Source organism: Zingiber officinale, chromosome 5A (genome assembly GCF_018446385.1).
Source record: "Zingiber officinale cultivar Zhangliang chromosome 5A, Zo_v1.1, whole genome shotgun sequence".
Lineage (NCBI taxonomy): Eukaryota > Viridiplantae > Streptophyta > Magnoliopsida > Zingiberales > Zingiberaceae > Zingiber > Zingiber officinale.
Window position 1 is genome coordinate 8,169,001 of NC_055994.1, and position 72,089 is coordinate 8,241,089.

Below are 72,089 nucleotides of genomic sequence, written 5' to 3' on the forward strand. Positions count from 1 at the left end.
GGCAGGTTAATAGTAGGATGTGCTAACTTTGTGGATGCAGGATCCAACTATTATGGCTTATAGTTTTCTTTATGTGTGTGATTGGACCCTTGGATATGTCAAGGGCAATTATATGTGTGTGCATGATTGTATTATAAAATACAGCAGGAGCTGTATTTAGTTTTTATTAGGATTTTATTTTATGTTCAATCTAGTTTACATGTACATTCCTTTGAGGAATATAAGATCAAAAATGTAAAATTCTATTTATGTCGCGGATCGAATCTTGCAAGGCGTGGAACCTTTTGAGGACCAGAGGCGCAGCGGAACAAGGAGCAAAATGGATGCGACAGCAAGACCTGGTGGCGGTGGCCAAATAAGGCAGCAGCTAGGGTTGGCGACACACGGAGGACAACAATAGATAAAAGTCATAATAGTTGAAAATTAGTTTTTTATTTATTATTTTTATATTGTGTTGTGTGTGCATATTAGTATACATGTCTATTAGCTAGCATAGTTAAAATTCCTCATTTATAAATAACTAAGTGGGAGAGGGATTTTAAATAAATTCCACGGTCTCCATTACTCGTTTGTAAGTGATGCAAACAAGCTTGCGCGTTGGCTCTGAGTGCCTTCCTCCATATCGGATGAGCTTGTTTGTGGATCACTAGAACAAACTTCCATTTTGGATGACTATAGGAAGTTAATTAAGAGTGTGTGATCTTCCCCATCGGAAGGGGAACAATCTTATTAATGGACTTAGTGTCAAGTAGTGGTATACACTTAGGCACGTCTAATAGTATCCTCCCCATCGGAGTCACTTCTATTATTCGTGTGACCAAAGGATACCAACCATTAATTTTATTTATCAAAAAGTTAGGTTGACAAGATAATAAAATTAATGGGTTAAATCCTCCTTTTTACAAATGCTGAATTTGTATACGTCCACACTATCGTGGCATACAATATTCACGGTGTTTTGAGGTGTTGGTTAATTTAAAATAGTATTATTTGAGGAATCAATATTATTCTAAATTTAGAGTTCTGACCAAAAGCTATTTGTGATTCTTAGGATGACTTTCAACCCACTGTCCATCATACTACAACAGAATAGACTTACTGGTCCTAACTACATAGATTGGAAAAGGAACCTGGACATTGTTCTTACTGCTGAAAGCTATAAGTTTGTACTGACTGAGCCTTGTCCTGATGCACCCACTGGTGAATCTACCCAAGAGGAGATTGAATATCATAGGAAATGGGTAAAGGCAGATAAGATGGCGCGGTGTTACATTTTGGCTTCAATGTCAAATGTATTGCAATATCAGCATCAAGATTTACCAACAGCTTATGATATTATGAACAATCTCAAGGAACTCTTTGGTCATCAGGATCGAGCTTCTAGACAAGAAGCCATGAGAAAGATAATGACAGCCACCATGCAAGAGGGTACTCCTGTGAGGGATCATATCCTAAAGATGATGGCTTATCTGAACGAAATACAAATTCTTGGAGGAGAAATTGATGGGGAAACCCAGATCGATATGATCCTCCAAACACTACCTAGAAGTTTTGAGCAATTCCGCCTGAATTACAATATGAACAAAAGGGTATATTCATTGGCGGAACTACTGACAGAACTTCAGGCAGCAGAAGGTTTGTTTGGTCACAATTCTCATATTCACTATGTTGAAAATGGTTCTACTTCTAAACCGAAAGGAAAGAAGAAGAAGAAACAAGTTGGTTCAGCAAAGAAAGTGAATAAATCTCATAGTACAGGACCTAAAGCTGGAATGAAGAAGCCGAAGGGCAAGTGCTTCATTTGCAAGCAGTCAGGGCATTGGAAGGTGGACTGTCCTCGTAGGAATCAGAACAACAAAGGTATATCTTATGCTCTAGTTGTTGAAACATGTTTAGCGGTGTTATCTACCAGCACCTGGTGTGTAGATACGGGAGCCACTGATCATGTCTACAATTCCTTGCAGGGGTTCCAGGAAATCCGACGACTAACTGAAGGAGAGATTACCGTCTACATGGGCAATGCTACTAAGGTGGCGGCTGTTGCAGTGGGAGACGTCTACTTATCTTTTAATAGAAATAGAAATTTGGTTTTAAGAAATTATCTTTATGTACCCAGTTTTAGAAAGAATTTAATTTCAGTTTCTAAACTGTGTTTAGATGGATATTCAGTTTCCTTTAGTAACGATGTAGTTATTAAGAGAAATAAAGTGATTATCTGTTCTGGTGCATTAGTTGGCAATTTGTATACTTTAAATCCAATTTCTCCCACAAAGCAAAATAAGGAAATTTATAACTCATCTTCTAACTCTAATAAGAGAAAAGAACCTTCGGAAATGAACCAAACATATCTTTGGCATCTAAGGCTTGGTCATATTAACTTAAGTAGGATTCAGAGGCTTACAGCCGATGGACTTTTGGGTTCATTAGAGTTGGAAAATTTTCCAACTTGTGAATCTTGCTTGGAAGGTAAAATGACCAAGAGGCCTTTTAAGGCCAAGGGGTATAGAGCCAAAGAAGTGTTAGAATTGGTTCATTCTGATTTGTGTGGTCCTATGTCTGTCCAGGCAAGAGGTGGTTTTGAATATTTTGTCTCTTTTATAGACGATTATTCAAGATACGGATACATTTACCTAATGCGCCGCAAGTCCGAGTGCTTTGATAAGTTCAAAGAGTACAAGGCTGATGTGGAGAAACGACTAGGTAAAAGTATCAAGACACTACGGTCTGATCGTGGTGGCGAATACCTCTTGTGAGAGTTTAGGAATTACTTATCAGAAGTCGGGATTCAATCCCAATTGTCTGCACCTGGTACACCCCAACAGAATGAAGTGGCAAAACGAAGGAATAGGACTCTTATGGAAATGGTTAGATCGATGATGAGTTATTCAGAATTACCAAATTCATTTTGGGGATACGCTCTGGAAACAACAGTGTACATTCTGAACTTAGTACCTTCTAAATTAGTTTCTTCTACTCCCACAGAATTGTGGAATGGGCGAAAGCTCAGTCTAAGACATATTCGGATTTGGGGTAGTCCAGCACATGTGCTGAAACCAGATGCTGATAAGTTAGAATCTCGTACAGAAGTTCGCGTATTTGTGGGGTATCCCAAAGGAACGAAAGGTGGTTTATTTTATAGTCCTAAAGACCAGAAGGTCATTGTTAGCACCAATGCCCAGTTTTTAGAAGAAGACTATATAATGGATCACAAGCCCAGTAGCAAAGTTATTTTAGAAGAACTTAGAGAGGATACGTCTACTTCAGTACCAACAGTACAAGATGAAGTACCACAAGAGACTGCAACAAGTGTCACACATGATACACAACCACAGACAGTGCCTCGTCGTAGTGGGAGGGTTGTAAGGCAGCCAGAAAGATTCATGTTTTTGGGAGAGTCTTCGGACTTGATCCCGGGTAAACATGAACCTAATCCCCGAACATATGACGAAGCACTCCAAGATATAGATACAGCATCTTGGCAAAAGGCAATGAATTCTGAAATAGAGTCTATGTACTCTAATAAGGTCTGGGAGCTTGTAAAACCACCTGATGGTGTAAAAGCCGTTGGATGCAAGTGGATCTACAAAAGGAAAAGAGGGACAGACGGGAAGGTAGAAACCTTCAAAGCTAGGCTTGTTGCGAAAGGGTACACTCAGAAAGAGGGAATCGATTATGAGGAGACCTTTTCACCGGTAGTCATGCTTAAGTCTATCCGGATACTCTTATTCATTTCTGCTCATATGGATTATGAGATTTGGCAAATGGATGTCAAGACAGCTTTCCTCAATGGAAGTCTTGAAGAGAACATCCATATGAAGCAACCAGAAGGGTTCATTGAAAAAGGCAAAGAGCATCTAGTGTGCAAGCTCAATCGGTCCATTTATGGACTGAAGCAAGCTTCAAGGTCTTGGAACATTCGGTTTAATGAAGTAATCCAGTCATATGGATTTATTCAGTGTCCGGATAAGTCTTGTGTATATAAGAAGTGTAACGGAAACGTGGTGGTATTTCTTGTACTATACGTAGATGATATTTTGTTAATTGGCAACAATGTCAAGGTATTATCGGACGTAAGGGTATGGTTGTCCAAACAATTTGATATGAAGGACTTAGGAGATTGTGCACACATTCTTGGGATCAAAGTTATAAGGGATCGCAAGAAAAGAATATTGTGTCTGTCCCAAGCTTCATATATAGATATAATCCTTGCTCGTTTTAGCATGCAGGATTCCAAGAAAGGTTTCTTACCTTTCAGGCATGGAGTAGCTCTATCTAAAGAAATGTCTCCGAAGACATTAAAGGAGATAGAGGACATGAAAGCAGTTCCTTATGCTTCGGCTGTAGAAAGCCTAATGTATGCAATGCTATGTACGAGACCTGATATCTGTTTTGCCATGGGCATGGTTAGCAGATATCAGAGTAACCCTGGACAAGGACATTGGACTGCGGTAAAGCATATATTAAAGTACCTGAGAAGGACTAGAGATTATATGCTAGTTTACCAAGCAGACGATTTGCTCCTTGTGGGTTACTCGGATTCAGATTTCCAATCAGATATGGACAACAGTAAGTCTACATCAGGCTATGTGTTTACTTTAGGAGGTGGAGCCATTGCATGAAGGAGTGTTAAGCAAAAATGCGTTTCGGACTCAACCATGGAAGCTGAGTATGTAGCAGCCTCTGAGGCGGCTAAAGAAGCAGTATGGCTCAGGAACTTTCTAATAGACTTAGATGTGATTCCTGGTTTGCCCAAAATCATCACAATTTATTGTGATAATTGCGGTGCAGTTGCAAACTCGAAGGAACCACGAGCCCATAAGGCAAGTAAACATATAGAGCGCAAGTACCACCTGATACGAGATATCGTGAAGCGATGAGAAGTTGTCATCGCCAAGATTGCATCAGCAGATAACCTGGCAGATCCTTTCACTAAGACCCTTCCAGCAAAAGCTTTCGATCGGCATGTGGAGGGAATGAGAATCAGATGTATGGCAGAAGATATGGCAGCTTAGTCGTTAGTATAAGTGGGAGATTGTTAGAGTGTATACTGAAAGCCTAAGCCTTTGTAAACATTTATTTTGAATAAAGAATCACATTTGGTCAAATTATCTACATTTAGTTGTAGTTGTTCAATTAATTTATATTGTAGATAACATAGTATGTGATGTCACATACAGAAGATGATGTTATCAGTACCTTATAAATTATAAACAGTAGCTCACGACCAAAATGGAAAGGAACAAACCATTGGAAGGTCGTAGTGTAATTAGGAATTAGTTTATCTTGACTATATAATTACACTAGTACACTTAGAGTGTATTGAGTAGGACCATTTGAGGTTGTTTTTTTTTATACTGACTTTATAAAGAAACAAATACCTCAGTTATTATGGAAGTGTGTACTCTTAATCCTAATATAATAACAAGCACATATATTTAATATTTATTTCTTTAATTTATCAATGGGTGAGATTTAGTTCGATGAATCAATAAGCCCGATAAGTTGGGAAATGATATTACTTATAGTGTGTGTTGTTGATTATAGAAGGAAATTGTGTCCTAGTAATCTAGGTTGATAATGTCCCCAAGATGAGCTCATAAAGATTGTCATGTTAAACCCTGCAGGTGGACTTAGTCCGACATGACGATAAGGTTGAGTGGTACTATTCTTGGATTAAGATATTAATTAAATGAGTTGTCAGTAACTCATTTAATTAGTGGACATTCGACATCTTAAACACAGGGAGACTAACACACTCATAATAAGAAGGAGCCCAAAAATGTAATTTGGGATTGGTACGGTAGTTCAATAATAGTTCTCTAGTGGAATGAATTATTATTGATAAAATTAAGTTGTGTGTTCGGGGCGAACACGGGATGCTTAATTTTATCGGGAGACCAAAACCAATTCCTCCTCTCAGTCCCTATCGTAGCCTCTTATTTATAGAGTACTATACTCACCTATACCCACCTTCATACCCATGATAAGGGGGCCGACCAAGCTAGCTTGTGGTTCAAGCTAGGGCCGGCCAAGCCTTGGTTCATGGGTGGCCCAAGCTTAGGTGGCCGGCCTCCATTAAATTTAAAAGAATTTTAATTTTAAATTTTTCTTATGTGGAAGATATAATTTATTGAAGAGAATTAAAATTAAAATATCTCTTTTACAAAAGATTAAGAAAAGAGATTAGATCTCTTTTTTATTTGTAGATAGGAAAGATATTTTTTTTCTCTCTTTGAAAATTATTCACATGTTGAAAGATTAAAATTATAGAAATTTCTTTTTATCAACCATGAAGGGATTTTAAAGGGAAATTTTATTTTTTTTTAAATTTCCAAAGACAAATAAGGAATTTTAATTGTTGATTGAAATTGTCTTGTTTGATCTTGTTGATGTGGTCGGCCATTACAAGTTTAATTGGGAAATTTTATTTTATTTTTCTCAATTAATTCATGTCAAAGAAAATTAAGGAAATTTTATTGTAATTAAATTTCCTTATTTACCAAAGCTAAGGAATATAAAAGAGGGGGTTGGGGTGCCTTCATGAGACACAACTTCTATTATTCTTCTCCCTCTTTTCTTCCTTGGTGTGGCCGACCCCTTCAAGCTTTCTCTTCTCCTTGTTGTGGCCGAACCTCTTCTTTCTTTTGGAGATCTAGTTGTGGCCGGATACAAGCTTGGAGAAGAAGGAGAGAAAGCTTACATCCCTTGGAGCATTGGTGGTGTTTTCTCTTCATCCTTGGAGGTGCACTTGAGTTGGTCGAATCTTACAAGGAGGAGAAGAAGGTGTTTTGGTGGTTTCTCATCTCGGAAGATCGTTGCCCACACAACGTCCGAGGTTAGAAGAGGAATACGGTAGAAGATTAAGAGGTTTTTCTAAAAGGTATAACTAGTATTTTTCCTTTCCGCATCATACTAGTTATTTTTGGAAATAATACCAAATACAAGAGGCATACGATTTTAGTGTTTCGAATTTGTTTTCGATGTAATGTTCTTTTGTTTTTCTTTTCCTTGTGATTTGATTGTTCTCTTCGGTTGACCTAAAGTTATTTTAGGAAATTAAATATTAGCTTTCCTTAAAAGATTTTGTCTAGTCGGTGGTGGTTGCTCCCATATCCAAGAAGGTCATGTGCCTCGCCACGTCAGTACTGGGAACCAATTATGAAAATTAATATTTAATGGAATTAATAACCTAGGAGATTTGGATCGAACGTGTTAAGTTCCGCAGGAGATCCAAGTCAAAACCTAAAAGAAGAAATAGATTAAATTTGGATCAAACGTGTTAAGTTCCGCAGGCGATCCAAGTTTAATTTAAAAGAACACATGGTAGCTAGGAAAAAGGTTCAGACCTTTATACAAAATTATACTTAGATCTATTTATTTGATCCATTTATTTTTTATACATGTTTTATGGAGGTAGATATGGTCAAGATTTGCATGCTTAGTGTCATGCACCATCTTGCATGACTGCATGTTGTGCGATTAGTAGCCCTATTATTGTTGAGCTCATCGCCAGTTACATGGATCTACACACACAACCACTCATGTGTTAGTGGTATATCAGGCAGGATGTGTGGCAGTTTGCTCTGTCAGTGCTCTTCGAGTCTACTCATGGGTAGTGTTACGTAGCGTGGTAGCACATCAAGGATCCCTCCTCTGGATTGTCTCAGGGAAATGAGAGCATTGAGCTCCCCCACTTATGATTTGGGGTAGGAGGATAGGTGTACTCCGACAGCATCTCGTCCACTCAGTCACTCATCAGAAGCAGTGATGGCAGAGTGCACAGTTGTCATAGTCCTACCAACTCGGTCTCACCATCGTGTGTGAGATGGCTGACTGGTGTCAAGGGTGACCATGTCATTAGCATCATATGCATGATTGTATTTATTGCTTGTGTTTGCTGCACTTTATTTACTGCATATTTGGTGGATGCATATGATTGACATGCATACAGGATCATGATACTCCTCGGTCTGACGACCTTGTTTACCTTATACCCAGGTCCTGGTTAGTACAGTTTCCCCCCTTTATTTCAGTTTTGCATTGTTCCTTTATATATATATCCAAAAGGTTGTACTCATATTTATTACTAGTTGTTATGTCTTACTATGCATGTCAGTCGGTATCCGCTGAGGAGTTGACTCACCCCGTTGATTTATACTATTTCAGGGTGAAGCCGTCAGGAGTTCCAGTCGCTAGTCTCCCTCCAGATCGCAAGGATTTTCGTTTGGTCTTTTGTTTTCCTATTATACTATCTAATCTATGTTTCAGACTTGTATTGGTTTTGCACCATGGATTTTGTTTAGTCCTTTGTTTGTCGACGGGATTTATTCAATATGTTCTGCTACGTGCCTGCCCAGATGACAGAAGATGTAAGTTGGATGTTGTTTATGGTCTTCATATTGTGTTGACTGCTAGAGGCTGATATATATATATATATATTGCGTGGTTGTGGATTTATGTTTATTGTTATTGTTCCGGTCGTGTTGGTCGAGGTATGTGTAACCCTGAGGGCGTGTAGTGAAGTCCCAGATTGTCACCCGTACAGGGGAGATGTTGTCGAAATTTCTTCTGGCAAGGACTACCCGGGACGTGACATGAATAATATTTATATTATATTTTTTCACACAAGATCAAATAATAGATAGAGTGGCTTAGGCATCTCAGCCACCAACAGAGGTGGGGGAATCATAGCCTCTATCCATCGAGACACTAAATGATATTTATTATGATGTTGTCGGTGGACAGACAAAAAACTCCACCCTCTACGGCCTTGGCTCTCAAGGCAATATCATATTTGATCATTTGAGGACTCCTAGGGGTCGTGATGGTTCCTCTTCTTCTTCTTCTTTTACTGAGATGCAGACTTTAAGAAGGAAAAATCAAGAACTGCATAATCAAGTTACCTCAATGGATTAAAAGATGAATGAGTGGATGGCGGCTAAGTGGCAGCGAGTTGAGAATGATCGAACGTGAAAACAAGATCATGATGCTCTCATGGCTCAGATGCGAGCGTTCGTAGGTCATTTGCCCTCGACGCCACAAGAAATCTCCCGTAGAAAAATATGAAGCCTGTAAAAATTTACAGCGATCTCCCATAGATCTAGATTCTTCTTGCTTGTTCTCGTTTGCACTTGTCGTTACAAAGACGATTACGATGAACTGTCCTTGAAGATTTTACGAACCAAATCCCTCCCGGTCTATGGATGTTCTTCTTGAAGAAAATTTTTAAGCGCATTAATCTTTTTTGTGCTTCACTTAGATGCCATATATAGGGAGCATCTCGGTAGTTTTTTCAAAACTGCACGTACGTGCAACTAGGGTTGTAAATGAACCAAGCGTTCATGAACAAGTTTGGTGTTCGACTTGGTAAGAGCTTGTTTATGTTCGTTCAATATACATAAGATTAATTAAATAAACAAGCTTGAATAACTCGTTAAACTAAACAAACAAACTTGAACACATATGTGTTTAGCTCGTTAACTTTCGTGAACAACGTTCATCAACAATGTTCGTGAACAACGTTCACGAACCGTATTCATTAATAAAACTCTTTTTAATATGCTAAATAAATAATAAAATAAAATAAAATAAATAAATAAATTTAAATTATCAAGCTCAATAATCAATCAAACAAGCTTGAATTGAAAGCTTGATAACATCTAAATGAACCAAGCTCGAACTAAACTCAAGCCAAGCTCGAACCAAGCTCAATCCAAACTTGAATTGAGAGCTTGATAACATCTAAATGAATCAAGCTCAAGTCAAGATTCAAACAAGCTCAAGCTCATAAAAAATAAACCAAGCCAAGCTTGAACACTTATTTCAAAAGCTTAGTTCATTTTAAGTTCGACTCGGCTCGGTTTGATTACCTTATCAAATAAGCTTGAACACTCCAAAGATCAACTTGACTCGACTTATTTACAGCTCTACGTGCAAGTACTACATTATATTGAAGTAACTGCCACTTACAGTAACCTCTAACATTAGAATGTGTCGATACGACGAAATTTTATTATTTGAGAATTAGACTAACAAGTGATCTTACAAGATGATATCGCTAAGCATGTGCTAAAAGATGCAAGTGAATTGCTCGAGGAATTATGTAGATAGTTAATATACCTAAATACAAGGATAGACTTAAACTTGTTAACCTCAAACTTTGAGATTGAGCCGACCAGAATAAGTCAAGCCAATTTAGGTAGAATCCAAATTAGATTGATAGAGCATGCAAATGACATAACATAATAGATTAAGCCAAGTTGCACAAGCAACAAGTGATTAAGAACATTAATTTCAAAGTCAAAAGTAAAATATATATATAGTTTATGTTAGAGATCAAGTGTCTCACTCCATCTGTTTTTTACACTGATAAACGATCAGTTGATGTCGATTCGATTCGCACCTTCTTTTTCTCCAGTCTCAGCACCGGCCACTTCTAACCAATCGAATCCAATCTCCCTCCCACTAGATTCGGATGCTGTGCTGTCCCTCCACTTTGCCAAAACCGGTAATTATATCATAAGCCAACGCTGCGCTGTCCATCCATTCGTTTCCTATCGCGTCAGGGACGAAACGGCGTGACGTGTTCTTCACCCTTTCGTTCTCCCAGTCTAGAACTATCCGCGTTCGTATCCGATCCGCCAATTGGCGGAGTTGTAGAGTTTGGGTATGTCGCGTGAGGGTGTGAATTCCTTTGGCTGCACATATTCTCGTGCCAGTCCTGCTGACCGCCCGGTTCGAGGGTTCCCTATAATCGAGTTTAGGAAGGCGCTCCGGGCACGTGATTTGGGCCAGACTTTTACGAACCTTTTTAACAATTTTATTTGCGTTAATTAAAAGGGATTTTGTAGCTAAGATCCGAGGATCGCGACGGGAAGGTGTTCGACGGAAGGCCGCCGAGGATGATGACTGCGTCCTCCTCCGGCGGCGGTGATAGATCAGGCGTCGCTTACTTCCCCCTTCGCCTCCTCTCTCTGCCTCGCCCTGAGTCGCCTTCAAGCCGCGAGGGAGCGGAGGAGAAAGAGGCGAACCCGCTCCTCCCGATCCGATCCGGCGGTGATCCGATAGCGAACGGCCACGATGAGGGATCCGAGCGCGCGTACGAAGCCCATGAGAAAGTCCTAATCGCTGAGGATGACGCCGACGATGACGGCGGGTCATCTGCGCCGCCTTTCTCGTGGAAGAAGCTGTGGCTCTTCACCGGGCCGGGGTTCCTGATGAGCATAGGGTTTCTGGATCCAGGGAATCTGGAAGGGGATCTGCAGGCCGGAGCTATTGCGGGCTATTCATTGCTCTGGCTGCTGCTGTGGGCGACGGCGATGGGGCTGCTGATCCAGATGCTATCGGCCAGGCTCGGCGTGGCTACCGGGCGGCATCTGGCGGAGCTGTGCCGGGAAGAGTACCCACGCTGGGCACGGTTGGTGCTCTGGTTCATGGCGGAGGTGGCCATGATCGGGGCGGACATCCAGGAGGTGATTGGGAGCGCCATTGCGATCAAGATATTGAGCCGTGGCATGCTTCCACTCTGGGCAGGAGTTCTTATCACGGCCATGGATTGGTAGGAGCTGAACCGGTTCGTTTAATTGCTTTGAGTTTCTCTTACTTCTTGCAGCTGCTAAAAGATGTACTTTTTAATATGCATTCATTTGCATCTGTTAATCTAGATGACTACCTTGTGTCCAAGAACTGCATAGCTTTATTAGGATATCTTTTAAATCTGTCCTTTTCTCCAAGCTTTGTTATTTTCTAGCAAACCGACATCATCAGATGCAAGTGCAACATCTCATTAACTAAACAGCATCATGTTTCCATCAATTTTGAGTGATTCTTTTGGTTTGATAAGGTTTCCCAAGTGAAAGTCTAACATTAAATGGCATCTCCTGCGTCACTGTTGATGTTGATGTCAATTAGTCACTAACATCAGTTGTTTTCCTTGTGGCCTCGCGTTTTTTAAAATTTTCTTCACGCAGGATTTGTGCCAGTTGGGAGCTGATCTTTAAGATTTCTCAGTTTGTACCATTTTTAAATTTTTCTATTGATTAAATACAATCTATATGAGTTTGGTAGGGCAAGTTATTATACTTTGAACTGTTCTTCCATCTTCTTTAAACTATAGTGAGCTAGTTGACTTTTGATAAAATGTTATTTTATTTTTTTTCTGAACTCTAGTTTCATACAGATAGAAGCTTAGATATTAACAAAAAATGAAATGCACAAGGATATTATATAACCAATAAAAACTGTCTATGGTTGCAAATATGTTGAATTAAATACATTTACATTATTGTTTTTTCATTAGTTTACTAGTAGTTCCTGCAGAGAGTTTTTGTAGAAATCTATCTTAATATTGCAATATCAGGATCCCTTCTGTTGATAACCAAGTCAAGATTTTTCTTGTAGCTTAATTTTCCTGTTTTTGGAGAACTATGGTGTGAGGAAACTTGAAGCATTTTTTGCCGTTCTGATTACTACAATGGCTTCTTCTTTTGCATGGATTTTCAGAGAAGCCAAGCCTAGTGAAACAGACCTTCTCATCGGTAGAGAACTTTTTTCTATGGCTTGTAATTGTTTAATTTTCATCTTCGTTACTTCACGATCATCAGTTTCTCTTGTCTTCTCTTTACAGGTGTTTTAGTTCCAAAAATTGGATCAAAAACAATAAGGGAGGCCGTTGGAGTTGTTGGTTGTGTGATAATGCCACATAATGTCTTCCTGCATTCTGCTCTTGTACAGTCACGAAAGATTGACCCTAACAAGAAAACTCAGGTTCGAGAAGCATTAAGATATTACTCAATTGAGTCAACGCTGGCCCTAATGGTCTCGTTTTCAATAAATATGTTCGTTACAACAGTTTTTGCAAAGGGATTTTATGGTACTAAAGAAGCGGAAAATATAGGCCTTGAGAATGCAGGGAAATTTCTGCAAGAGAAATATGGGCAGGGACTATTTCCTGTTCTCTATATATGGGGAATAGGTTTACTAGCAGCTGGGCAAAGTAGTACAATTACCGGTACATATGCTGGACAGTTTATCATGGGTGGTTTTTTGAATCTACCTTTAAAGAAATGGATCAGGTCATTGATCACTAGAAGCTTTGCCATTGTACCGACTATTGTGGTTGCTCTATTTTTTGACACATCTGACTCTGCACTAGATGTGCTGAACCAATGGCTTAATGTGCTTCAATCTGTTCAGATCCCATTTGCCCTTATTCCGCTCCTCACACTGGTGTCGAAGGAACAGGTTATGGGAATTTTTAAAATTGGCCGTACCACACAAGTAAGTCATGAGCTGCAAACTTCAATTGCAGTTCGTTTTTCATTATTTTTCTTGATGCTATGAATTTTCTTATATTTCGTCTGGAAGCTTTAACTGCAAATCCATATTCCCAATTTACTTTATCATGTTACCTATCATTCAATTTAAAAGCCAAAAAGTGCAGGTACTCTCATATTTTTCTAAGAATATATATCATTCGAAGATATTATGTAAAAGCAGTCCATCTTTCTTAAGGCTCTTAGGATTCAGCCCTACAGTTTTTATTCCCCCTCAGCTTCTTTCTCATCAAATTTTTTGGATTCATGATCTTTATGGTCCTGTTGGATTTTCACTTTAATTCTATGAATGTTGAAAGATCTTGTACAAGGCAAGGACATTCTTTATGCTGAATTCCATCTAATCTATGTTGCATGTTTAAGTTTCCTCGTTATATATACATGCACTAGTAGAAGCTGAGTAATCTATCGAATTGTCTGTGCTGCAGATTCTAACCTGGGTCGTGGCGGCACTCCTAATAGTTATCAATGGCTATCTATTACTGGAATTCTTCTCTTCTGAAGTTGAAGGTTTGCTACTAGGGTCTATATTCTCTGCTGCGGTAGCTGTATACACGACATTTGTTATTTATCTCATTCTGCACGGTGGCGACTTCTCAACCCAGCTCGCCTCGTCAATTCGAAAGCAATTTTGGCATTGAGATATACTGATAACATCATCAATCAAATCATGTTCAAGGGATCTCCATATAGATTCCTAAAATCGGGAGATGATCTGATTAATGAAATCAGAATATGCTGAATAACAGCAGAGCTGATGCAATCAAGATAGATCTACCAATACCATGCCTTGATAGGGGCCCTGCAATTGCTAATGGATTATGCAACTAATCGATACTATTCCAGAATGTTTATCTTACAAGACTTTGTTCTTGAAACATGATGATCAATAGAGCAGGGTTATTTTTATATATATGTATATTGCCTGCTTGAACAGCAAAAGGTTCTCAGTTCGGATCGATAGAGATGTATTTATCGCAAAGGTTTTCTTCTAACCTACTTGATGCTAATTAAAGCATTTGAACTCGCTTTGTGCTCGTGTATATGTTTTATTAAAGTTTACAACTAGTTATGTGTTGACTGGATGTAGTTTTTCTTGGGAAATAAATAATATTCTTTGTGCTAGAAGGTTGTTTCTATGTTGGAATAAGAAGACTGCGCTAATGACTGGCACACGAGGAAGGGGACCTTTTCTTGGGAAATAAATAATAAGGTTGTTATCATGATTGTATTTATTGTATTACTGAATGCTTCCAACGATTCCATGATGATGACATCTTTATGATAATGGAAAGGAAAATTAAACAAAACGATACACCATTGACAGAGCAACATTATAGAAATTTAATCAGTAGAATTAAAAAAGCTTACAAAAACAATTCATTAATTAACCCTAAAAATACTAAAATATAAGGGCATCTTCGTAATTAAACTTCTAAATGAGATTTTTTTAACTCCTAATGTACCATATTAATGCCACATTAAAAATAAAAAAAAAATCTATTATTTTATTCTACCTATAATAAAAAAATCTTTTTACAACTTTTTCTATATCACGTTACAAATTATATATCTTCTTACAATACAAATCATAATATAACACTATTTTATCATTAATTACAAACTCAATCTTTAAAAGAAAAAAAAATATGTCTTCAGACATAGATAATGGATGCATGACATCTCTGACGTAATGATCAGAGGTTGTTTCTCAAAAATTGACAACATGATATTTATCCCATTATGTGCCTGGTACATGTGTATCTGTATATACTTCCTTTTATATCCATAGAGCCTGAACCTCCCTCTATATCTGTGGGACTGACACTAGGGAACCGCTAAGGTAACGGATCTATCTTTTATTCATATCCATATAATCGATATTAAAGAATAGTTAATATAACGAATCTATATTTAAAAAGAAAAAATATATTTAAGTTTTTAATACTGTTATTCTTGAAGTTTAAACTTCAAACCTCACCTAAGATTTTTTTTAATTTTACAAACTTCTTGTAAATTGTACATTAAAGATGCCCTAAAAAGGTGTTCTGCTCTGGCTAAATTCTAGCCATCGCTCTCCAACAAGAAAATAGGCTAAATTTTAGCCATCGCCCTCCAATAAAAAAAATAAACAAGTACGTTTGGGTGTCATCTGGTGGTAAGGTAAGTCTCGCCCCGTCCCGCCTCGCAGGAGGTCAGCGTCATGGGAAAGGTCAAAATCAAAATAGTCAACGTCCCAAGTTAACGTCCGATCGGGCGACGCCATCAATCAGTCAGACTATGGAATAGTCGGGCCAATGTTATTACAGCTCTGTCTCGCACCGAGCTTCCGACACTCAAAAGACTATCATCAAATCAGGCGCCAACCGGCCAGTCATGTGCCGAGCGACGAGACATGTGCCAGGCGGGCATTCCGGTCGGCCAAACATCATATCACAGCCAACGGAAACGCAACCCCGCAAGCCTAGACAGTGAAAATAGCCGAGCGGCCACCCCGCCCGGCCTAGACAGCAGAATTAACCAAGCGACCACCCGTTCGGCCCACCAGCAGACAAAAGATGGGCGAACGACCAACCCGCTCGGCCCACTAGCAGACAAAGGCATGATCGATTGATATCTTCCTCGAGACTCGTGCCGTGGACAGACGGCATGGTCGACGACATGATCAGGCAAAAAATCGTACGACAGAAGTTTCCACTGTCTTGTCAGGATATGCTCGAGTTCTTAAGGTATGATGTAAGGTACACTTTTCTGACACGTCCTATCACGGAAAGTTTTAAGATGTGTGCATGCCTCGAGGAGCGTGCATGCGCACCCCTGGAAGCCCTATATAAAGGACCCCAAACTTCAACGGAGGTATGCTCATTCTACTGTAGCTACAGTTACGCTGCCACTTTCGTTTCGTTTCTTTGCTTTGCTTGCTTGCTTGCTTCTTTTGTCGTAGATTTTACTTGAGCGTCGGAGGAGCAATACTGACACTTTTGTGCTTGCAGGCTAGTCTCATTGGAGGTCCACGCACGATCAATAGGAGCGCCACATCCTTGTTGATCGCCACATCCCCAGCGTCTGTCACCTCGACTCTCGGACAGGATCAGGGTGTAACAAAAAAATTTATACAAAATTATATATCTTATTAAAAATTTTAATATAAAAAAATATATAAGTATTATATTAAAATTTTAATATATTAAAATTGTGATATACTAAAATTTTAAATTTTAGTATAATATAAATTTCATATTATTTATATTAAAAAAAATAATATTCCAAAAATATAGAAATACTAAAAAAAAATCTCACATCACATCCATATGCTGAATATATATTATTTCATTATTTTGATATTTTTGGTATATCAAAATATTTAAAAAATATAAATTTTATATGGATAACAATACTAAAAATTTTAATAGTTTGTAACCTATCAAAATTTTTGATATGTTAAAATTATATACCCTAATCATCTGTTTTCAGTTTATGAAATGGAGTTAAACAATAAAGTTCGTTTGTAGTCAACAATCAAATAATTAGAAGATAGGAGAAGTTTTTTTTTACGAGGCTAGTTAAAAGTTAATCAATTTTTGATCGAATCCAATAAATAAGTTTTAAAAATATCTAAATCATATATCATAATTTTAAAATTATCAAATGTACCCATTTTCTGTTTTGTCATTATTTTCAAATCAATTCGATTGAGAAAATTTACCAGTTAAATTAATCTATTTCTATGTGTTTGAAAAAATTCATCAACCAATTTCAAGTGTTCGTCTAATTCTACATATTATAAAAATATTATCAAATATTAATTTGACCTAATATATTGAGAGCAGTAATTTTTTTAAATACGGATATATTTAAAAAATTAATTCATATTTAAAAATTATTACTTTTAATATATTGAGTTAAATTGATGTTTAATAATATTTTTATAATAAGGAGAATTAGACGAATATATAGGAGTTAGTTTTATGTCATTTCGAGTTTTTTATGTCGATCAATCAATCGAAATTAGTTGATGAATTTTTTAAACAGAACGAAATCAATTTAAATAATTTGTTTTTTCAATCAAATTGATTTAAGGGTGAGGGTAAGATGAAAAATGAGTACATAATTTAATAATTTTAAAATTACTATACGAAATTTAAATATTTTAAAAACTTCTCTACTGGTTCAACAAAAAATTTAAAAAACATGACCCTTATTCTATTATTAAAAATTGATCACCCTTCCTCAACTTACCAGACGACTTATCGATATGAATGATATTAACTAATTTTAATATTTTCTCGCCTTTAATTGTCTGGGCCACACCTTGTCCGCTGACCTCCTCTTCCTTAGACTTTAATGTCAGTGACGGCGTGGGTCCCACGCTACTAAGACACGACTTGGTCAACTACGAGATGCGAGTGGGGACTATTAAGACACGACTTGGGCAACTACAAGACGCGAGCGGCGCATACTAGCTAGCCGCTCCAGGGCGCCGCGTCGATGCGCGCCGCGTCATGTCGCAGTGTGCTCGTGTCGGTGGATTCAGTGCGGGAGGAACGAAGCAAAGCAGCAACGGGTGCTACTTTGTATTATATGCGTCCATCGTGCGTTTGCGTCACTCGCTCGCTCACTGTCACGGCGCTTTGATGGTTGGAAGCAGAGCGACCATGGATCGCGGCGCCGCCTTCCTCCTCTCCGTCGCGCTTCTCTCCCTCGCTACCGCCCACGCCCAGTCCCCGGCGTCCTCCCCCGCCGCTTCAACCGCCATCCCCCCGGCTTTCTTCGCTGCCGCCCCTGCTACCAAACGCACCGCCCATGCTTCTCCCCCGTTCTCGCACATCCACCTCGCCCCCGCCGCTTCCCCCGCCAGCTCCGCCTCCTCCTCCTCCTCCTCCCGCGTCTCCCCCGCCGCCGCCCCTTCCAAATCCACCTCCGCCCGTCTCGCTCCCGCCCGTCCTCCCGCCACGTCCTCCACCCCCATCTCCTCCCCTCCCCTCTCGTCCCGCCTCTCCTCCCCTCCCGCCTCGGCTCCCGTCGCCTTCTCTCCCATCACTGCACCGCCGGCTGCCGCCCCGACTATCCTCCCTCCATCCCCCGCCTCGGTCCCAACCAGCTCCCCGCCGGTTCCTCCTCCCGCATTGCCTCCTCCGGCGCCGTCTGCAGCGCCGACTCCTGCTGCTGCGCCCCCCGCTGAGGTCCCGTCCGCAGCGCCGCCAAAAGCGAGGAAGAGCACCGGCCCGATCTTATCGCCAGAACTAGCGACCCCGCCCGAGGGAGCCACCGCGCCGGCTGCCTCCCCTGGCGAAGCTGCCGAGACGGTACGTACTCCACGCTGATTGATCAGATCCGAGCCCTCCGATCCGATCACGACGGTCAGCTGCCATTCTCCTCGGCAGGGCCCCCGATTACTGCCCTGCCGGGCCAGCTGTGTGCCGTTCGTACACCGAACCTCAGACTCCATTTAAATTCAGTTTTTTGAAAACCCTCAAGTCCGATAAGCATACGAACAACACCGTTATCTATCCTCTCTTTATTATACTTCCTGAAAAATAAAAATAAAAATAAAAATAAAACTATTTTAATTAGTTTTAACTCTTTGGTTGCAGAGTGGAGGCTACACAGTGAGGAAGATGATGAGCTTGGGGTTCTTTCTTAGCATTGCTGCCATCTGGTTCGTCTAGATGAAAAGAATGGCATTCTCTATGATTTAATTATGCGTGATGCTCCTTGTAGTCTGTTAGTGTTATTTTATCTTATAGTAGTTGTCTGTTCTTCTTTCTTTTATAAAGAAAGTCCCCTCCCTCTCAGGAGAGATTGGGTTGGCTTAGGAAGGCAGCTGGTCTGCTTGCTTCTTGGTTGTGGTTCAGTGTGGAGTGGGGGACTTGTACCTGGGTTTGGACATTGTTTTACTTCACTACATAATGAGAGTTTTATCTATTAGTTTTCTGTTTAATTTTGGAATGCAAAAGGAAAGTGATGCTGAATATGTTTATCATTACAGAAAGGCACACTCATTTAAGCATCTATATGCGATCTAATGCTGAAAAGATTGGAGGAATAATGCTAGCTAATTAAACCATAAACGTTCTCTCTGCGAGAGAGGTCAAGATCTCACTTGAAAAGATTCCATTAACATCAAACAATAGTAGGAGAACAACTCTTTGCTCCAAGAAAAGAATATATAGAATAGTAAAATGAGGAAAAAGATACCTTTGAGTTTGTTTTGGCCCTAGAAGCCACAGGGAATAGAAGGTAGGCTTACATAGGTTGCAACAACCGCCACATGCATTGGGTGAGAGGTGGGGGATTTGAGGGGAAAAAAGGGAGATCTTTGTCTTTCTTGTGTGTGAAGTATGACATAAATGAAACATCAACTTTGCTTTTCAAAAAGAAATTCGTGGAGAAAGAGGATGAAAGAGGCATGGCGGTGAGGGATGCCAGATTTCTTGCAAGGTCTCTAGAAATAACCTATGGAGAACAGAACACGGCATCTTTCTTATTTGTACTCCATTAGTTAAACACAATGAAACAGATGTCTTCAGTGTATGTTGGTCTTAAATAATGGTTTTGGACGAGTTGCGTACTCTAGATGTGTTAATGCTTAAAAAAGAGGAAAATGCAGCTGATGCAGTGGATTCCAAAATTTATGAACTAATGTCTTTGACATTCTTTTAAAGTGCTTAAAATAACGTATGTTTAGCTGCAAGAAATAACGGATTAAAAAACTGCCTAAACCAATTTATCATCTAGAACATTTAGATGAGCAAGGATTCTCGGGTTTGTGAATCAGGGATGGTCAATAATGTAATTACAGTCGGATCATTATCGCGATTCAACTGTAGTTGATTGTGATCCCTTCCTGGGATTACCTTCTCTATCCAAGTTATAGTTTGAATCAAGATGGACAGTTAGAAGCTATCCCCATTCAGCGCCCGACAATCCGGCCACCCACTCACCGCCGGCACCCTCCGACCGCTCACCCTGACCCAAATTATGACTTGGATGAAAAGGTGAATGCAAGAAAGAATCACAATTAATTACGGCGGAATCACAACCATGATCCGACCACAATTACATTATGGACTATCCCTTGATCTACAAAAAATGGACTGGAAAATCCGATCTCCATTTAGATAGGGCATTCGATTCAGTTCTAGGACAGGTGATAAAAGAATATGCGCTAAATTATATCATCTACGAGTTGTTTAAAATTTGAGGATCTTAACATATAGACATGGTGCAGCTGAAGATCGCCTTCACCTTTAGGTATAATTTAGGCCACCTTCGATAGTCTGGACTAAACTGGGGGAAGGAAGATGCAAAAAAAAGGATAACCTCTTAGAATTTAACTCGATTAGAAACTAAGAAGTGAACAAACTTTATAATTCATACACGATATATCCCAGTTAAGTAGGTAGTGGAGAGAGAATAAGGACGACATGTTTCGACGATCACAACAAAGCTTTATCAAGCATCATATGAACTTAAAGCAGCAATGACAGCGCCTGTAGTTGCAAATGCCAAAGTAACATCCGGATATTCTTTCCAAGCTGTATTAATTCTGATATTTGAATAGAGCCAAGGTTTAATGGAAGCCGTGAAGGCGTCTGGATTGGAAGATAGAATGGCTTCCCAGTCGACCTGAATGCCTGGAGGAATGCTTCCCGTGAACTCCATGTTGGCTGCAAGTAATAATCCTAGCAATACCACAAAACCAACAACAGCAGAACCCCTTGACAGTGGCATAAAGTTATACCTGCAAAATTTACCATTGTATTTATGTAAGGATATTGCCCACATACAATTTTTATTAAAAATGTTATCTTAGTACCAGTAATAAGTCATTCTGAGGATCCCATCTCTGACATTTTCCAGTGCACTAACGTCATTTGAGGAATAAACCTCACTGGAATAAGCATTGCAGAGGGTCTGCCATAAAAGATTCAGCGAGCATTTACAACCAAGCAAAATTGAAAAGTAGTTCCAGATTTAAAAAAAAAAAAAAAGAGTTTGAATAACAGGAACTACAGGCTACTGCCGCATCCAGTGTGCTGAAGAATATTAATAACAGAAAAGCAACTCCCTGAATGCAGACCAAGTAAATTCCTAAATATGATTGGAATTGGACTGCAGAGCTGATTGTAGCACATTAAAATCAAACTCATAAGAAGGAATCCTAAATTTCAACATTGAAGGGGCAAAAAACATATTTCATAAGATCTCTGGAAAAGAACAAACAAACATGGTGTTCTCTAGGGAAAGCAAAGACACGTGAAAAAATAACAGTGCCAGGTTTCAAAGCAGAAAACAAATTAGGAATGCTAGTAAAACTAGGGAACATCAGGACAAAAGTTGGTAGTGCTGAAGCAGGAATACAAGTCAGTGGTGGTGAAACCAGAAGCGAGAAACTTTAAATAGTATGTACTGATAGAGTATCTACTGAATTATTTTCACTGGACCTTTCACCTAGTTGGAAGCTTGAAATAGTATGTGCTTATAGAATATCTACTAAATTATTCTACTTAGGGAACTTGGACCACCCTTAGTCACTAAGTTGATTGCACCTGCATTAGCTTAAGGTTGTGGGCTATTAAACCACGTGGGAATAAAGGATGCAATACAACTCCGGTTCATAGTGGGAATAACCGGATGCAATACAACTCTGGTTCATAGTGGGAATAACAGGACGTAATACACCTCAGGTTCATAGTGGGAAAAACAAGACACGCTACACATCTGGTTCATAGTGGAAATGTTTGATAACATTGCCTTGTGGGAAAATCCATATTTATTATAACACAACTAAACATGTTAAAACTCAGGAACATGAAAATTTTAAATCTAGAATTTATTTCCACAGGGACCATAAAGAAAGCCTTTTGGTTAATCATCATACCTCCCATGCTGCAGCCATTTCCTGGCTGTACTCAGCCCACCTAGGCGGTGTACAAGGTGTACGAATTGCAAAATCATAACCTATCTTATCCCTGCAGAAGAGGTAAATGAAGCCATATAAGAAAAAAAAAAAAAGAGAGAGTCTAATTTACGAAAAAACAAGATTAGGAACTACATTTCTTGGAGAGTAATCCTTGTCCCTTCAAGGCGCTTCCTGAAAATGGAAAAGGCATAGCATTTAAATGATGTAGCTACTAGTACATCCTAATAAAGGACAAAAGATCATAATAGCTTGAGACGTCATTACCCCTCAAACACTGTGCTCTCGCAGGTAGTACCCACCCAAAAGCTTTCACCAATCACATTATACAGGTCAGAGCATGATCCTGCATGTTTTATCTGTAGGTGATATAGACACTAGATAGTGAAAATGAGCCATGAAAGAGATAATAATTCACCAGTCATTACAATATAATGAAATCACCAAATACTTGATGGCAAAGGGCAAGAGAATTAAACAAGAATGAGAAGTGAGTTAATTCAAGAGATCAAAACTTAACAACATTTTTTTCATTGTTCTAATGCAGTTAACTCATACATTAGTCATAATGATCCTGCATGTTTTATCTGTAGGTGATATAGACACTAGATAGTGAAAATGAGCCATGAAAGAGATAATAATTCACCAGTCATTACAATATAATGAAATCACCAAATACTTGATGACAAAGGGCAAGAGAAGTAAACAAGAATGAGAAGCGAGTTAATTCAAGAGATCAAAACTTAACACAGCATTGTTTTCATTGTTCTAATGCAGTTAACTCATGCATTAGTCATAATTGAAAATTGCACAATTTTGAGATCCTAATAGTAGCAAAGGGTTACTGTGCCAACCTTTTGCAGCTTGTCAGGATCTGAGAGATCAATAAATCTATCCTCAGCATTATTCACATATTTTAGGTCACGAATAATAGACTTTGCTACATCAAAAGTCCTGTGAAGATGAACCTGTAAGTTGACAATGGAACTACTGACTTGAGTATCAGACATTCATTTATACCTTGAGTAATTGGGAAAATAGCGAACAACTTTGGCCTGCCCAAGAAGCATTGGCGTGTGAGAGCCAAATCCAGAAATAAATTCTTCACTGTTTTGAAAATCAGGGAAAGAAAAAAAAAAATAGTCAATGCTATCTCTTCAGAACATATTCACTAAAAATATTATCACAGCCAAATGATATTGAAAATAGCTTCACAATTGAACTTACAAAATAAAGAACAAATTAGAAACCACTGCAACAGAATACCAAATACAAATTTGACAATTTATGGACGAAACATTTACGAGAAAAACTGCCAGCTGTCGGTAATCTCCATGACCTATACAATGAGGTATGTTAATAATATGCTATGGTGTCCTGCATCTATACAATGTATACAACTCATTTTGCCTGGAGATGGTTTAAGGAATTTCTCATTATATATGCCCACTATCCTTGGAACTCTTTACTAAAATGAAAGATTTGCATTGTGCAACACAGAAGTGTTAAATTGAAGAAAAACAATTTGAAAGATCATAATCAGAATGAATAAGGCTCTTCTAATCTAAATTTATAACATACTGTATCATAATTACTCCCACAAAAAGAAACTATTCAATCAATTAAAAAAAATAGGATCAAGGAAAAAGAAGACAACCAATTACCTTAGCTTGTTTATCCAGACAACAGGATCACAAGGTTCAGAGATTTGCCTCCATTTGACCACAATAGAGTACACATCATGCCAAGAAAGATGACGACCAGAAGCAGATCGTTCTTCATTTGAACTATGCAATGTTGAACTTTCTGATAAACCAGTAGTGCTACAGCACACACCACCTCTATTTTGACTCACCATACTGATTCTTTCCTTTTTTCTATTTCGTTTACCATTTTTATTTGCATGTCGAAGAAAGCGCCAATACTTGGCCACCTTCTGAGCAACCTCAATAGCAGCTAACCCAGCCATACGATACTGAAAAGATTGTAAAACATTTAACATGATTTATTCATTATCTTTCCTTGCTCGTTTGTCCTAATAAGCCAGGCAATCTTCTTTCTCATTATGGTTCTTCAAGACTTCATTGACCTATTCCTTATTAGTTTCTTCTTAAGAAGAGGAAATTGCATGACTAGTTACAAAGTGAGAAATAGTTTTTGCAACTCCACAATAGTCATGGGATGTGAAAACAAAAGTCAAGAGGATGAGAACATTGGAATTAAAACTAAAAAAAATGGCATATAACAAAGTCAACATGTAAAGATAGAAGCTCAAGTGTATCTTAATAACTTTGCAAATCCACTAATTTAAATATTGAATTAATACTTACATAAGTTAGTATGTTAAGTAAGCATGCATTAGAATCAATCTAGTGTGTCGATATGAGACAATTAAAGCTCAAAAATATAAGAAGATATATCATATTACTACATGCTTATAAATTATAGTCATGATTACTTAGTATAACTTCCTTTTTAGTATAACATGTGACTCTCGTATCAGCTCAATAAAATGACTTGATTCTTGTCTAAATGCAGAATAATGCGACTGTATGTGAGGATTCATGTGTGTATGAAGAGTAATATAAACTCATTCTTCCAAAGAATATAATCCTCCAAATGGGTATTTGATTTAATACCCCTCACTTAAATAAATGTCTCATGGTCAAAGAGCAATGATATGTTTTTCCCCATCATACGAATCTAAGCATATCGTCAAGTAATGATGTTTATAAAGTAAAGTAATACAATAAACAAAACTGAAGATTTATTTTTCCGAATGATGATTTTAAGCTATAGATTAAAATATGATATTAAACTCGCACAAAAATAAAGAGATTCTAGATTATGATATCCTTTTTTAATAAATAGGATATAACAATATTTAAGAATTTTATGAAAAGAAACTAAATAAATGAAAAAAAAATATTTATACTAACTCATTGAGTGAAAGTAATTTTCAAAGAGATTGTGATTATACCAAGTTTATGCAAGTCTATCTATTGTTGAAGTTGTCAGTCTGACCTTGATCAAATGACAGAAATTGGACGAGTGCTTCCTAGTAGTTCTATTTATAATGAATTTGATAGGAACCCAATTGTCTAGTACCAAATCCAGGCTCACTATTTACTGAAGAGGGTTGGGCAGTGGAATGATTTTGTTTGTCCTCTGGATTAACTATATGAAGCAGCCAAATCAATATAGGATTTAGTCTTCTCAACAGAAATCTTTGGCCTCCCAGCAGATGCTCTGTGATGAAAGAAATAGATCTCCTGGGTGTGCTGTTCTGATGGGGCAGCAACATTAGCATGCAGGGAAGGCCTCAATAAGTTTTATTCTCCTCTGAGAGTGATGCCAATCCAGCAACCTAGTGCAAACCAAGAGGGAGATCACGGGTATCTATAGTAGGCGATATGGATTTTGTGGTTGCTGAAAGAAGGCATGTTCAAAGTCTCAGTGTTGATTGTAGCTCAGGCTCTGAGGTCCACATAGGCAAGTCCATAATTTCTGGAGCAAACAAAGAAGCAAGAGGAAGCCTGTTTGCTGTAAGTTTCGCAGAAGGGAAAGATCTTCTGTGGAAGAAGTAGAGATAGAGATTCACTCCTTTCTAGGGATCTCTTCAATGCAGAGCTCACAAAGGGTGGCAGCAAGGAGATTGTGGAAGACTAGCAGGATGCCATTTGCCAATGTGCATAGAAAGCAAGATGATCTATGTGCTCTAGTGTTGGAAGGCAAAGCACATGTTTGAGAAACTAACTGGAGCAGGGTTGTTGCCTGTTTAAGGACTGAATATGCTAATTGTTAAACAGTAGGAGTCATGGAGAGGGAACCATATGGTGGGTGTTGGTCCAGAATAGGGGTTTACCTTACTCACAGACTCTAATGGCAGAATCAGTTATGTTAGGTGACCAAGAGTTGCTGGCTGTAGTTTGCTGGTAATAGGCTCAGTTGGAAAACATGCAAGGCAGTGTGATATGTGAGGAGGTTATGGATGTGTATTGATAAGAAGATGATGGTGGAAGCAAAAGAAGAGGGACGATGGATGGAACTTACCAACAAATTACAAGAGAACGTTGACAAATATCACACCAAATTAGGAATTATGAAATTCAACTATAATTCCACTTGATGCAGCACCAAGAATAACAAATATCATAGATGGTGCTGCAGTTACACGGTCAAGGGGCAGCAAACATGACATTGCTAGATTGGTTCGCATCATGAGAAAATGGAACTGTAAATGCATATGATTTCTTTAGGGCACAGAGGCCTTTGGTACCCTGGGCATCAGTGGTATGGAGGCCTGGGATCATGCCCAAGCATCAATTTATTGTTTGGTTGCTTGCTCACGGGAACTCAAGGATGGCGGACAGATCACCGTATGAGTCATACAAAAAGCTGTGCTTTGTGCAGGCAACATGATTAGTCAAATGCACACATCTTCTTTGAGTGCCCCATCACCCGAGCCTTATGGAGCAAAGTGAAGCAATGGGTGGACTTCATAAATGAGATCCGTACATGTGAGGAGCTATTCCAGATTTGACAGCAACACTACAAAGGGCACAGCCGCATCATGAAAGCGCAACACTTAGATATTTCTTGTATGATTTATATTTTGTGGGGAAACCCGTAATAGATGTCAATTTGAGGACCTTGTGCTGGATGTTGATCGGATGTTCCTCAAAATCCAGATACATGCCTATCGGTTTGTAAATCTCCAACGAAGTATGCACTTGGAATGTAAGCGCCTAGTTGCATGATTTTGATTGTACTCTTTTGAGATATTTTTATAAACATTTACCTTTCCCAAAAAAATAACAAATATGACATGGCATTACACAGGAAGTAGGGTGGTGATAAAGATTCGCCATTTAACTTTATCATTGCTAATACATTATGTGTGGAGGGCTAGAAATCGTAATTTTTTGGTGAGGGTCAGTTAGATGTTAAGAGGATATTCAGGAGCGTGCAAATACATATATACAAGTCTTTAGGTATCTATTCAGATATGATACTACATCAAGACATTAATAGACTCTAAAACCTCATTTTGTATATTTTGGATACATGATACACTTTTACTTATCCAAAAAAAAAAAAAAGAATAACAAATATCACATAGAGAGAAAAAAAAGAGTCATGAATAGGAAAGCTATGACCTTAAAAGATCTCACCTCAAACACAATTGAAAATAAGCAAAATATTGTAGGAAAGCAATACTTCTATACCTAAAAAAATCAATCAAACTTGTAACACAGGTTTGTTGAAAACTTGTTTGTTTGTGGAAAATATTTGTTAGGTGAATTTTTCTGGAAAAAAAAAAGAGATTATTTTCTGCATTTAGTTTCCTGTGTTTGATGTCGTCACAGGAAAATATGTTTTCCTTCTCAAGGTTAGACAGATTGGGCACGCTGGTTCAATCAAGCCTGCCCAGTTAGATTGGTCGACACATATGACCCACCCAGACCGGCCAGTTCATTCAAATTGGCTGGCACACATGGAACGATCAACCCATTCGAATAGCATGGATTGCCCAGATGAATGACCTACCCAAGTGTGGTTGAACATGATTTCCTATTGCACCAAACATTGGAAAATCTGAGAAAAATATCTTTCTGGAAATATTTACCATGAAACAAATGGAGCCTAAATATCCTAACCTCTAAACAAGATCACTACCAAAACCAAAACTATCATTATGAACTTATTTTCGTAGAAGAATCTATCAAAAATTAAATTCCTAATAAACCATGGAATTCTTATAGAACACGCTAACAATGTAAGATCAATATAAAAGATAGCACCCTAACTTTTAGGTTCAGTAGATTGCTACAATTTTTAAACATACTCAAAGAAACACAGGAAGATTTGGAGCTTTTAACATTCTAAGGACTTCAACAAAAATCATGGTATGATTTTCAAAAAGTGGATGATGAAATTAAGCTTCTTGATAGATAAAATAAGATTAATCGATATATTTTAATTCCAGAAGCTTACAGCATCTACCATCCTGAAAGTAATAAAGAATTTCATTCAAATTAACGTTTCAATCAATTTATTGTTAAGTGAGAGAACAATGTGGCAAAGTTTTAGAACTCGCACAAAAGAATCTACACAAATATTTTAAAGAAAAGAGTCAAAGAGAAACTGCAATATTTACTTTACATCTAGGTTTTACACAGCTCAACATGTCAAAAAATCAACATAGTTAACACCAAATGATAAGAACTTGAGTATTATTATTGTAATACAGTATACACATACAAATTAATCAATGAAATGAGTGCATAACTAGGGTATAATTTTTTCCTGGGAAAAAATATCATGCAAAATGGCATTAAATTAAACAGAAAACTAAAAGCCAACTGCAAAACTGAACACCTTTCAAATAGGACTTATGTAGATGTGAAGGAATTTAAACTTTTAAGTACTTTATCAATCACCTGCCGTCTATTCGACAAGAATGCTGCACAGTTATATTGCACTTTCTGGCCAAGAACATCTGCTGCTTGTAAAAGAACATGTTTATGTTTTGTCACAACGAAGTCTTGCTTCTTAAGCCGCCCTTTTTTCAAAGATTCTTTCAGCGGCGGTTGCCGGAATACTCTCTCGCATACATAGTGTGGATGCTGCCTTTTACACCAGTACTCCTGTATAAAGGTCATAATAGCCAATTGAATTAATTACAACAACTACGTTTGCATTAAGCTGTGCATCAACACAGAACACTATACAGTAAAGGGAAACTTTCGTATGATTTATGTATTGCCTTGAAATTTCCTTTATTGGATAACAATTACTGAATTAATACAAGTGAATGTCACAGTGTTTAATTAATGTACTGCAAAAGCAAAAGAAACTTGAGCAGAATTGGTAATCAGCATTCACGCACTATGCAAAGTTTCATAGATAGCCCAGACATTAGCATCAACCAGTACACAAGACATTAGAAACCAGGACATTGCTATGAAGTATGAATAATAAAGATAAACATTGAAAGATGGTAAGACTCACTGCTGTGAATTTAATAATACTAAGAAACAAGTCGAAAATAAGCTAAAACTCTAAACACTAATGAGTTCAAGGCTTCAAGCTCAACTCATTCAGAACTTCATGAAAAGTATGCAAAGTATTATCAAAAATCAAACTACAAGCATTGCGATGAGAGAGGTCAGTGAATTAAACTAAGATCATTATTAAAACGCACAAAAGGGACCATTTACTTCAACTCACTAAAATGTCGCTTCACCGTGATGAGATGCTCAGGATGTTGCAAGTTGCATTTCTTTTGTCATCAAGGAAATAAAAGTCTATATTGGTTATTTTCCCCAGAACCAACTTTTATATATATATATATATATATAAAATGATACCCAACGCTTGATGTACAAAGATTCAATGCCATTATTCTCAAACAACTAGGAGCTGAGCCTTCTGTTGACCATGTTGAGCAGTGATATGCAGCCATCAAAGCATTTTAGACAAAGGATGGCATTGTATATGCGATGTGTGGTTCCTTTAGGAGGTTTGGGTGCTTATGCAAGCTAATTGGTACCTGTGTGGGCTAGGAAAAAAGGAAAAAAAAAAAAGGATTGAATTCATTTGATGATCAACATCTTAATGAGGACTTTTGGTGATGATTTTTCTATGTAGAAATAATAATTGTTGTGATGATGAACCACTAAATTAAGTTTTTAATGTAGTAGTAGCATGTAACTCGTAACTGCAAACATAAACAATTGTTTTCAACTGATAAATATTTTAGATATTAATAATATGCATGTTTGATCTATCCAACATTGTTATATTATGTGTTTTATATTGTATGATTGACATATATATATTTTTATATATGAAGTTATGAATTAGATAAAATTTAATATATACTCTTTTGCATATATGCTATCAATATAAATATTTTAAATATTTCTTTTTAGATATATGCATTATCGTGGATGATTGCCTGCTACCTCGAAATGCCTATTAAAACCTTGATGTTGAGTATCAAGAAACTCAACTGCTCAAAAATAATTTCTCGCCAAATGACTCCTCTTCTAGAATCTAAACAAGTCAAGATAACTTTAATTCTAAAATCATCATATCCTGTTTATAGATAAAGTAAATTGATAGTAATTCTCTAATTGGCATGTATAACTGAGTGAATACCACTAGAGTGATTTTATAAAAGAAAAAAAGTTAAAATAGTGTGATTTACTCAGTCAAGTATTTCTCATTTCACTTCAATATACAAGTGGAGAGGATTGATCAGTTACATCTTTTGTGTATAGTTAAAATGGACTCATTACAGCATACCAAGGATAAAGGTTATTTTCTATGAAATAATTAAGAAAAGGGAGTTAATCAACATGAAAATGAATGATAATTCAATAGTGTAGCAATAGAAATCTTTGAATAAGCAAGACTGATTTGAAGTAACTAAGTGAGAGCATACTACCTTGAAAAGTGGATCGATGTCACCATCAATGTCAAACCAACAAAATTCACTGTTGACCTTTGAAGCTGTGTACAGAGCGACTTCTTTCTACAGAATTGAGGGAAAACCAAAAGTGAAGAAAAATGCAAAACAGCAAACTAGCAACTTTCATGCCAAAATCGTACATTGCATATACAAGTTGAGGATTCTGTGGGTCAAATCAATCAGTTAAAGGATGATATCTTCTTTTCATTTGACATGGATTCTACAAAAAAATAATAGCACATAACCAAATCAATAGGTTTAGCACAGACAAGATTTCTTTCCTTTCTATTAGCGGATGTTCTAGCTTTTGATACACTTGTACATACAGTGGCTTAGAGGTAACGCATGTGAATCCAATAGGAAAGAATTTTATAGAATTGGAAGAAAATCCTTACAAAACATAATAAGTACTCAATCAGACCCAATTCTGATTTGAACGTGTGAAGGTTCAAGTTCTCAAGTTTGTCTAACTCTGAGGTTTTTTATCCAAGCAATTAGGTTCCTTGGTCCAGTAATTATCAAACTCATAAGTTCTCACCAATTCATAAAGGGTGAAAGATTGACGTGGAAATCACAAACCCAAATAAAATAAATGTTATTTGTGACCACCCACCCCACTTTGGATCAATAGAGGTATAGTCAGCAAGAATACTGAAAAGAAGAGAAACGGATTCTCTTCCTAGTGTACCATGCTTTTGTTAACTGATATCTTTGGGAGGCCTAAAATCTGGAATCAAAGCCTCAAAATGTAAGAGTTTCAGGTGTCATAAAGAGAAAAAACAGGATCATCCCTTCTTAAGAAAGATCCTACAGCAATCAAAGAGTCGAACCACTTGCACCTGATTCTTCCATAATGGAAGGCATTTTACACTTTGTAATTTTGAAACTGATAAACCAACCAGCTTATAACCACAGATACTCCTTAGGCAAGCACAGGCACAGAATGCACTTGTGAAATATTTGGCATCGTTTTTTTATGATTAGCAACCGTACTGTGGCAAATCATATATTAGCACAGAATAGACACGGGAAACATGTTTCATAAGAAATCTATAACAAAAGTAAGATAATAGATATCTATTGAAAAATCAACAAACTTTGAAATTTGAACACCAAAAAGAAAGTTTTACTGAAACATAATGGAATATGGAATACGCTATGCAGAAAATTTCATTCAGTCGATTTAAAATTTTAGAAGTTAAGAAAAGAATCAATTGGGATATGAGGCTGCAGATTGTGTTGATATGCATCTAGTAAAGTTAAAATACTATGCACAAAGAATAGAAGCTGCTAGCAGGGAAAACACCAATATTCATGACTTACCTGGTAAAAAGCTAGACATTGCAATACAAACTTATCCATGGAATCAAGTTCTAAATCCAAAACGGCATCATAGTCCTTCACCTGAAATGTTAAAATAATAGAAAAGTAAGACCAAGAACAATACAACTTGGTAAAATGTTACTCAAGGATTTTGTGCAAGACCATATGATTTAGATGCTACAATGAACATGTGATCAGAGTACATATCACAATTTTTACCACAAGACACACAGCCAGTGTCAACAAATTCTCTTACTATGAGAAAAGCCTCAAATAATTGAAGTTCTTAACTCTCAAAATTCCCAAAAAATATCTTAACAAAAGAAACTAGTTTGAAACCCAAAAATAGATAGTTGCTGAGGAATTTAGCATCATATTGAAATGCTCTATGAAATAAATTTATTAAGGCATCGGCAGAAAGATGCTTATTGTGGCATAAGCTAAATAAAAGAATCAGAACCACTTTCTTCGTTACACAGGTCAGAAACTATTATAATATTAAAGATCCGTCTAAAAGAAGAGAAGACAAAGCACCGCATCTCCATATTCTCCAATAGCATGATAGCATGAAGCACGAAGGTATAAACACTCTAAATTTGAGCTGTCAATGCTGAGTCCAACAGACAAATCTTTTATTGCCATCCTGTAACAATGTAAGCAAACAGCTGAGTAGCATTTAACAACGAACAGACTAACAGAGAATTTTGTGCAAGGAACCTATTTCAATCCCTATTTCTAGATGAAATGAAATCTTATCTTTAACAATGTACATTCTATACTTCCAAATCTACAAGGCAAAGAATTTCCGATTCATATGCTAGATGCTCCAGTTATGCAAAAATAACAAATGTTGAAAAATGAATTCGAGCAACTCCTTTTATAAAAGCTTCTATTGAGACTCACTTCAACTTATGTTTCTAGCATCAAATATATTAAACTCATTATAATAAAGAGATTTAACTGATCTGTACAAGGCATTGGTTTAGGAGAGTTCTACAAAATAGTAGTTAGACATGCTATGTTATACGACGATGAATGTTGACTATGACTTGAGCACATAAACAAAAGATGAAAGTTGTAAAGATAAGAATGTTAAGGTGGATGTGTGAACATACAAGGATGGACAGAATAAGAAATAAGAGCATTAGAGAGAAAGTTGGAGTTGCATCTATTGAAGGAAAACTCTGAAAGACACGTTTAAGATGGTACGAGCATGTATATAGATGGCTAATAAATGTTTAAGTTAGGCAATGTGAAATAATGACAAATAAGCACATCAAACAAGGAAAAGCAAAAAAGGCTTGGTTAGCAACAATAAAATAAGACAAAATTTATTTAAATATAGATGATAATATAGTAGGGAATAGAGTCCAATAGCGTAAAAAGATCCATATAGCCGACCCCACCTAGTGGGATAAAATTTGATTGTTATTGTATACAAGGCATGGGTTGTCCAAAAGTAATAAAAACTGTGAAATAACTGAGAGCAAGTATATATGTTGCAATTATACTGTTTGATTCCTTAATGCTTATATGTACAAGATATTTGCAATTATAGTAATTTGACCACAATCTTTAGTTCAACAAAGAGAAAAGATAGTTTAATTTAATACACGTTTATGTTTTACACAAAACGTTTTACTTATTAAATTATGCTATAGAAAGAATTGGAAATTATTATAGCGTCTGGATGCTTATAAATGCAATTTCCACATGTGAATATAGTTACTTGAAAGACTGAAAAGGAAGCCAATTACATATCTTCTATTTGCATAATCATATATTTCAGAAGGATGGATACTCAACTTAGTATACATTCTAGTCTTACAGTTGATGTTTTATTTAATAAAATTGTTCACATTTCAAGTTATAGTTTATTCAAAAAAAGGCAAGTTCTAAATCACTTTATGAAACAAAAAAATAACCCTTTAGCAAAACATTTTCATACTGTTTTAGCAAAATTTTATGAGTTGATTGATTTCAATTCATTAGGCCTATGCAACGAATGATCATTTTATTACACTCTTTGTTTCATAATCATGATTGCAAACTGACATGATGCTATGCAAATTAACATATGCATTTACCTGATTGCCCTAATGATAATGGCATACTTATCTAAAATAGTTCTTAGAAAATTATGCTGACCATGTTTTCCTACGGGGAAAACTACAGTCAAATGCTAAATGAATTGAACTAGAAAAGTTTTTTTGTATATGTCAAATGTGCAATTTCACTGCAGAATGGGTTTTCTTTTTCAGTTTCATTCAAATATTTTTTTTTGGCCAAAACTCCAGGGACAGGATGAAAATAAAATGTTGGTGAAGATTTTTTGCTTTCAAAGATATGATTTCTTTTACCACTTATATAAGACATTTATAACTTCCATCATTATGCAACAGCTTATCTCAAAGCCCCAACATCATGGCAGAAAACTGAGATATTGGCAAGAATTTTTATGGAATTCGCTTTTAGGATGTCTATGAAGCATCAAATTTAGAGGGGTGTTAAATGATAGAAACTTTTGAATTATCCTACCACCATGACATGAAACAATCTTACATAAAACCCTGTTACCTATGTTGTCCTGTCCCATGATGAAGCAGACCACGGAGGTGATAAGCTTTGGCAAACCTGATGAACATCTCAAGAAAGCATGAACAGCATGTTAGAGAAAGAAGAAATATACTTGTACTAGTGATCTAGAGGTCCATCATACTAAATCTAGCTTCTAGGTCAATACTCATATAGATAAATGATTTGCAATAGTACAATGTACCTTTCTTCAATAGCCAGAAGTTTTTCAATACAGTGCATGGACTTTTCTGTATTACCCAGATCCAGGTAAAACTGCATAGTACAAGACGCTAATATTAAATAAATAAATAAAATAACAACCACAAGCAATATTAAATGAACTGTTTATAAAGAAAAATAGCCAATAATTTCCAAACAAACAGTGTATATCTGCCCTTTCTAACCAAACAGTAAAATATGTTTCATCCGACCTATTTGATTAAAATAAGAATTAATACAACTACTAATTGTACATATGAGACCCATCACTTCACGTCGTGCATAGAAATATGGGCAACACTTTAAAGTGGTAATGCTGCTTATGGTAGTGTTTGGTCATTATTTAGAATTTAAACCAGTGCTGTAATAAGAAATGCAGTGGAAAGGAAAGGAATATCAAGCAGCAAAATCATTCACACACAATTACATCATGAGCATCAGGGAGTTGGGAACAGGATGGCTAAATAATTGTAATTCCGACCGTGGTTTAAAGTTTCATTCCATGCCAACTAGTATGGGTGAAACATTTCGATCTTGTTCTGTCCGCCAACATGCACATTGAATCATGGTTTAAAATCTCGACCCGTGCCGAGGTTTCATTCCTGGACCGGAACGATATGGTTTCGGTAATCGTATCGCGTTGTGCCGATATAGTTTTGGTATTTTTTTAAATATATAATATATTAATTAAAAATAAAATATTTAACATAAATATATAAAATATAAAAATAATCATTAAAAAAAGAAATAAATATGAAAATAGATAAATAAATAAAGAAAATTTTTATTATATTTTTTTAGAATTAAAATAAATTAATTAGATAATTTTACTAGAGTTTAATAAAATCTCTTTATATTACCCCTATCATAGTTAGGAGTTAGTTAAAGTAATTAACCTAAGTTTTAATTAAAAAACCACCCACCCACCCACTAGACGCGTTGCGTGAGAAAGTCGCGCAACTACACAGTCGTAAGTTCGCGCGACTCTGGCACGGTCACGGGGGCCGCACGACTCCCTAGCGCGATCGCGGGGGTCGCACGACTCCCTAGCGTGGCCGCGGGGTCACGCGACCCCTCTGTGGAGGACGCGGGGTCGTGTGACCCCTCCACGGTGGACGCAGGTGTCGCGCGACCCCTCCACGGGTGTCGCGCAACCACTCTGTGGGGGTGGCTCGACCCCTCACGGCTGTCGTGGGGTCGTGCAATCCCTCCGCTGCGGACGAGGGGGGGTCTCGCGTCCCCTCCGCTACGGCCACGGAAGTCGCGCAACCCCTCCGCGTCGATCAAGCGACCCCTCTATGCTGCCGCTGACATAGTGTCGAGGTCGTGCTGATGTATGTCGATTGGCGGAACGAGATGTTTCGCCCGTTTCGACCAGTTCGGTACGATATTTTAATCCGTGCATTGAATAGCCTAGCACCGCCGTCTCCCCAAGTCTTCTGCGATTCTTCAGTGAACAGTAAAGTTTCTCGCAAGCACCTTCAGTAGCATCTTCCATAGGCACCTTCAGCAATGTAAGTTTCCTTTGTGTAGCTAAACCATCTTGCAAGCACCTTCATTGTCTCCTCCACATCGCAATCTCACTCCATCAGATCCTCCTCTGCATTGAACCCTCCACCTCTGCACTTAAATCATAACATGATAGGTAAGCTTCTTCATCTTCTACTCCTTTTCTTCCTCTTCCTTTAACACCGATATTCTTCCTCCTCTAGTTTCCTCTCTTCCTCCTTCGACACACCTCTAGCTCTGATACTGAGCACTGAAGGCACTGGCTCAAGTTGACTAAGGACCAAAATTTAACTCAGTTCAAAATTTCAGACCTTGATTCCAACCTCAGAATTCTAACAAAAACAACAAAATTAGATCCACCAATTCTCATCATGATTGGTTCCTTCTTTTTTCTGTAACCAAACAATCTTAGAAAAGTTTGCTTGCATAAGTAATGTCACATCCCACTTAGACAAGAGAACTAGCCCATTAACCTATTAAAACAAGCTACTAGCTCAAAATAGTTAATCCCAGATTAATAGTAGCTTTCTCATTTAAGATTATGAACTTCTTTATTAATCCACAACATACAATATGGAACTAAACTTGCAAGATCCCCCACTTTAAGTCTTGACATATCCTCACTAAGAACCAAACTCCAACTTATATGCTAAGATCATCATGATCATTGGCATGTAAGGCCCAATGGTGGTTCCACCATCACGTAGCCAACCTTTTCAATCATCTCATCACACTTTGAATTAGATTTTCCATGATTGTCACATCTCACTTATATAAGAGAATTGACTTGTGCCACTGCCAGATTCAAATGCTTAATCACAAGTTAATAGTAGCTCTCTCGTGTAAACTTATAAAGCTTCTCTATTAATCCACACCTCACAATAAGGAACTAAACTTTGGGTGTCTCAAGCAAAACATCTAAAAGGAGTTTCACAAATTAGCTTCAAAGCATCATTGTTTTGTTTTACAAGAAAGACTTTGTCATGTGAAGTGACTGATGTAGGTAGAAAACCAAATGTTTATGCAATGTACCTAGAAAGTATGATACACAAAAGAAAAAAGCAATAAATCTAACAAAACTATATACTACAACAACGAAAACAAGAAGTCCTAGTCCTGACTACTTGTGATTGGGACTGACATGGTTTGCTCTTCCCGTTTTTGTGTATAGTTTTATTAGATTTTGTTTTGTTTAATATAACAAAACTATATGCATGGGGAAAAAATTGATGAGAAAGAAAATACATACTAATATAATGGCATAACAAATTATTCAAGCAATTATAGCTCAAGTAATGCCTTTTCACAAGACAAACATGATACAACATTTTGAAGTGAGTACAATTTCTTAAGGATAAGGGGATTCTTGGCGCAACAGTAAAGTTATTTCTTTGTGACCTAAAGGTCACGGGTTCGGATCCTGGAAACAGCCTCTTGCAAAAAGCAAGTTAAGGCTGCATACAATGGATCCTTCCCCATGACCCCGCATGACGAGAGCTTCATGCACCGGGTTGCCCCTTTTTTTACAATTTCTTAAGGACTACCCACATAATAACCATAAGGCCACATTACAACCATCAGCAGAAATTGTGATAACCCTATAGAGAAGAACAAACTTACAAGTAAAAATGTCCATAAAGAAAAATACAAGCATTCAGATTCCAGAATCAGTACAAATACTTATTAAAATTTAGCAGCAGCTGAACCTAAAATTTTGAATAGATACCTGTGCAAGATGGGCCCATGCATCAACAAAATTTTGGTCAAGTTGCAGCGCTTTCAGGTGTGCCTCTTCAGCTTGATCATGCTCACCAATTGCGGCTAATGCCAGACCCTACAACCATAAAATTATCAAAAGAGATCATTTTATGTTATTGCCAGTTGCCCCCACTGTCTCTTATTTTCCAAGAACAGGATAAATAGATATTTAAGTGTTTCAACAGTTAATAATGAGAAATTAATGATTAAAAGTGATGTTTTCAAACAATAGGAACACATTGCTAGAAGAAGGTGATACTAATTATAGATGAATAGAGCTTTGAATAATAGGAAATATTGAATACTGAAGCTCAAATTCAACTTAGAGTCTTCAACTACATTAAAATAGAAACACGACATTATATTATTCATCTAGAATCTAGGTTAAGGATTTAAAAACAGTTTGAAGAACAATTGCAAAAGAGTACTTATTTATCTGGTCCATGCAGAAAATTACTATAGTTCTGCAAATATGATCTTTCTAATTTAAGAGCATGAATTACTGCATCAAAATGGTGGTTATGGAAGGAAGAAACACAGATTTAGAAGCTTGAGATCGTTTAAAGGAGATCGACATCAACAATAATCCTACAAACGTTAACAGTATTTTCCAGATTCAGCAAGCAAGTTTCACAGGCCAGTTTCAGCACATTCTTCCTACAATTTCTACACTAATAAATTACAATACAATTCCTACAACAGAAATTTTACAAAGAAACTATACAACAATAGAAAAGACATGTGTGAAGAGAGATGAACTAATAGAGCATTAAGATCATAGAATAAAAGGTAGAGCAAAGTCTACAACAAAAGTAAGCAACCATTGCACTGGTGTCGCATTACACAAAAAATTTGACATGGATGTTACTAGGAGCAATCAAGAACCGGATTAAGACCTGAGGCAACTTGGCAGGTCAGTTGAAATTTTGCATCATAAGGCCAAGCAATTTTGGTCATCTAGGCTGAGATTTATGATGCATGATGAGATTTTTGGGCCTAATTGGAATGAGATGGTTCCAGGGTCAACTACTTGCTTGTTTTGGTACAAGATTGTGTTGGTCAGTAGTTTCAGCACCAACAAGAAAGAAATGAAGCGGGAAAACAAAGTGGAGGGAAACTTACCACTATCTTGTGGTGCTGAAAAAAAATCAATTAGTTTCTCTCCATCAGGGGTGCTGATGTTTCAAGAAGATGTGAAGAAGAAGATAGCAAAATTTTGTTGATGATTTCCTCATAATCATCTGTTTTCAAGTTGTCTTTGTATCGGTATCAATTAGAATCAGTTCCAAATTACCCATTTTGGTCAACAAGGATTAATATTTAAAACCATGATCAAGGTTTAGTTTCAGTTCATGAATGGAACTAGCTGGTGTACCATTCTATTCCGGCAGGTGTCTATCACTCCCAGGAGGAGCAGGATGGATAAGGGGAGGGAAGGAGAGTAGGAAGAAGAAAAGTAGGAGTAAGGCTTTGGGTCACTGAAGGAGCTCACAATTCAAAAGTGGGTCACACAAGACGCTCGTCATGGATGGAGCTCATGGCTCAGGCAACTTTGATAGCACAGGCAAAGCTCATGATGAAGGCAGAAGATGCTCGCAACAAAGAGGAGTTCCTCACAAAAGACTCACAATGAAGGTGGAAGGCTTGTAACCAAGGCAAAAGGCTCAAGCAACTTACAAGGAAGACGGGATGGAATGGCAGAGTTCACAACCAAGGTGGAAGCCTCAAAAAAGCTCGTGACCAAGGTGAAAGTCACAAGAAGATCTCATGATGGAGGTAAAAGGCTTAGTTGGAGCTAGCAACCCATGAAAAAGGCTCAGGTAGAGCTCATGACAAAGTTGAAAGACTCAAGTGGAACTTGTGCTCAAGGAAAAAGGCTAAGGTAGATATCACAATCAAGATAGAGCTTGCAACCAAGGAGAAAGGCTCACGACAAAGGCAGAACTATGGAAGGAATTGTCCACTCGCATGTGGGTTTCAAAGCTTCTTGCTTGCCGGTTGATGGACGAAATGAAAATTTTCACTTGAATCAACAGAGACGTGGTTCAAGATTTGAACCTATGCCATGGCCTGGATTGCATCAGTACCAGCAAGTCAAGTTTCGTTGAGCACTATGAAAATTAATTAAATTACTTTATTACTACATCAACTAGGTAGTTTATGGTATCATTTACTCCTTCCACCTTCCACTCTAATTTTGGTACCCATGCTAGAAATAAATGCCAAAAAAAAGGTCATCAGCAAGTAAGCTGAAGAAAAAAAAAACATAAAACTCAAATGACATAAAATCTTGGATTTGATTTTTTTTTAAAAAATAAACAATTTATGGACAAGGTAATTAAATAGCCTGTAGGAACTTAACCTACCAGATATGTGTAAGCAGATTTGTTTTTCTTATCACGATTTATGCTTCTGGTAAGATCATCAACAGCAGCATTAAAATCCTTGAATTTGAAATTAACAATTCCTGCAATCAGCGCAAGTAACATATGAACTAAAAGCATAAGTTATGCTGTAAAAGTAATAGCATAAAACTAGTAAGATTTTATTTAGAACATCATGGAAAAAAAATTGATAGCAGACTAAGGTCTATGTGGCCAACTTCAAATAGTTGGGCTGTGATACAGGGAATGTGCATGCACTTGTTAGATGAATATTTACTGTTAGGTAATCATCTGAAGTTCAACTCAAGGGACCTCTACAATCAGGTCACTACACTAAGGAGGTCAACCACTAGTAAGGGCAAACTAAAGAACAACCTGGGTAAAAAGATAGCCATGATTTATATATTGATTCATGTCATAGCACAGATAACCCAATTTTCCATAAATTAAACTGGCAGACAAGCTTGCTCAGTCCATCTATATCCAAATATCTCAATTCTTCTAGGTGAGAGACACCTTATCTAAAGACAATGACAAAGAATTCTCTAATCTTACCAAATATAAAAATACACCAAAGTGGTCCAATTGCCTCAGTTCACAGTTACTACTAATTTTCTCTCGATTTTTTAATTCTGAAGTAATTTATTTGAATTGTTTCCATGTAACAGTTAAAAATCATAAACCAAAAATCCTTTATTCGGGACCGATTAAATATACCTTAGAATAATGCAGAAAAAGATGAGAAAGTTTCTTCTTGTCGCAACTTCTGAAAATGCTTTAGTAGAACAAAAAAAGAAACTAACCTCTTTCATGTAAAATATCGGGTGAATTCAGCTCAAATTCCAATCCTTTGGTCAAGTCCTCTATGGCCTAAAAGGTGCAGTGGTACAAGATTGTTAGTGGAGAGTGCACTTTCACTTCATAGCAAATATCTTTTCAACTAAGAAAACGCTTATGTAATTTAGCTTCCTTCCAATAATATTCCAAGTTCCACATTTTTGGCACCAGATGAAAAGAGAGATCACCCAAGAATCTTTGGAAATGCAAACAAAAAGTGCACTTCACAATTTTATTCCAACTGACTCGGGATAACAAAATCCAAATGGAAAAAGGTGTTCGAGTTTACTTTAAAAAGAAAATATTCCTGTAGACCTCTAGCATATATATTAAATGAATGCCCCTTTCAGGAAGGTATAATAGTAAACAAATTAGACTAATGATTAAATAAAAACAAATATGCGTATAGGAACCAGAGAAGAAGCTTGCTAAATCAGAATATCCAAAAAATAAAACCTCATTATATTTATACAAACATTGCATGTGATAGACATTAAAAATCTGGTCCTGATTTGCAACAACCACCTAAGAGTTAGCAAGATTGAAAAGACTTGCCTCCATGAAGTCACCCAACGCAGCACGTGCCTGTCCCCGGCGCTTCCAAGCCTCCCCGGCTGATGGATTAATTTGTATAGCCTATTGAAGCATAATAATACAAGCTCAGAAGAAAATTCTGATTCATTTACTAGCAAATTATCCAAATTATCTACCTTGCTGAAGTCAGCAATAGCAGCATTGAGTTCCCTTTGGAATGCAAAAGCCGTTCCTCTTCCTATTAAAGCCTCTGGATAAGTAGGAGTTTCTCTCAGGATCTGAGTTGCAAGTATCATAATGTCAAGCCAATTCACTTAATACTGATATATAGAATCACACGTGTCAGGAGCATCTATCACCTGGTCAAAAATGGATACAGCCTGGCCATAGTTTCCTTCATTTACCTAAAAAATCAAGGTAAAAGGTGTCAAGCTTTTGTGCACAATATGGGCGCAAGTGACCAAAAAATTGGATGATCAACCCAATCAATCCTTGCTTGTTCATATTTACATAATTAGTTTGTGTTCTAACTGCAATAACTGCAGATAACATGCGGTAGGAGAGATCAATTATTCAGCGACTGAACAAGGTAAATCAGCTAAAATACATAAATTCACTCCAAAGATCTGGTGCTTATCTGACAAAGTTTGCATAGAAGTATAAGAATGATTTTTGGCATTTTGGCATTCATGAAAAGTACAGCCTAGCTAAGATCAAATTTCTTTTGGAATTACTACTACATTTAGTGCAAACATTAAATCAAAACTTAAGCTTGGCATGCTCTCTTCTCTAAGTCTCCCTGCTAATCCATCCATGCACATCAAGAGATCAGAGAATTACCATTACTTGTCAAAAAGTTATAATCACAGAAAGGAAACTTTAACAGTAAAGGATAGGATTCAGGTGGTCATCAACTAACCAGAACATGAACAGTCAACGCATAGCAACTTACTTTCTTATGGAACATCAGAAATTAACCTAATCAAACCAAATGCCTTTTAGATTATGTTACTCTTGCAATAGTTGATCATTCCATGAGCTTTCCATCCAGCAGTTCTACCTAAGTTACTCAAAAATTGTATCTATCACGACATAAACAAGAAGTTTTGCAAGAGGGTAAAAAGTTGCGGTAGCTAACTAAAAGCAGATTATTGCAGAATAGTTGCCAAATCTGTCCACTATTTGGCAAGGTAGACAGGCAAAATGAAGCACTATTTCTTGAAAACTATAAATTATTGAAGATTTTTCCTACTTACCACTGCAAAAGATATTGAAAAGATAAATAAAGGTGAATTAACGAGATACCAGACTATATTTGATGCAGCATGATAACTGTCAACTTATTCGCCATTTTAGCATTAGAAAAGTTACTCTTTATAGATATTCTCTAAGCATGAGTGGTGACAACCAGAAATTGCATCTACCTAAATATTCATCTTCCTTTGTCAATACCAAAATGAAGTGCCTCACCAATCCAGAGGTCAGTTTGCAGACACAATGCCTTCATAACTAGCAGGTTTTAATTTATAACGTTACAAAGGCATGTTTACCTTAAGATTTGATAAAAGATCTACAACTGTTTCTACTGGAGCATATTTCTAATTTGCCAATGGACAAACGGACTTAAACATTAGCCTTGGCTGTGCTACTAAGCAGGAGATGTTTTGTTGCTCTCCCTACAATACACAAATATGGGCTTCCAGTACTTTAAAATTTTCATATGCAAGTCAAATATACTTGGAACATAAAGAAGCTCATGGACTTTTGGTTTAAGTTTATTATAGATCAGTCAGTGGCCCAAGACTTCATCAGTTCATCTATTGATTTCATTTAATGAAACAAACAAATTAGATTTTATGCGGTTGGATAATATTTTTTTGCTTTAAATCTCATATACAGCCTGTTTGCATAAGCTCAATCCCAAGTGAGGGATTTCTAAACTTCACAGTTTGATAGTAACCTTGTAAAACAGTGATCAACAAACAGTGTTTCTGCAATGACAAGATAAATTATCACTTAATACGTTATAAATCTGCAGTAATATGAGTATGAGAAACTCATCATGAGTTGATAGCTCAAAATTAGCTTGTCTCCTTGAACAATAACATAAAGTGTCAATAAAAGATGGCATTTAAACCAAAACATACCTGTGCTATGCCCCTTGATAAACGAAAATCCAAGCTGATAGACTTGGTCTTTGGAAGACCAGTAACAAAAACCTTCCGGCCCATTTTGGCAGTTTCATTGTAAAAACTTAACATTCCTATGCTATCATCAAGTTTAAGCTCAACACCAGATGTATCTGACTTATGTCCATTAACTAACTTCTTGTCTGTAACTGTACTAGTCGAAGAATTAACATGTTCAGCTTCAGTTGTTGTGGTTTTTTGTAAAAGGGAGTCTCTGACATGATCTTCAGAGATGACAATTTTTGTAACACTAGTAGAATCACCATCTTCGGAGATAATTGCCTTGGTTTCAGCGATTGACATATCAGTGCTTAAGGAATCCACAGCATGATCTTCAGAAACTACAACCTTTGTTTCACATGATATTGTATCGATTACATGATCTTCAGAGTTAAAAGATTGGTATTCCTTAGCACTTCCTAACAACTCTTCCAGCTCAACCAGCTGTTTCAAATCTGTTGAATCAGAAATTGCATTTTGGTAGCCTTGCTCCCACACATGCAAAGCTTCTTCTTTCCTTCCCAAGGCAGACATTGCATTACCTAACCATAGTAAAACAAAATATAAGAAGTACAAATCTTGTAAAACACAAAATGAACTCTCTAGGAGCTTAATTCATACAGAAGAAACACAGATGAGAAAAAAACTTGGAAATGCTCTTATCACATTAGTACTGGAGAAGCATAAATCTCTACATGATAATCCAACATAAAGGAAACTAATTCATTTTCACATGAACTTAGCATAACTCAAAATGTGAGATAACTTAGGGTCCGTTCCAGTTAAATTTGTATTGGATAAAATTTGCTTTATAATTTATAATATCAAGAAAAGGTTTTGTATATCAATACATTTATAAATGTTACATATTTGTGAATTAAACATTTCGTTCTTTTATTTTTAAATGTTCTTTTAGTAGCAAGCATAACTTAATGTGAATCAACCACATATATTTATATTGGATTTATGTAGTTCTGTGTATCTTTACTATATAAATTGTAAATATTTGTTGATATCAGCATTGCCTAAACTGGTTGAGCCAAGTTCGGAAAATGACTCCCTCCTTTCAAAGGGAAATTTCATTTTATTAACTTAAACTGTCCTTTTAAATATGACAAAACCTTTTCCTTGACCAATGATTTTCTGTTAACCAAACACTAGAAACGCATAAATCATTTTCCCAAAGATATAGTTCAATGAAACAAACAGAGGGTATTTAGAGGCAGAAAAAACTACCCTATTTGGGTTTTAAGATCTAATTGAAGGCTAAAACTAAACATTATCTGTCAACATGTAAGATTAAACTTGCATTAAATAAGTAGGATTAAGAGCATAAGATAATTTTCTACAAAACCATTAGAACTTCAAAGCTAAAATATTCACAATGGAATAATAGGAATGACCAACTGAATACTAGCTCAATAGTCTAAATTCTCCCAATATGAAAGCAGTACAGTATGATTAGTAAAGGTCTCAATATGTATGAGTATGCACTGGTAAAGGTGCCCCTACCTTCAAAACCAGGAGCACCTTGTACAAAACCTTCCCATCCCCACCTTATGTGCCCAAGACCATGACAATGAAAGTTGAAGAACAAATCCAGACAAATTCAAGATTCACAAGATCAGTCCAGCATCCAAATTAAGGTCAAACAATCGTAAGGGAGGAATGTCGAGTTAACTATGCATGGAAAGGTGCTTGTTCCCACAATAGAATCATGAACAAGCTCTAACCATTTCAGCTCAATTACTCCCCTAAGCTCATCTCAGTTGAGCCATAGGACAATGGTATATTTCTTCTATAGAGAAAGGAAGGACTGAACCTTTATAACTGAAATTCTAGCACGGGATACAAGCAAGAAGATTTTAGATCCTCGAAGACTTCCTATCAAATTATGTTATCAATTTATAGGCTACATAGGTTGAAGTTAAGGAGCGTGTTGACTCTTTACAACATTTTGGTGCATTTTGATAATTAAGGAACATGATTTCTCTCTTTTAAATTCCACTGCATGCTTAAGAGGTTTTGTGATAAGAGCAGAACAGCTGGATAGTTTGTGATACATGCAATTTACATGTAGTAGTACAATCACTTTGGTTTGTGATTATTTGGAGGAGGTAAGACACGCTTATTTTGTATAGTTATGCAATGCATTCACGCAATTTCACTCATTTTTCCTCATTTACCATAAACAGCACACGTACAATTTTGAAATGCACAAATTCTTATACGGAGATTCAGTTCAAATGACAACATTGACATACAAATAAATAATGCTCTGGTCCTGTGCAAAAGCTCGGTAAAATTTCAGTCATCAGGCGGCATTCACCAATACTAAAATTACAGAAGAAATCAATAATGTAAGCCACAAACGGTATAGAAAAAAGCGTAAAGGAAACAAGGAGGCAACCGGCCCAATTTTAAACAAACGAGATGCCAATCCTAAGAGTCCCAAACAATATCACCGCCCAGTATCCACCAACCTTTAAGAATGTAAGCTTGAAGAGCGTTCGGACTCAGCTGCAGCGCCTTATCACAGTCCTTGATCACATGTTTGTGCAGTTCCAACCGACTGTAACAGAAGGCACGATTGCTGCGTACCCAAACGAAAAAAAAAAAAAAATCAGATGACATACAGCCAAATAGAACGAAGAAAATTCACGATCACAATGACCATGAAAAAATCGAGTCGAAATCGGCACCATATATCTTGCACGGACGAGGATTTGCCGATGATTGAATCAAGAACGCGGATGGCCTTAGACCAATTCCGCCCGCTGCAGAGCTTCGCGAGCTCGAGCCTTTCGTTGGCCGCGGGCGCCATCGTCTCTTATCCCAGGACGCAAGCACGAAGCCCTAATCGGCCAACTCCATGGCTGCGCCGACGGGAGAGAACGGAACCAGATCGATCGGACTCGGAGACGGCAGAGTGAAGAAGAGACGACGGGCTGCACAGAGATTTGGGGCTTTTGACCCACACCACCCTTCTCTTTCTTCCCCCTGTTAATACTCTATCGCCTCGACGACGTGGCAGTCGGTAACGAACCCGTAAGCACCATTTCCAGCCTGCTATCGCATGCTCGTGACTCATGTCGTGGCTAAGTCTCCTTGTGACGTGAGGAGAGGTCTCCTGATCATTTATTCCTTTATTCATGTGGAAGCAGAGAATAGAATGATCATTTTCTATGAATTAATTTTCTCCAAAAATTACTTACCACCGTCTAAACTAAACTTGACACACATAGTGCTGAAGCAAGGAATCAAGGACAAAGCTTAAGCTCTAGTTTACCTTTCTCGACAGCTTGTCTACGACGTAGGATGATGTCAGTGAGCTTGCTCGCAGGGTAGGGTAACAGTGGGGAGCGCACTCACCCGTGCACTACGCAACGTGTTGTGGCAGTGCATGGCCAGGCCTTGCTACTGCTTGAATTGCATGGTGTGGTAGCCCTCGGCTTATGATTCACACCGACTCGTCGTGAATTTATGCCTCTGCATAAGTTTGTATTGCTGTATGGTTTTTGCTAGCTGCCATTCTTCTAGTCTAGAATATTTATACGGGTCCTGTTTAAAAGAGGAGTCGACGTTGAGGAGAACAATGTTGATGAAGAGAGGATTGATCAAAAAATATATTGCAGGGTTTTAGATCTTTGAAGAGAGTAGGAAGGATACGTTAAAAGTGGTGCCTATGAACCAGCACACACCACATAGAGATCACCGGAGACGTTAGAACGAGAATCATGGAAGAGGTCTTTGGCACGGATCATTCGATGTTCAAATCAGAAAAAAAAAAATCAAGCAAAAAATGTAAAAAAAAAAAAATAGAATTGTAATATATATACATGTGTGCGCGCATATCTTACCAACGGAAATAACCTCCATTTTTTTATATTGCCTCACATAACCTCCGTGATAATGAGTCGTCAGAAAATATCGGGTGTCAGAGTATGTCAGATGACGTAGGATGTACGACGGACTTCCATTGAGCAAAGGAAGGTTCTATGGCTTGCGTGTGGTAGAATATCATAATATTCTCTAACGAATAGACATTAATCTCTGATAAATGGTTATGATTCTCTAATAGTGTTGTCCTCTAGCGATAGCCCGACTAGCACTAGGGTTGACCGGAAGTAGATTGGGAGATGTGCCCAAGAGAAGTGATGGGAGGAGCCCTGAGATCGGCCGGGAGTAAATTCGAAGGCGTGCCCAAGAGAAGTGATGGGCAGAGTCCTAAAGTTCGATCGGCGCTGGAGCCAACCGAGAGTAGACTGGGAGTCATGCCTAGGAGAAGTGATGGACGGAGCCCTAGGAGTCTCGTTGGCGCTGGGGTCGACCAAGAATAGACTGAGAGCTATGCCCAAGAGAAGTGATAAGCAGAGCTCTAGGGTCCAGTCAGCACTGGAGCACCGAGAGTAGGCTAGGAGTTGTGCCAAAGAAAAGTGATGGGTGGAACCCTGGGGTCCAACCGGCATGGGGGTCGACCGGGAGTAGACTAGGAGTCGTGCTTAGGAGAAGTGATGGACAGAGCCCTAGGATCTAGTAGGTGCTAAGAGTAGACTGGGAGTTGTACCCAAGAAAAGTGATGAGCCGAGCCCTAGGGCTCTGACCGACGTTGGGATTGACCGGGAGTAGACTGGGAGTCGTGCCCAAGAGAAGTGATAAGCGAAGCCCTGGGTCTGCCTAGCGTTGGGGTCAGTCGGGAGTAAATTGAAAGTTATGCCCAGGAGAAGTGATGGACCGATCCCTAGGGTCCGGTCGGCGCTGGGGTCGACGGGGAGTAGACTGAGAGTTGTGCCTGGAAGAAGTGATGAGCGAAGCCCTGGAGTTCGGCCCACGCTAGGGTCGATAGGGAGTAGACTGAGAGTTGTGCCCGAGAGAAGTGGTGGGTGGAGCCTTGGAGTCAGACCAGCACTGGGGTTGACCGGGGGTCAAACCGAGAGTAGACTGGGAGTCGTGCCTAAGAGAAGTGAACGGAGCCAAGTTCTACAGAAAATGATCGACTTAGACGCGTACTCCTCGACTTTGACTGTCACCTTCTCTTGACTTTTGATCATCACATCATCTTGACCATTCACCCCATATTATCCTTGGGCCACCCCCTATTCGCATATCATATACATCTTACAAAATATCAAGTAGTATTTTATGATACATGAGGGTGTCGAAGTTGAAGCTACCATTTCCTCCTGATCATGATCTGATAGCCTGTAAAGTAACACATGTCAAAGGGGTCAGCATTGCCAACGCACTAAACCGATATAGGGACTCACAAGAATGCAAGAAAGAGAGAAAAAAGCACTAGAAAGATTTTAGTGAAGAAGAATAGTATTCACGCACGAGAAGAAAATCATATATTAACATACCTTTGTCGGTTATTATATAGTCAGCAGAAAGGAATCTCCATGTAGGATATCACATGTCCATTGACTATCTGATTTAGGAGCGGTTAGGGGACAAGGGGTGATAGTCATGAGAAGATTCTTCGTATATAGGATGCCACATCCGCCTGAGGGGTGGTTAGGAGACCAAAAGATGATAGCCATTGGGTCGCGTTTCAAAAAATCTCCATGGAAAGTGATATGTGTCTGCCAATTGTCCACTTGAGGGGCAATTAGGTGACTAAGGGGTGACAACCATTACACTACGTCTCTGAGAATGTTCCATGTGGAATGGCTCATGTCCATCGTCTTCCGTCTGAGGGCAATTAAGAAACTAAAGGGTAACAATCGTTGAGTCGTGCTTCCTTGAGAATCTCAATGTAGGGTGGCAAACTGTCGATGTAGGTTGAGGTCGAGTGTCAGATTGGCTAATCCAGAGCTAGGTCTCAAGGCCACTAATTTGAGATGAATTCAAGTTCTCAAGATCCTAATCCCAAGATTGGCATTTAGTGCTCGGGGATGCTAATCTAGAGACAGACTTTTAGTGCTCGAGGATGTCGATCCCTACATTAACATTTAGTGTTCGGGGATGCCAATCTAGAGGCGAACATTTAATGCTTATGATGTCAATCTAGAAACGAACATTTAGTGCTCAAGGATGTCAATCCTAAGAGACCTTCCCAAGTCCGAATGAGATGTTATTAGATGAAGATCAAGTGCTCGAGAAAATATATTGGTGAATCAGTAGTGCTTAGGAAATGAGCTTGACCGATCTATAAGTGAGGCCAATTGCTCAGGAAATAATCCGGATACTATTGATAAAAAAACATCCAATTTAGTTACAAAAACTTGGTTATATTGTATCGTACTAAATATGTAAAGCATATTTGGGTATCTGTCTTTAACCATTGTCTCTAGAGCACATCTATCTTATATTAGCTATGATTAACTTTAAAAATGTCATTAGTTAATACAAATCTCTCAAATTCATTTCCTTTGCAACTACCAAGTGGAAACTTCAATATCATCCTATAAAATACATTTAAATTATCATCTTTACTTTACCATTGTCTAGCAATATGGCATTGGCTGCAATAATTGGATGGAGGACTATGTGCTAGGAATCCTCGGGGCAAGTTATGCGTACTCATAATATTTAATTAGGATCCAAAGGACTTCCTTAAGATCTGGCCATACCAATTAAGGTCCCAAATAGTTTGAATCTATCTCTTTGATCATGCTAACTTGATAATGATCATCAGTGGGATACTGATCATCATCAAACAAGGGAAAGGGTAAGTTATCCATGGAGAACTTTGGTGGATATGCCACAGTAGAGTTCCCTAAGGCCAAAAAAATATCACATGCAATGATTACAAGTGTAAATAACAAGGAGGAATCCTCCACGACTAGAGAAGAGTTATATGATAGGATGACATATAACTATAACAAGGAGAGGTCAAGAAATGTCAAAGAAAAGTCATTTAAGGATAAAGAGAAATTAACTAAGGACAAAATGTCTAAGATTAAGAAGGTCAAGTTTGTAGGTCAAGTGTCACCCAAAGTGCACTGTTGTAGCCTAGTATTTTTAGATAAGTCACCTAGGAAGATAGCTAGGGTTAAGAGCTATAGGGGGAGCTCAAAAAGTTAAATTAGGGTCCATAGTCAATGAATCTCAAGTAGATCTTGCTTGGGATTTTAAAAGGGTCATCAAATGTGTCAAAACAATTTAGAGATAGACTTGAGTTTCTAATCGAGTTGGTTAACAAAAGTGAGTTGAGTTTCACGCATAAAAATATGAAATGGAATTCATATTGCATGAAAATTGATTTTAAATGTATAGATGTCATAAAAAATTAATACTAAGAATGTATTATAGTTTAGTATGGTCAGATACATTAAAAGGAAGTTAAAACTAGGACTTTAGGTCAAGGTTCAATTGAAGCATTTAGATAATTTTAGATTTTGTATCAATCTTGGGATTTGTGATAAATATATTTTTAAATATATTTTCCTAAGTAAATAAGGATAAAACAGACCTCTCTATAAAATTTAGAAATTTTTGGAGACCTATGGAATTATTAGTGCATTTTTGAAATTGGATTCAGAATATAATTTTGGCTAAAAATAGGTGTTAATCGACTAACTCAGATACTAATCGACTGGTAATACTGTTCATCAAACATAGAATGATTCTATGAGGTTATTTTGATGAGGGCAGTCGACTGGAGCCTATGACAGTCAACTAATACAGTCTAAAACTATTTCTCAGTAATAGAAAATGACCAAAAGGATAATGTATATGTACGTAATCTTATGGGAGATTAATACATGATAATTATGATCATTAGAGGTTAAAAAGTCAAATAATTAGAATGTTATTGGAACTTGGCAAGGATGAAGTCCCTGAACGAGGAGCTCTTGGCAAGGATGAAGTCCCGGAGTGAGGAGCTCTTAGCAAGATTAAAGTCCCGGAGGTGAGGAGCCTCTAGGTAATAGGAGCCCCGACAATAAAGGACAAAGCTAAAGGAAACTCTTAAAGATAAAGCGTGAAAGATGGGAAAGCATCTGAGAGACGTAAGGCTAATAGAGGAGGCTAAAAGGTAAGGTCAAATTGTGTGGGCGAGAACGAATGCTGAGTGATTGTACTCCAGGTAAAATCCTAAGTTAGGGTTTAGGTTTGACTTTACCAGTCGACTGGTGGGAGCGAACAGAATATTTCTATTTTCTCAATTGAAGTGGATCAGTCGACTGGTTCTGACATCAATCGATTAGTATCGAGTCGTTGGGGTGTAATAGTTGATTTTCTATAGAGGTCAGTCGACTGGTGACTTTACAGTCGACTGGTAGCAGGAAAATATCTTGAATATTTTTCCCCAAGCTCTATATAATGGAGTTAGGGATAGCCAGCTTGAGTGACGATAATAGACTTGGTTAAAGCCTATTAGAGTCTCTAAAGATCTCAATATGATCCTTGTGTGTGATCAAGAGATTGTGTGTGAGATTTCTCCACCAAAACAAGGATCGAGCTAGTCGGAGTTCTGGGGATTAATCTACCGACGGATTGAGATATCATCCACTTTACGGACAGCCATGGAGTAGGAGCCTTAATCTTCGAACCATGTAAATCAACGTGTTAGAGGTTTGATTGTTTTGTTTATTGCCTCTTGGTTTTAGTTTTCCTTTGTTTGTTTTAGTATTCTGTTGCACTAACAAACGTAGGAAGCGATTAAAGATGGTGACCATCTATTCACCCCGTCTAGCAGGTGTCAAAAGTCCCAACACATTTTACTATGATGTCATGTGAGCCGTGAAATTTCTCTTGATTCCATACTACTCACAAAATTCTAGAACTTTGAATATGTGTACTCAGTACCATTATTTGATTTAAGATATTTGATATTTCTTATAATTGGGTTCTCTATTTCAGTTTTTCACATGAACTTTGAGAATGTTTCTGACTTATGACGTATGAAGTACACCTAGATTTTTAGTGAATAATCATCAATAAAACTCAAAAATACATTTATCCTCCACATGATGCTACACTAGTCGATCCCTAAATATTCGTATGAAAATAGTTCAAAATTCCCTCCGTCTTATGTGTGGCCATCTTGAACCGCACTCTACTTTTTTTTTTTTCAAAAACACAATATTTGCATAACTCAAGTTTGAATGTCTTGACACTCTTCAATAATTTTTTTTTTATCAAGCTATAATATCTCACGCTATTCATATGACTCAGTCGCATATACCACAAGACTATCTTATCTTATTCTGATTCAAATTCTACAACGGCAGCTCTACCTATAATTGTAGTACCTAATACGTTAACCTATAGATGTTCCTTGCTAGTTTTTATTATTTCATCACCAAAAGAGCACTTTACTAATTGTAGGACCGTTGGGTCGGCTAGAAGGGGGTGGTTGAGTAGTCCTGTAAAGTCAAAAACAGAAACAACCCTTTCTCGAACTTTTTAAGCTAACACTTGCATAAATAAAGCAAAGCAGTAAATTAAAAACATAAAGAACGAGGCACAAGATATTTACTTGGTTACAACCGGGGAGGTTGTTAATCCAAGGAAGTTGAAAGCACTAGAATACTCCTTTAGGCGAAGAAGCCTCTTACAACGTTGACACGCAGAAACAGAAGCTCAACTACAACTCTAAAGCAAGCGTTGAAAATGATTACTTAGAGTTCGTTGAAAAGCTTCTGGACCAAGGCTATATTTATAACCTTGGTCGGGGCGCCCGAAAGGTTTCGGACATCCTGGGGGGGATAAAACTTTATCCCCAACGTTCAAATCGCGTTTGATGCAATCTGATCAAGATTCAAGGTCCGGGCGCCCGGAGCACTATAGTCAACAGGAGTTGACTTTTCTCCGTCGGGACCTTGGCTCTGGTTTAGTTCGCCTTGGTCCGGGTCTTCAACTCCGGATCCCCTCGCTTGGGTGATCTCTGCCATCCAGAAAAGGGCTCGCTTGAACCCAACTTCCGGTCTTATCGAGCAAGCTTCCGCTCCAGCTCCTCGTCCCTCGGAATCGTCGCATGATTCCTTCTCATCAGCCAGCATACTCATCCACAGTCTTCGTCCCTCAGTCGCACCGAGCCCGTCTGCTCTCTCCCGTGCCGACCTTCTCGCTAGCTGCGTCTCTTGCTCCTGAGCAATCTTCCGCTCCGGCTTCTCGTCCCTCGGAACCAGTGCACGATTCCTTCTCATCCACTGGGGTACTCTTCTACGGCACCTCGTCCCTCGGACGCACTGAGCCCTTCGGCTCTCTCCCCGTGCTGTCCTTTTCGCTAACCGCGTCTTCCGCTCGAGTACTTGTGCTCCTAAGCTCCTGCACACTTAGACACAAGGTTAAAAACAACACAAGACCTAACTTAACTTGTTGATCACACCAAAACAACTTTGGGGTTCCAACACTAACTTTCATTACTCTGATCTTAGATTTGGAACAACAATCAGTACCATTCAGCGTGCCCAATGAAATCAGGTTCTTCCTCGTATCTAGTATATGTTTAAAATCACAAACATTCTGATCACACTATTAAATATTTTGATTCTGACATTTCCTATTCCAATGACTTTATAGTATGCATCGTTACCCATCATAATAGAACTAGAATTCACCAACCAGTAACTGTCTAATCAATCCTTGTTAGACATCATGTGATAAGAGTATGTTGAATCCAATGACTTTATAGTATGCATCGTTACCCATCATAACAGAACTAGAATTCACCAACCAGTAGCTATCTAATCAATCCTTGTTAGACATCATGTGATAAGAGTATGTTGAATCCATGATCCAATAATCTATCAATTGTTCTGAACTAGATGAAACTAAAAGCATATCACCATCGCTACTCCCTGAATTTTCTTCTTTCACTATATTTGCAGTCTTTAATGAACCATGTTTACACTCTGCATTGATTTTCCTTTTCCCTGAACAATCCCTCTTAAAGTAGTCTTTTACTCTGCACTTGTAGTACATGACCTCCTTCTTCTTCCTCAATTTAGATTAGGCCCTATTATCATTTTTTGACCCATATCGAGCCTTGCTCTTACCACATTCCTGGTTACCTCTAACCACGATTCCTTTACCTTAAGATATCTCATCACTAGCTTTCTTTACCTAATAAAATTCCAAAAGAGCACATGTGACTTCCTCTAGCTTGAAGGTTTCCTTCCCTCACATCAAAGTTGAAACCAAATTCTTAACGTAGGAGAGTAGAGAATTCAATAGCATCAATGTCTTGTCTTTGTCTTTGATCTTTACATCAACCTATTTCATATCACTTACAATTTAATTGAAAATGTTAATATGTTGGTTCAAATTCTTGTTCTCTGACATCTTAAGCCCAAACCATTTTTGTTTAAGATAACGTTTGTTTGTCAGAGATTTGGACATGTAGCGACTTTTCAATTTCTATCAAACTGCCACCTTTAATTCCTCATCCATAACGTGATACATCACGTCATCTGTTAGATAAAGTTTGATCATTGTCACCACCTTCACTTGTAGTTCCTCCCAATCTGACCTTTCCATCACTTTTGGTTTCTTTTCGCTTAACGCCTTTACCATACCTTGTTGTACTAATATATCTTAACCCTCATTTGCCACAATCCAAAATTTTCAGTTCGATCGAACTTCACCATATCAAACTTTACAGAAGAAATCTCAGATATGATGTCTTGACTCTGATACTAATTGTTGAGATCATGCCTCAACAAATTAGAAGAATTATTGAAGGAAAAACTAAAGAGGAAGAATAATTGAGAGAGAAGGGAAGACAGTGAATTACCGTAGTTCGGCGATGTGCCTACTCCACAAACTATTGGTGCAATTTCCGTAGGTTAAGATTGACTAATTTAATTAAGCTTAAGTTGGCTCAAGCTTGAGTATTGATGTTTGACAATATATGGAGATTGCAGGTGCAATTATCCATTCAGGAAGATTGGTCAAAGTTTGACTAAATTGATGTGAGAAAAGTTAAGTAGGTTAAGGTTGACTGGATACTTAATAGGGAATTCCTAACTGGAAGTCAGGCAAGGGCAAGTCCAATGGGAAGGTTGGTAAAAGATGAAAAATCCAAGTGGGTCAATGTTGATCGGACACTTGGTGTGAAAAGTCCTAGTGAATGAAGTTAGGTGAAAAGTCCTAGTGAGTGAAGCTAGGCAGATAAAAGTTTCGGTGAGTGAAGTTGGATAGTGAAAACATCCTGATGAGTGAAGTTAGGTGAAAAGTCCTAGTGAGTGAAGCTAGGCAGATGAAAGTCCCAGTGAGTAAAGTCGGGTAGTGGAAAAATCCTAATGACTGAAGCCATGTGAAAAGCCCTAGTGAGTGAAGTTAGGTAGAGAGTGAAGTCAGGCAGAGAAAATTCAGGTGGGCCAAGGTTGACCGGACACCTAACCTGGTGATTGGAAGTTGAATTAGGTCAAAGGTTTAATCGGATACTTGGCACAAGGAGAGAAGTCCAAGTAGGTTAAAGATTTGACCGGATACTTAGCATAAGGAGAGAAGTCCAAGTAGGTCAAAGATTTGACTGGATACTTGGCACAAGGAGAAAAGTCCAAGTGGATCAAAGGATTGACCAGACACTTGGTGAATAAGTCCTAGAAGGTCAAGATTGACTAGATACTAGACAATTAGAAGTCTCAACAAATCAAGGTTGACTAGATGTTGAGTAAATGAACCCTAGACTTCAGTTTAGAAGTTAGGGCTTGATAATCGACTAGGTTAGTCGATTATCGAAGCTTAATCGACTAAGGTAATCGATTAAGCAATTTTCACGAAATACACAGAGAGATTCGTAATCGATTAGGACAATTGATTACGGATGCTTAATCGATTAAGGTAATCAATTAAGCTCAAATATCGCGAATGAACAGAGAGTTAGGTAAGCTATTAAGCAGGGAAGCTTAATCACTTATGACTTGTTCTCATGCGAACGGAAAGCTTCCTAAACAATTAGGAAGGCTTAATCGATTATAGTAGTCGATTAAACTTGAAAAACTAGTCGTTATCAGTCTGATAAAAGGTGTTTGCGTGGATGGTTCTAGTGATCGCTCACAGGTTTTCTTCTCCACTCTCTTCACTAAGCTTGCCAGTTTTTGAAGCTTTTGGAGACAAGTGTTGCTACACTTCTAAAATCAAGAAGCATTCCCAAACAATAAAAAGAAGCTAGCTAGGGTTTCATTTGTGTAAATCTCGTAAGATTTTCTTTGTATTTGCTTCTTTCTTCCTCTTATTGTATTGAGAGTCTTGTACGAGGTTTCTCAACCTCCGAAGTGTTTTTGAGAAGGAGTGTATTCTTAGTGGATGTGTGAGTGAGAGCCGAATCCTTGGATTAGTCACCTCTTCTTGAGATGGATATCAAGTAAATCCATCTTGTTAGCATTGGGGAGCTTTGCGTTGAGCTTATCTACTGTGCATCATCATTGACAAAGCGGGAGAAGCTATTCCCCCCCCCCCCCCCCCCACCGTCGCCGCCCTCTAGCTCCGAAGTGTCCCAACAAATGGTATCAGAGCAAGACATCTCTTCACCGAACTTATCGCCAAAAGGGCAACAAGCTAGAGGTTAAAGAAGTTGAAGCATTAAAGTCAATGAGTCAAAGATTTCAAAAGCTCAACTTCAAATGGATTTCCGAGATGGACTCGGATATGACACAAGGATGCCTCCACCATTCACATCCACGAGCTTAAATTCTTGCAAATCAAGAATAAAAAACTTCTTAATGATGGAGATAAATTAATGGTTTTGTAACGCCCGAAAATTCTCAAGACTATTGTAGGAATATTCTATGATTTTTCTGGAATTATTAGATATTTTTCCGGAATTTTCCGAGTAGCGGAAGTAGCAAAAATTATTAGAAAAGTAAAATGGCTTAAGCGGGAATCGAACCCGGGACCTCTCGGGTCCGCTAAACCTTTAGTTAGCCTTAGTAACCGGTGAACCCAGCAGGGTCGTGCTGAAAGGAAAGGGAATCAATTATATTTATAATTGGTTTGGCCGAATTAATTACTTAGTATAAATGGGAAAGTTAAGTTGGGGTTTGGTTTATTTTTTTAGAACTTGGTTCGGCAACTCCTCTCCAAAACCCTCACGCCGACGCCAACCCTCTTCCCTCTCCTTCTCTCGGCGCCACAACAAGGGAAGAACTAGGGTTCCATCCCTAGGGTCCCAAGGTCACTTTCCGGCGACGATTTCAGCACAAGGACGTTCCCCTCCATGAGTAGAGCATGACGCGAGCGAATCGTCGAGAAGTCGTCTCCACCGGAATTTCTAGCGATTAGATTTGTAAGAAATCTAGCACACAAGGTAAGAAACCCCTCACCTGCAGTATAAGTAGCTCTCGCGTGTTTTCTTTTATGCACTAGATTAGTTTTATTGAATTTTGTCAGCATATAGTGTGTATTTTAACTCTTCTCACAGATTTAGGGATTAGTGAGCATCTCTAGATGGACCGAGCACGTGTATCCTCTGTAGATAGGGGTTTAGACGCTGCTGGGTGCCTAGAGGTGGTCTCCCTGATCGAGAGGAGAGTTAGAGAGTGCCAAATGCTCGACAAAATGCCTAGCACAGCCTTATGATACAGTGGACATTTAGTTAAATGCCATAGAACATGTTATTTAGCATGATCAGTTTTTATTTCAGCTTTTATGAGACTAGAGGTCCAAATGGGTGGGCTCCCACAGTCGCCTCTAGGTTCAGACAACCTAGTTCTAGGTTCAGATAACCTAGATTCAGCAAAATAGTATTAACTATTTTCGTATTTTACTTTTCAGTGGCACTGTACTGGATTAGATATCCATTGGGTTGGGCTCCCATAGTCGTCCCTAGGTTTAGCTAACCTAGTAAACCCTACTAGATTCGGAACTTGCAATCCCGGGTCTAGTTAGGGATGCGCGCACAGCAAGTACAGTTGCCAGGGCCCATCAGCAGCATGTTTAGTATTTTTACTTACTATTTGTATATGGTTTTCAACCTTTCACAAATTAGTTCGTGAATTCAGTACAGTCCTAGCAGTAGCTCAGTATTAGCTTAGCTCAGTTTTTAGTATCAGCTTAGTTCTTCATTGATACCATGTGATTGATATCATGTTCAGCTTTAGATATGCCATGATTGTATGCTTATATGTCATGCCATGTTTAGTTTATTCATTATACTTAGCATATCCTTTCAAACAGCATGATTTAAAATCATATTTGCATCGTACGCATGTTTTAGTGAGGTAGATGGTTTCTTACTAAGCGAAAGCTTATAGATACTTTCTTTTCCTTATACTGCAGATAAAGGTAAAGGGAAGATGGATTAGCGGAGGCTGGAGGACAATGCTGCAAAGATGTGTGTGGACAGGAACTTGGAAAGAAGATCTTAGGGAACTTTAGCAAGTCTTGTTTAAACATTAGAACTTTTCAGTATTTTATCATTTGCACTTTAGTATGTTCATTGCTACGAATTAGTTAACCATGCACTTTATGATGCTTAGAACGCTAGTTTTATGATGTTAGAGTGTTTATTAATCATTCTAGAACTTGTATTGTGTTTGAGGCACGAAACAGTGCTGAAATCAGAGTTTAGCTGCAAAATCAGAAACTTCAATCGATCGGTGGATCGATTGGGGGGTTTCCAATCGATCAGTTGATCGATTGGGCAATCTGTTCCGCGAACAGTAGACTTCTGGATCGATCAGCCGATCGATCCAGCCAATTCCGGCCTGAACAGAGAGCTCTGGGATCGATCAATGGATCGATTGACCAGTCTGGATCGATCGGCCGATCGATCCAAATTATCGTCCCGGGCACAATAGTGTGCTGGATCGATCCAACCTACGACCTGCATACAGTAACCGGTTGAATCGATCGCTTGATTGATCCGACTTTTCCAATCGATCCGTGGATCGATTGGGAGGTCTGATAACAGTCTGAAAAGGGTTATTTCAGTTCCTTGACCATAGGGGATGCAGTATATGTTAGGTATACTTTAGATTACACCCCTTAGTACTTGTAGGACCAAGAAATGTCAGTAGTTAGCAAAAATTTCAAATTAGTACAGCTTCTGCATCTAGTCTTAATGGTGGTTAGGGAATAGTTAGCACAGCATAATGTGACGATCAACCTTACAGCTTAGTTAGTAGAAGGTGGGTCGTTACAGGTTTGCTCTAATGGAATGTTTTCAAGCTCCGACAAATGATAAAGGCAAGCTCATCAAGAAAAGTAAATGGAGTCAAGAGCAAATTCAAATATGTAAGGCCAATGATAAAGTGACCAAGCTATTGGTCAATTTATTGTCTAGCAATATCTTAAGCAAAATAGGAGAATTTGAGGATGCCAAGGAGCTTTGGAGCAAATTAGCAAGAATCCATGAAAATCCCTCCACTATACAAAATTAAGAAGATTCCAAAGAGGGCAACTCATTAGATTAAGAAGAGAAGTCCGAAGTTGAGAGATGCTCAACATCGAAAGAAGAAGAAGAAGAAGGGTCATCCTCTAGAGAGCACGAAGATAAAGGCAAAGGTGTATACTCCTTATTTCATGTGCATGAGGATGAAGATGAAGAAGCCTCCACCTCAAGGATTCAGGGGGAGCGTGGAACATCAATGTCGGATCAAGAAGAAGTTTTTTCATCCGGATGAAATGGAGAAAGTGTCATCCCTACAAGTAAAGGTATATAAATTTTAATTGTAAATTGATCCTGTCCGAACCAGTATAAAATGGACGCTGGGGATGTGGCGCTTCCTGCTGTATCCTCGAGTGCTCCGGCGAACCTGCAACAAAACCGAGCCGGGGGGGGGTGTCCCGGCGACGGCCCTCCGACGCTCAAGTTAGGCGAAGGAATAAGAAAATGGCTTAGAAAATGGAGACTTGTGTACCTCCGGTTGAAGAAATGGAGGCCTTATATAGACCTCTCGAAGGAGCCTGGGCACACCAATCGAAGCGATCACCTGCTTTCGACCATGCCTAGGTGTGGGCCTGTCAGAAGGGCATCCATAAGACCATACTGCTACTGTATCAACCTTTCCGTGACGTGATGGTGGGGCCTTTAATAGTGTCATCTTGCGTACAGTCTAATCATCATGCCTTTGCTGACATATCATATCCCGAGCCGAGCGAATAGGCCGCTCGGCTAACCACTGTTCCCTCGCCACGATTCCGGCCGAGCGGACACCTCCGCTCGGCCATTCTGTCCTCGGCCGAGCGGACACCTCTGCTCGGCCACTCGGCTCCGGTTCTTCTGCTTTGGCGTCGGAAACCCAAACCTTTGGCTGGGTAATCTCTGGCTCCGCTCGGACGGGACCCCATCTGTGGGTCCCCCATTCTTACCGTCGGATCACTTGCCTCCCCTTCAAGTCTAGTCGAAGGAGGCAGTGAGTCCGACTGACTGGTTGTTATCGCTGCTGCTGATATCCCTTGAGCCGTTCGGCCCCCATGCCAAATTTATCCACTCGGCTCTTCGCTTTGTATGCCTTGGCGCCCAACGTGGATGTTTGCTTGTCTAAATCCTCTTGAAAATCGCGCAAGTCTTTTTCATTAAGCCGAAGCATGAGCGGTATGGGCGCATTAATTGCGCTTGGTGATAGAGCGCCACGTGGCTTGTCTCTAGTGGTGGTGACGCTCCGTACGATGGGACGCCCTTTGTTTTGAAATAAACGGCTAGATGATGACCTCGTCTCTTGTGCCCTTCATCCGACGGACGAGGCTGAGCGGTCTCGTTTGTATAAGGCCCTCGTTTTGGCCTTCACGCCGCACTCTCTGTTTCATCGCGCATCCTCTGTCGAAGCTGCCTGCTGCTAGCTTACTCCGGCGACTCCCAGTGCTTGCTTTCCGGTGGTTTTCGAGTTCCTGGGCTTCTTTCCTTTGATCTTCCCTAAGTAAGCTTCTTCTCTTCTCTCGTCCCCTTGTTTCCGAGTATTGCTAGGCTTCCTTCCCTTCTTTAGTCATGGCGAGCACTTCTGCACCTGCTACCGAGGTTCACGGTCCGTGGTATATGAGTATGGAGAGTAGGTTAGATGAGGAGCGCGCCCGGCGCGTTGTTAGGACCTACGGGATCCCGCACGACCATGAAATAGTTGTAGCCGGCCCGACCGACCGGCCCCATAACCCGCCGACCGGTACTATTTATTTTTTTTGGACCAATTCCAGGGCGGCCTTAGATTTCCTACTCATCCATTTATTTTGGAAGTTTGTAATTATTTCCGCATCCCGCTCGGCCAACTTGTGCCGAATTCCTTTAGGCTACTGAGCGGGGTTGTCGTCCTCTTTAGGCTGCACAGTATCCCACTTGACCCCAAAATATTTCACTACTTCTTCTACCCCAAACAATCCGAGTTGGGTACTTTTATTTTCCAATGTAGAATAGGCTTCAAATTTTTTGAGAACATGCCGACCTCCAACAAGCACTGGAGGGAGTTCTTCTTCTATATACGACTTCCCGAGCGGCCAGCATTCAGAACCAAATGGCAGACCGCTGTGCCGACCCAGCCGGAGCTCAGCAAATTCAGAAGCAATCCGGCCTACCTTCATGCGGCAAATTACTTGTCCGGTCAGCGGTACAAAATCGACCAGTTGCTTCTCAAGGGGGTGTTGTACATTTTTGGATTATCTCCCGTTCGGGCCAATCTCCCCTACCGCATGGGTAAGGACTCTTTACTCCCTTTGCCTTTTTTGTCTAACTGATTTTAATTTCTTCCACTGCAGCTGAAGTCATGTGGCGCTCCAAGGCTACCGATCATCTAAAATTGAAGGCCGTGGAAATTGAGGCGGCTACCAAAAAAGAACTCGCCGAGCGGGGTCTTATCCCCAGCCGCCCGACAGATGCAGGAGAGGGGGGACGTAGTCCGCCCCTGAAACAGAAGTTACCCAATCCGCTTCAACGGAGGTTGAGGCGGATCCTGTTTCCTCTGCTCCAGCCGAGCTGGGAGTCCCCAGGCAGGATTCACCACGGGAAGTTCGGCGGAAACGTCGAAGAGATCCCAGCCTTCCACCGACCCGAGATCACTTCTCCAGATCGCACGCCTTCGCAGATCAGGACCCCGTGGCCTCGCCCACCGCACAGCCCTCTGGCTCTCCTCCACGGACTCGTCGTCGCTTACGACGGTTGGGCGAAACTTCAACCATAGGGGAGTCCTCGGGCCAGGCGACTGCGGCTGAGGAAGTGCCGGCCGGCCACCCGACCATCAAGACTACCCTTCGATTCCCGTCGGAGGAATATTTATTGTCTGCCGATCGGCCATCAAGCCCCGTTCATGAAATAACCTTGACGGGTCCGCTCGCCAAACTTTTCGAGGGCGCCCTGATTCGGGTGGCCCTCATGCAGCTCGGCGATAACCACATGCAGCAGGCCACTCAGGTAGGTTCATTTTTCTTCCTGTGCCATGCTACTGTTCGGTTCCTGATTTTATTATTTCCCTTACAGCATTGGGCTGAGCAAATCGCCACTAGCCATCGGCTGGCCGAGCTGGAGGATCTTATGGAAAAGCTCCAAGTCTCGGGGGGTCCATCGGCCGAGCGGGAGAAACAAGCCCGCGAGGCCGAACAGAAGAAGGCCGCCGACCTGGCTACAGAGGTGGCTCGACTTGAAGGCTTGGTGAAGAAGCGCGACGAAGACGTGAAGCGCGCCAGTAGCCGGAAGAAGCGGGCGATCGCTGATCTGGACAAGATGAAAGTTGAAGTCCGAGCCCTAGATCAGCGATCTAAGGAGCTGGAAGCCCAACTAACTACCGAACGGGATGGGCGCTCAGCTGAACGCACTAAAGCGGAGGTGGACCAGAAAGTTCTTCAAGATTCACTAATTGCCTCCCGGGCGGCGCTCAGAAAGTACAAGGAAGAGGAGCCGAGTCGTCTGGCTGCTGCACGTCAAAATTACCTCCGTTCGGAGAGGTTCGGCACGAAATTTGGCGGCAGCGTCTCTTCAACCTTTGCCGAGGCCGTTAAGGTCACTATGGCCTACTTGAAGAAGGGTGGCCACCTTCCTGCGGGAATGCACATTCCCGCCTCCGATCTGGCGGCCATGACAGACAACATTCCGGACGATTTCTTCAACTTCGAAGACCCCGAGTGAAGAGTGTTCCTCGTCTCTATCTTGTTTTTGCGTTTCTTACGCCCAGCGCAACTTTTTGTACTTGCCGTCCGGCATGCTTTCCCTTTAATGCAATTATGTCTTTGCTTGCGTCTTCCTGATCATTATCCATAATATTCTTCTGTTTGCTTAACGTTTATGCTTAGAGTCAGTCATGCTCTAAGTGTTCTCCGTCACGCGGCCGATCAGCTTAACCCATTAAACAAAGTCCGAGCGGGAGGGCCTACTCGCTCTGCACGTATCTAGCCTGTGTGAAGTCAACAAACGCCAAGTATCGAAGGACCAATGCCCGAGCGGGCCTAAATGTTTTAATACTTGTGGTTTCCGCGGTTTCTTATTCTTTGATATTCGTTCGTCCGCCCGGGGTATTTATAGTCGCCGGACCGACTCTCGATTTTTAACGATTGTGCTCGTCAGTTTTCCGCTTGGTTTTTATAGACGCCGGCTCGTCTCTCGATTTTTAACGTCGGAGCTCGGTGGATATTATCGTCGGCGCGGCTCTCAATCTTTAACGACGGAGCTCGTCGGTCTTCCGCTCGAGGATTTATAGATCTGGCTCGCTCTCGATTTTTAACCGGAGCTCGTCGCGGATATTATAGCCGGTAGGCGCGTCTCGATCTTTGGAACTCATCGGCGGATATTTATAGCGGTCGGCGTGACTCTCGATCTTTAACGGGTCTCGTCGGTCTTCCGCTCGGGGATTTATAGACGCCGGCTCGTCTCTCGATTTTTAACGTCGGAGCTCGACGGCGTGGATATTTATAGCCGGTCGGCGCGGCTCTCGATCTTTAACGACGGAGCTCGTCGGCGCGGATATTTATAGCCGGTCGGCGCGGCTCTCGATCTTTAACGACGGAGCTCGTCGGCGCGGATATTTATAGCCGGTCGGCGCGGCTCTCGATCTTTAACGACGGAGCTCGTCGGTCTTCCGCTCGAGGATTTATAGACGCCGGCTCGTCTCTCGATCTTTAACGACGGAGCTCGTCGGCGCGGATATTTATAGCCGGTCGGCGCGGCTCTCGATCTTTAACGACGGAGCTCGTCGGTAGCGGATATTTATAGCCGGTCGGCGCAGCTCTCGATCTTTAACGCCGGAGCGGATATTTATAGCCGGTCGGTAGCGGCTCTCGATCTCGTCGGTCTTCCACTCGGCGGGTTTATAGACTCCGGCTCGTCTCTCGATTTTTAACGTCGGGGCTCGACTGAGCGGATATTTATAGCCGGTCGGCGCGGCTCTCGATCTTTAACGACGGAGCTCGTCGGCGCGGATATTTATAGCCGGTCGGCGTGGCTCTCGATCTTTAACGACGGAGCTCGTCGGTCTTCCGCTCGGGGATTTATAGACGCCGGCTCGTCTCTCGATTTTTAACGACGGAGCTCTTCGGCGTGGATATTTATAGCCGGTCGGTGCGGCTCTCGATCTTTAACGACGGAGCTCGTCGGCGCGGATATTTATAGCCGGTCGGCGCGGCTCTCGATCTTTAACGACGGAGCTCGTCGGCGCGGATATTTATAGCCGGTCGGCGCGGCTCTCGATCTTTAACGACGAAGCTCGTCGGTCTTCCGCTCGGGGATTTATAGACGCCGGCTTGTCTCTCGATTTTTAACGTCGGAGCTCGACGGCGCGGATATTTATAGCCGGTCGGCGCGACTCTCGATCTTTAACGACGGAGCTCGTCGGGCTTTTAAGCCTAATTTGGACAACGTTTACCTGGCCGAACGGCACAGGGTCTTCGGAATTGAGCCTTTGGCTCGTACAATATACTTCCGGCTGAGCAGCTCGGGGCCTTCGTCGTCGAGCGCTTGGCTCCGATAATTTACCTCCGGCCGAGCGGCACGGGGCCTTCGGATAACCAACCGTTCGGCTATGAACACAGAATGACTTGGGAATAATTTGTTTCCTGCAATAAAAGGAGTACAGCTATTTTGAATTTACACAAAATAGAGCAAAATCGCACCTATCACCCAGCTCTATACGGCTGAAGGTGATTTGCACTCCATGGCCGATCCAGCATCCGACCTTCCGCATCCTTGAGGTAATAAGCGCCCGAACGGAGCTTCTTGACCACTTCAAAGGGTCCTACCCAGGGAGCTTCCAACTTGCCGACATCTCCGACCGACTTGACTTTCTTCCAAACTAGGTCGCCTACTTGAAAGGCTCTGGGGATCACGCGCCGGTTGTAGTTCTGTTTCATACGCCATCAGCCGGACGGACGCTTTAGCTCTTTCCTCTTCGACCAAGTCTAGCTCCATGCTCCTCCGTTCGGCGTTATCTTCATCATAATTTTGTACCCGAACGGACTCCACCCCAACTTCAATCGGGATGACTGCGTCGCCTCCATATACCAAGTGAAATGGAGTGACGCCCGTTCCCTCCTTTGGTGTCGTGCGGAGAGCCCATAGGATGCCCGGCAGCTCGTCTACCCAGCTGCCTCCTTTATGGTCGAGCCGAGCTCGTAAAATTCTGAGAATCTCTCGGTTGGTTACCTCGGCTTGACCGTTACTCTGGGGGTATGCCACCGATGTGAAGTGCTGCTCGATGCCATAACTTTCGCACCACTTCCCGAGCAGCTTCCCAGTGAATTGACGTCCGTTGTCGGAGACGAGTCGTCTTGGGATGCCAAAGCGGCAGATGATATTTTGTCATATGAACTTTTTAACCATCTGCTCGGATATTTTTGCAAGTGGCTCAGCTTCTACCCATTTTGAGAAGTAGTCGACCGCCACCAGTAAGAACTTCCACTGATGGAAGGGTCCCACGATGCCCATCCCCCATTGGTCGAACGGGCAGGCCACAGTTGATGCTTTCATCTCATCTGCCGGTCGGTGGGGCATGCTGTGATACTTCTGACAGGATAGACAATTTGTAACGGTCCGGGCAGCATCCTTTTGAAGTGTTGGCCAAAAATACCCGGCTAGCAAAATCTTCCTGGTTAACGACCGTCCGCCTGGATGTCCACCGTACGAACCTTGGTGCACTTCTCGAAGGATGTACTCGGCATCTTCCCAGCTGACGCATTTTAGGAGCGGACGGGAGAAGGCTTTCTTGTAGAGTTGATCTCCTACGAGGGTGAACCGACTAGCCCTTCTCTTCAGTAAATGAGCTCCTTCCCGGTCGGAGGGGGTAGCTCCGGAGCGTAAAAACTCCACAATAGTTGTCCTCCAGTCGCTCGGGTATGTGATGCCCTCCATCCGATCGACATGTGCTACTAAAGATACTTGCTCGATCGGCTTCTGAGAGCCGACCGGGGATAACGCGCTTGCCAGCTTGGCCAATTCATCCGCCACTTGATTCTCCGCCCGGGGGATCTTCTGAATAATCACCTCCCTAAAGTTGAGCTTAAGTTTTTCAATAGCCTCCACGTAGAGCTTGAGCCTTGTACTATTTATCTCGAAAATCCCCGAGATTTGCTGAGCAACCAACTGGGAATCTGAATAGAGGATGACCCGGACGGCTCCAACGTGCCGAGCGGCCTGCAATCCAACAATAAGGGCTTCATATTCTGCTTCGTTGTTGGTCGCTCGGTAATCTAGCCGGACGGAGAGCTGCATCCGCTCTCCTTGTGGGGACAGCAAAACTATGCCAATTTCGCTCCCGTGTCTAGTGGACGATCCATCAACGAACACTTTCCACACAGCTTCGGGTTCCGGGTCCTGCACCTCCGTCACAAAATCGACTAAGGCTTGTGCCTTGATAGCCGAGCGGGGTTGATATTGGATATCAAATTCGTTTAGCTCGGTTGTCCATTTGATGAGCCGTCCGGAAGCTTCTGGATTTAAAAGCACTCGTCCCAACGGGCTATTGGTCTTGACGATAATCGTGTGTGCCAGGAAATAAGGACGAAGTCTTCGAGCGGCCAGGATCAGAGCAAAGGCCAACTTCTCGAGTCCGGTGTAGCGGGTTTCAACATCTTTCAAGATATGACTAAGGAAATATACAGGTTGCTCTTCACCTCCCGACCAGACTAACGCTGATCCCACAGCCTGCTCGGTTGAGGATAAATAAATATGCAACGGTTCGCCGACAGCTGGCTTGGCCAGCACAGGTAGGGAATTTAAGTATGTCTTCAGTTCTTCAAAGGCCCGATCGCAATCTTCATTCCATTGGAACTTTGTAGCTTTGCGGAGGATTTTGAAGAACGGAAGGCTCCGGTCGGCAGTCTTGGAGATGAAGCGTGATAGCGCTGTAATCCAACCGGTCAGCCTCTGTACTTCCCTCATGTTTCTGGGTGGTGGCATGTCCTGAAGAGCCTTCACCTTGCTAGGATTAGCTTCAATACCCCGTTCGGTCACAATATAGCCCAAGAAACGTCCTCCTTTGGCGCCGAACAAACACTTATGAGGATTTAGCTTGACCCCATATTTTCTAAGTGTACGGAAGGTTTCTTCCATATCTTTGCATAAAGTGGCCACTCGGAAGGATTTGATGAGTATGTCATCTACATAGACCTCCAGGTTGTATCCGATTTGCTCGCGGAAGACCCTATTCATCAATCTTTGATATGTTGCTCCGGCATTCTTCAGTCCGAACGACATTACCGTATAGCAATACGTCCCGTCCGGTGTAACGAAGCTAACTTTTTCCTGATCCTCCGGGGCGAGCAGCACTTGATGATAGCCTTGGTAGGCGTCCAGCATACATATAAGCTCTCATCCGACTGTAGAATCTACGAGCTGGTCGATTCGGGGCAGAGGGTAGAAATCCTTCGGGCAAGCTTTGTTCAGATCTCTGAAGTCGATGCACACCCTCCATTTGTTGCCCGGCTTGGAGACGAGCACCACATTTGCTAACCAGCTTGGGAATTGAACCTCCCGTATATGGCCGACCTCTAAGAGCCTTTCTACCTCCGCTCGAATGATAATATTCTGCTCGGCGCTGAAATCTCTTCTCCTTTGTTTTACTGGCCGAGCGTCCGGCCGGACGTGAAGCTTATGTTGGGCTATGCTAGGGGAGACACCGGGCAGCTCATGCGTCGACCAAGCGAAGACGTCATGATTCATCTGGAGGCATTTGACCACTTCTTTTTTCTGTTCGTCCTCCAGGTCGGCGGCAATAAAGGTTGTAGCCTCCGATCGGCTCGGATGGATCTGAACCTCCTCCTTTTCATCATAAATTAAAGCAGGAGGTTTCTCGGTTATGGCGTGGAGCCTTTCGCGCGGCGCTGGATTCGGCTCGGACCATTTCCACATAGCATTTCCGAGTGGCTAACTGATCTCCTCGCACTTCACCTATTTTGTCTTCGACCGGGAATTTGATCTTCTGATAGAACGTCGACACAGCAGCTCGGAATTCACTTAACGCCGGTCGCCCCAGTATCACGTTGTAGGATGAAGGGGAGTCGACCACCACAAAGTTTGTTGTCCTCGTTCTCCGGAGCGGTTCTTCCCCTAAGGAGATAGCCAGTCTTACCTGTTCGACCGGAAGAACCTCATTGCCCGTAAACCCGTAGAGGGGGGTTGTCATGGGCAGCAGCTCGGCTTGATCGATTTGTAGTTGATCAAAGGCCTTTCTGAAGATGATGTTGACCGAGCTGCCAGTGTCAATGAAAATACGATGGATGGTGTAGTTGGCTATCACCGCTTTGATGATAAGGGCATCCTCATGCGGCACTTCAACTCCCTCAAGATCCTTGGGCCCGAAACTGATCTCGGGTCCGCTCGCCTTTTCTTGGCTGCAACCCACCTCATGGATTCTGAGCTGCCGGGCACTTGCCTTTCTCGCCCTGTGTGAATCTCCTCCGGTCAGCCCACCCGCAATAATATTGATTTCTCCCCGGGAGGTGTTGTTTCTGTTCTCCTCTTCCCGAGCGGACTGCCTAGGTCGCTCATTGGACCTTCGATAGCGATCTTTATGCCTTGGAGGGAAACGCTGTTCCGGACTCTTGATGCCGCTGCCGGCGGCCGGTGAAGGCGATCGACGAGGGCCACCGTACGGGATGGGTGATTGAAGGCAGGCCCCGACAGTCGCGGGTGTTGTGGGAGTCAGTATTATGGAAAGAGCAAAACATTGGGGTCCATACCCTCTTTTTCTTCATCTTTGACCGCTCGGCCGCTACCTCTTGGACCACCGGGGACTTCGCATTATGTGCCCGGGATGCCTCAACTCTTGGTCCTCTTGGTGGCTGATGGGCAGAGGGTTGCTTCCGTTCGGCATGGGCCGGACGTTCGGCATGAGTTCCCTTCCGTCGGGCAGCCTCCGCCTCTTCCACATTTATATACTCATTCGCCCGGTGTAGCATGTGGTCGTAGTCTCTGGGCGGTTTGCGAATGAGCGCGCGGAAGAAGTCCCCTTCCACGAGGCCTTGCGTGAAGGCGTTTACCATTGTCTCCGAGGTGGCTGTGGGGATGTCCATCGCTACCTGATTAAATCGCTGTATATACGCCCGGAGAGATTCTCTTGGTTCTTGTTTAATGGTGAACAGGCTGACGCTTGTCCTTTGATAACGTCGGCTGCTCGCAAAGTGATGAAGAAATGGCTTTCGGAACTCCTGGAAACTAGTGATAGAGCCGTCCGGCAACCTCCGAAACCACCTATGTGCAGATTCCGATAGAGTGGTGAGAAATACCCGACACTTTACGCCATCGGAGTACTGATGCAAGGTGGCGATGCTGTCGAACTTCCCCAAATGATCGTCGGGGTCGATCGTCCCATTGTAAGCTCCGATCGGCGATGGTGTATAGTATTTTGGTAACAGATCCCGATGTATGGCTTCAGAGAACTGTCGGTGAACCTGCTCGGGTGGTGCGTTCGCTCGGGGAGCTTTGCCCTTCCTATGATCCCGAACGGGAGGCTCATCGGATGAAGATCCTTGCTCCCCGTGAGCGGGCGCGATTTCTGGGAGAGTACGGAAGAGTGCCCGAGGGAACCCTCCTGTTGAAACATATTCCGGGCGGTCTGCTTGCGCCGCCTGGCCTGCTGAAGCCGAGGTTGTTTGCTGTTGCGCTCGCTCAGCCTGTGCTTTCTCCTTCTGCTGCGCCACTGTCTTGGCTGCCCTCGCCTCGACTATAGCGTCAAACTCTTCTTGTGAGAGTGCCACGGTATGTAGTCTTCCAGCCTCATCCATTGCCTCTGCTCGGATGCAGGTACGTTCCCACAGACGGCGCCAAATTGATCATGTCCGAACCAGTATCAATGGACGCTGGGGATGTGGCGCTCCCTGCTGTATCCTCGAGTGCTCCGGCGAACCTGCAACAAAACCGAGCGGGGGGGGGGGGTGTCCCGGCGACGGCCCTCCGACGCTCAAGTTAGGCGAAGGAATAAGAAAGTGGCTTAGAAAATGGAGACTTGTGTACCTCCGGTTGAAGAAATGGAGGCCTTATATAGACCTCTCGAAAGAGCCTGGGCACACCAATCGAAGCGATCACCTGCTTTCGACCATGCCTAGGTGTGGGCCTGTCAGAAGGGCATCCATAAGACCATACTGCTACTGTATCAACCTTTCCGTGACGTGATGGTGGGGCCTTTAATAGTGTCATCTTGCGTACAGTCTAATCATCATGCCTTTGCTGACATATCATATCCCGAGCCGAGCGAATAGGCCGCTCGGCTAACCACTGTTCCCTCCCACGATTCCGGCCGAGCGGACACCTCCGCTCGGCCATTCTGTCCTCGGCCGAGCGGACACCTCTGCTCGTCCACTCGGCTCCGGTTCTTCTGCTTTGGCGTCGGAAACCCAAACCTTTGGCTGGGTAATCTCTGGCTCCGCTCGGACGGGACCCCATCTGTGGGTCCCCCATTCTTACCGCCGGATCATAAATAATAAAGATCTATTATTTGCTTTGAGTGTAGGGAAAAATGGTATGACAAGAGTAAGTGTTCCAAATCGGCCAAGGAGAAGGGTCAAGTGGCACCAAAGGCCAAGGAGGAGCCCAAGGAGGTCGGCTCCATGGTACGCAAGGGCAAGGAGTACATAGTGTGCTTCTTGTGTAAACAAAATGAACATTACCAGAGCCAATGCCCAAAGGGGAAGAAATCAATCAAAGTTGAAGGAGGAAGTACAAGTCAAGGTGGAGTTTGTAAGAGCAAGCCCAATGTATCATTTATTGATGTAATTCCTTTAAGT

At 40.5% G+C, this 72,089-nt stretch overlaps 3 protein-coding genes across 5 annotated transcripts; 2 read left to right on the forward strand and 1 right to left on the reverse strand.

The window, feature by feature from the left end:
• Window positions 1-10,753: 10,753 nt before the first annotated feature.
• On the forward strand, window positions 10,754-14,406 carry LOC121979670 (metal transporter Nramp6-like). Its single transcript, XM_042531661.1, has 4 exons — window positions 10,754-11,557; window positions 12,400-12,536; window positions 12,626-13,278; window positions 13,763-14,406. Exons 1-4 carry the CDS (start codon window positions 10,902-10,904, stop codon window positions 13,973-13,975), a joined length of 1,659 nt encoding a protein of 552 aa, XP_042387595.1. The 5' UTR covers window positions 10,754-10,901; the 3' UTR covers window positions 13,976-14,406.
• Window positions 14,407-17,780: 3,374 nt separating this feature from the next.
• Window positions 17,781-19,275, forward strand: LOC121979673 (vegetative cell wall protein gp1-like). The gene is made up of 2 exons (XM_042531663.1): window positions 17,781-18,640; window positions 18,929-19,275. Exons 1-2 carry the CDS (start codon window positions 17,837-17,839, stop codon window positions 19,001-19,003), a joined length of 879 nt encoding a protein of 292 aa, XP_042387597.1. The 5' UTR covers window positions 17,781-17,836; the 3' UTR covers window positions 19,004-19,275.
• A 1,378-nt stretch (window positions 19,276-20,653) lies between these two features.
• On the reverse strand, window positions 20,654-47,073 carry LOC121979677 (suppressor of RPS4-RLD 1-like). Of its 3 annotated transcripts, XM_042531664.1 has the most exons (23): window positions 46,769-47,072; window positions 46,550-46,659; window positions 44,025-44,608; window positions 42,237-42,281; window positions 42,054-42,155; window positions 41,899-41,979; window positions 41,310-41,376; window positions 40,489-40,589; window positions 38,091-38,198; window positions 34,839-34,909; window positions 34,637-34,693; window positions 32,594-32,702; window positions 32,060-32,140; window positions 30,713-30,799; window positions 28,701-28,907; window positions 23,922-24,232; window positions 23,278-23,364; window positions 23,112-23,211; window positions 22,525-22,616; window positions 22,393-22,431; window positions 22,219-22,309; window positions 21,154-21,251; window positions 20,654-21,078 (listed from the first exon to the last, which is right to left on the reverse strand). In XM_042531664.1, the coding sequence occupies exons 1-23, from the start codon at window positions 46,888-46,890 to the stop codon at window positions 20,790-20,792; spliced, it is 3,039 nt and encodes a 1,012-aa protein (XP_042387598.1). In that variant the 5' UTR covers window positions 46,891-47,072; the 3' UTR covers window positions 20,654-20,789. The 3 variants fall into 3 exon arrangements, 2 of the variants coding, with proteins under 2 accessions (XP_042387598.1, XP_042387599.1); XR_006111425.1 differs by lacking the exons at window positions 20,654-21,078; window positions 21,154-21,251 and having other exon boundaries at window positions 22,525-22,603; window positions 46,769-47,073; XM_042531665.1 differs by lacking the exons at window positions 20,654-21,078; window positions 21,154-21,251; window positions 22,219-22,309; window positions 22,393-22,431; window positions 22,525-22,616 and adding an exon at window positions 22,806-22,844 and having other exon boundaries at window positions 46,769-47,073.
• Between the last annotated feature and the right edge of the window lie 25,016 nt (window positions 47,074-72,089).

What these genes read in the sequence shown, in the direction of transcription:
- LOC121979670 (XM_042531661.1), top strand. Translation starts at nt 10,902, where the DNA reads ATGATGACTGCGTCCTCCTCCGGCGGCGGTGATAGATCAGGCGTCGCT. An exon ending in CTTATCACGGCCATGGATTG is followed by an intron (nt 11,558 to 12,399) that starts GTAGGAGCTGAA and finishes TTTTTCTTGTAG; the next exon opens with CTTAATTTTCCTGTTTTTGG. An exon ending in TGAAACAGACCTTCTCATCG is followed by an intron (nt 12,537 to 12,625) that starts GTAGAGAACTTT and finishes TTCTCTTTACAG; the next exon opens with GTGTTTTAGTTCCAAAAATT.
- LOC121979673 (XM_042531663.1), top strand. Translation starts at nt 17,837, where the DNA reads ATGTCGCAGTGTGCTCGTGTCGGTGGATTCAGTGCGGGAGGAACGAAG. An exon ending in CTGGCGAAGCTGCCGAGACG is followed by an intron (nt 18,641 to 18,928) that starts GTACGTACTCCA and finishes CTTTGGTTGCAG; the next exon opens with AGTGGAGGCTACACAGTGAG.
- LOC121979677 (XM_042531664.1), bottom strand. Translation starts at nt 46,890, where the DNA reads ATGGCGCCCGCGGCCAACGAAAGGCTCGAGCTCGCGAAGCTCTGCAGC. An exon ending in CTATTGCTGACTTCAGCAAG is followed by an intron (nt 41,980 to 42,053) that starts GTAGATAATTTG and finishes ATGCTTCAATAG; the next exon opens with GCTATACAAATTAATCCATC. An exon ending in TCTTGTCGAATAGACGGCAG is followed by an intron (nt 24,233 to 28,700) that starts GTGATTGATAAA and finishes CAATCTTTTCAG; the next exon opens with TATCGTATGGCTGGGTTAGC.